Raw genomic sequence first — 72,089 nt, 5'->3', positions numbered from 1 at the left:
GGCCCTTGCTAATGGCCCCTCACTGCACTGAGCTCTACTCTTCAGACCTGCCCATCACTCCTGCCTCAGCCTCCACCCTTCTGTTCCCTCTACCAGAAATTCCTACACACAACTTTGTCTTTTTTTTTTTTTTTTTTTTTTGAGACAGAATCTTGCTCTGTCACCCAGGCTGGAGTGCTATCTTGGTTCACTGCAGCCTCCACCTCCTGGGTTCAAGCGAACCCCCAGCCTCAGTCTCCCGAGTAGCTGGGACTACAGGCACCCACTACTATGCCCAGCTATTTTTTTTTTTTTTTAAAGTAGAGACAGGGTTTCACTATGTTGGCCAGACTAGTCTCGAACTCATGACCTCAAGTGATTCGCCCACATTGGCCTTGTCTTTTTCTGCAGGTCTCTGTTCAAATGGAGTCTCATCCCAGTGGCCTTTTCTAACTACTCTACCTAAAACAGCAGCTTAGACCATCAGTATCTGTCCCTTACTCTACTTGATTCCTGCCCTGTACTCTATGCTGACAGTGCTGTGTGTCTATTTTCTGTCTTCCCTCCATGGAAGTGAACCTCGTGCTTGTAAGGGCTTTATCTTGATTCGCTCAGTGAGGTGTCCCCGCGCCTGTAGCAGTTCCTAATACAGAAAGGATGCACATCAAGCACTTCATGAATAACTATAGAAATTGCTGGACTAATATGCGTGTTAGGTTTTTTGTTTGTGTTTTTCACTCAGAATGATTCCTTCCTGGGGGCTTCTGAGTCTCCTCCCTGCCCCATTGTCTAGCCCTTTAAATACATTTGACAATAAAGTTCTGTCTGTTCACCAGACATATTTGGACATGTCCGAATCCCAGCAAGAGAAGCAGTTTGTTTTCATCCCTGAAGGCTTCCAGCTGTGTGCAAGCAGACTTCCAAAGATGCCACATCATCTCCTTAGCAGACGTGTTCCGATATTTCTAAATCCACCTAATTATAAGCTGAAAATCCTCAATTGTGTTAAATTTTTTAAATGTGTAACTATTTTTATTTCCAATGTAGTTACCATTTCACTCTACTTTTAAGCAACATTCTTTTGCACTAGATTTCTAATTGAAAGTTGTTAAGATTTACTTGACATCCTAAACTTTTATTTTTATTAGTTTGTTTTAAGTTTATTTTTACTATTACCTGTTCTGCTTCTGTTTTTTTTTTTTTTCTTTTTTTAAAATTATACTTTAAGTTCTGGGATACATGTGCAGAACGTGCAGTTTTGTTACATAGGTATACACGTGCCATGGTGGTTTGCTGCACCCATCAACCCATCATCTACATTAGGTATTTCTCCTAATGCTCTCCCTCTCCCTGCCCCCCTCCCTCTACAGGCCCCAGTGTGAGTGACGTTCCCCCCACCGTGTCCATGTGTTCTCTGTGCAACTCCCACTTGTGAGTGAGAATATGTGGTGTTTGGTTTTCTGTTCTTGTGTTACTTTGCTGAGAATGATGATTTCCATCTTCATCCATGTCCCTGCAAAGGACGTGAACTCATCCTCTTTTATGGCTGCATAGTATTCTGTGGTGTATGTGTGCCACATTTTCTTTATCTGTTGTCTCATTAATGGGCATTTGGTTTGGTTCCAAGTCTTTGCTATTGTAAACAGTGCTGCAATAAATATACATGTGCATGTTTCTTTATAGTAGAATGATTTATAATCCTTTGGGTATATACCCAGTAATGGGATTGCTGGGTCAAATGATATTTTTAGTTCTAGATCCTTGAGGAATTGCCACACTCTCTTCCATAATAGTTGAACTAATTTACACTCCCACCAACAGTGTAAAAGCATTCCTGTTTCTCCACATCCTGTCCAGCATCTGTTGTTTCCTGACTTTTTAATGATTGCCATTCTAACTGGCATGAGATGGTATCTCATTGTGGTTTTGATTTGCATTTCTCTAATGACCAGTAATGATGAGCTTTTTATCATATGTTCATTGGCTGCATACATGTCTTCTTTTGAGAAGTGTCTGTTCATATCCTTTGCCCACTTTTTGATGGAGTTGTTTGTTTTTTTCTTGTAAATTTAAGTTCTTTGTAGATTCTGATTATTAGCCCTTTGTCAGACGGATGGATTGCAAAAATTTTCTCCCATTCTGTAGGTTGCCTGTTCACGCTGATGATAGTTTCTTTTGCTGTGCAGAAACTCTTTAGTTTGATTAGGTCCCATTTGCCAGTTTTGGCTTTTGTTGCCATTGCTTTTGGTGTTTTAGTCATGAAACCTTTGGCCATGACCATTTCCTGAATGGTGTTACCTAGGTTTTCTTCTAGGGTTTTTATGGTTTTAGGTCTTACGTTTAAGTTTTCAATCCATCTTGAGTTAATTTTTGTATAAGGTGTAAGGAAGGGCTCCAGTTTCAGTTTTTTGCATATGGCTAGCCAGTTTTCCCTATACCATTTATTAAATAGGGCATCATTTCCCCATTATTTGTTTTTGTCAGGTTCGTCAAAGATCAGATGGTTGTAGATGTGTGGTGTTACTTCTGAGGCCTCTGTTCTGTTCCATTGGTCTATATATCCGTTTTGGTACCAGTACCACACTGTTTTGGTTACTGTAGCCTTGTAGTATAGTTTGAAGTCAGGTAACATGATGCCTCCAGCTTTGTTCTTTTTGCTTAGGATTGTCTTGGCTATGTGGGCTCTTTTTTGGTTCCATAGGAAATTTAAAGGTTTTTTTTTTTTTCTAATTCTTTGAAGAAAGTCAGTGGTAGCTTGATGGGGATAGCACTGAATCTATAAATTACTTTGGGCAGTATGGCCATTTTCACAATATTGATTCTTCCTATCCATGAGCATGGAATGTTTTTCCATTTGTTTGTGTCCTCTCTTGTTTCCTTGAGCAGTGGTTTGTAGTTCTCCTTAAAGAAGTCCTTCACATCCCTTGTAAGTTGGATTCCTGTGTATTTTATTCTCTTTGTAGCAACTGTGAATGGGAGTTCACTCATGATTTGCCTGTTTGTCTTTTATTGGTGTATAAGAATCCTTGTGATTTTTGCACATTGATTTTGTACCCTGAGACTTTGCAGAAGTTGCTTATCAGCTTAAGGAGACTTTGGGATGAGACGATGGTTTTTTTTTTTTTTTTTTTTTTTTTTTTAGATGGAGTCTCGCTCTGCCACCCAGGCTGGAGTGCAGTGGCGCAATCTCAGCTCACTGCAAGCTCCGCCTCCTGGGTTTACGCCATTCTCCTGCCTCAGCCTCCCGAGTAGCTGGGACAACAGCTACGTCGCCCGGCTAGTTTTTTTTTTGTATTTTTTAGTAGAGACAGGGTTTCACCGTGTTAGCCAGGATGGTCTCGATCTCCTGACCTCGTGATCTGCCCGTCTCGGCCTCCCAAAGTGCTGGGATTACAGGCTTGAGCCACTGCGCCCAGCCCACGATGGGGTTTTCTAAATATACAATCATGTCATCTGCAAACAGAGACAGTTTGACTTCCTCTCTTCCTATTTGAATACCCTTTATTTCTTTCTCTTGCCTGATTGCCCTGGCCAGAACTTCCAATACTATGTTGACTAGGAGTGGTGAGAGAAGGCATCCTTGTCTTGTGCTGGTTTTCAAAGGGCATGCTTCCAGTTTTTGCCCATTCAGTATGATATTGGTTGTGGGTTTGTCATAAATAGCTCTTATTATTTTGAGATATGTTCCATCAATACCTAGTTTATTGAGAGTTTTTAGCATGAAGGGGTGTTGAATTTTATCGAAGGCCTTTTCTGCATCTATTGAGATAATCATGTGGTTTTTGTCATTGGTTCTGTTTATGTGATGGATTTCGTTTATTGATTTGCGTGTGTTGAACCAGCCTTGCATCCCAGGGATGAAGCCAACTTGATTGTGGTGGATAAGCTTTTTGACATGGTGCTGGATTCAGTTTGCCAGTATTTTATTGAGAATTTTTGAATCAATGTTCATCAGGGATATTGGCCTGAAATTTTCTTTTTTTATTATGTCTCTGCCAGGTTTTGGTATTGGGATGATGCTGGCCTCATAAAATGAGTTAGGGAGGAGTCTCTCTTTTTCTATTGTTTGGAATAATTTCAGAAGGAATGGTACCAGCTCCTCTTTTTACCTCTGGTAGAATTTGGCTGTGAATCCCTCTGCTCCTGGACTTTTTTTGGTTGTTAGGCTATTAATTACTGCCTCGATTTCAGAACTTGTTATTGGTCTATTCAGGGATTCAGCGTCCTCCTGGTTTCGTCTTGGGAGGGCATATGTGTCCAAGAATGTATCCATTTCTTCTAGATTTTCTAGTTTATTTGCATAGAGGTGTTTATAGTATTCTCTGATAGTAGTTTGTATTTCTGTGGGATCAGTGGTGATGTCCATTTTATCATGTTTTATTGCGTCTATTTGATTCTTCTCTATTTTCTTCTTTATTAGTCTGGCTAGTGGTCTATGTATTTTGTTGATCTTTTCAAAAAACCAGCTCTTGGCTTCATTGATTTTTCAAAGGGTTTTTTATCTCTATCTCCTTCAGTTCTGCTCTGATCTTAGTTATTTCTTGTTGTCTGCTAGCTTTTGAATTTGTTTGCTCTTGCTTTTCTAGTTCTTTTGATTGTGATGTTAGGGTGTCGATTTTAGATTTTTCCTGCTTTCTCCTGTGGGAGTTAGTGCTATAAATTTTCCTCTAAACACTGCCTTAACTGTGTCCCAGAGATCCTGATACTTGTGTCTTCTTTCTCATTGGTTTCCAAGAACTTCTTTATTTCTGCCCTCATTTCGCTATTTACCCAGTAGTCATTCAGGAGCAGGTTGTTCAGTTTCCATGTAGTTGTGCGGTTTTGAGTGAGTTTCTTAATCCTGAGTTCTAGTTTGATTGCATTGTGGTCTGAGAGACTGTTATTATTTCCATTCTTTTCATTTGCTGAGGAGTGTTTTACTTCCAATTATGTGGTCAATTTTAGAATAAGTGTGATGTGGTGCTGAGAAAAATGTATATTTTGTTGATTTGGGGTGGAGAGTTCTGTAGATGTGTATTAGGTTCGCTTGGTCCAGAGCTGAGTTCAAGTCCTGATATCCTTGTTAATTTTCTGTCTCATTGATCTGCCCGATATCAACAGTGGGGTGTTAAAGTCTCCCACTATTATTGTGTGGGAGTCTAAGTCTCTTTGTAGGTCTCTAAGAACTTGCTTTATGAGTCTGGCTGCTACTATATTGTGTGGTATATATTTAGGATAGTTAGCTCTTCTTGTTGCATTGATCCCTTTACTATTATGTAATGCCCTTCTTTGTCTCTTTTTGATCTTTGTTGATTTAAAGTGTGTTTTATCAGAGACTAGGATTGCAACCCCTGCTTTTTTTTTTTTTTTTTTTTGCTTCCAATTTTAGATAAATATTTCTCCATCCCTTTATTTTGAGCCTATGTGTGTATTTGCACTTGTGATGGGTCCTGAATACAGCACAGAGCAATCTGTGTCTTTTAATTGGGGCATTTAGCTGATTTACATTTAAGGTTAATATTGTTATGTGTGAATTTGATCCTGTCATTATGTCACTAGCTGGTTATTTTGCCTATTAGTTGATGCAGTTTCTTCATAGTGTTGATGATCTTTACAATTTGGTGTCTTTGCAGTGGCTGGTACCAGTTGTTCCTTTCCATGTTTAGTGCTTCCTTCAGGAGCTCTTGTAAGGCAGGTCTGGTGACAAAATCTCTATACATTTGCTTGTCTGTAAAGGATTTTATTTCGCCTTCACTTATGAAGTTTAGTTTGGCTGGATATGAAATTGTGGGTTGAAAATTCTTCTCTTCAAGAATGTTGAATATTGGCCCCCACTGTCTTCTGGCTTGTAGGGTTTCTGCAGAGAGATCCGGTTAGTCTGATGGGCTTCCCTTTGTGGGTAACCCAAACTTTCTCTCTGGCTGCCCTTAACATTTTTTTCAACCTTGGTGAATCTGACGATTATGTGTCTTGGGGTACTCTTCTCCAGGAGTATCTTTGTGGTATTCTCTGTTACTTCCTGAATTTGAATGTTGGCCTGCCTTGCTAGGTTGGGGAAGTTCTCCTGGATAACATCCTGAAGAGTGTTTTCCAACTTGGTTCCATTCTCCCTCTCACTTTCAGGTACATTAATCAAACATAGGTTTGGTCTTTTCTTATAGTCCCATATTTCTTGGAGGCTTTGTTCATTCCTTTTCATTCTTTTTTCTCTAATCTTGTCTTCATGCTCTATTTCATTAAGTTGATCTTCAATCTCTGATATCCTTTCTTCCACTTGATCGATCCAGCTATTGATACTTGTGTATGCTTCATGAAGTTCTCGTGCTGTGTTTTTCAGCTCCATCATGTCATTTATGTTCTTCTCTAAACTGGTTATTCTAGTTAGCAATCGTTCAACCTTTTTTCAAAGTTCTTAGCTTCCTTGTATTGGGTTAGAACATGCTCCTTTAGCTCAGAGGAGTTTGTTATTACCCACTTTCTGAAGCCAACTTCAGTCAATTCATCAAACTCATTCTCCATCCAATTTTGTTTCCTTGCTGGCAAGCAGTTGTGATACTTTGGAGGAGAAGAGGCGTTCTGGTTTTTGGAATTTTCAGCCTTTTTGCACTGGTTTCTCCCCATCTTCATGGATTTATCTACCTTTAGTCTTTGATGTCGGTGGCCTTCAGATGGGGTTTCTGTGTGGACATCCTCTTTGTTGATGTTGATGCTTTTCCTTTCTATTTGTTAGTTTTCCTTCTCACAGGTCCCTCTGCTGCAGATCTGTTGGAGTTTGCTGGAGGTCACAGACCCTGTTTGCCTGGGTATCACCAGCAGAGGCTGCAGAACAGCAAAGATTGCTGCTTGTTCCTTCCTCTGGAAGCTTCGTCCCAGAGGGGCACCCACCAGATGCCCGCCAGAGCTCTCCTGCATGAGTGTCTGTCGACCCCTGCTGGGAAGTGTCTCCCCGTCAGGAGGCAAGGGGGTCAGGGACCCCCTTGAGGAGGCAGTCTGTCCTTTAGCAGAAGTCGAGTGCTGTGCTAGGAGAACTGCTGCTCTCTTCAGAGCCGACAGGCAAGAATGTTTAAGTCTGCTGAAGCTCCCTTCATCTCCCTGGGACAGCCACCCCTTCCCCTAGGTGCTCTGTCCCAGGGAGATGGGTGTTTTATCTATAAGTTCCTGACTGGGGCTGCTGCCTTTTTTTCAGAGATGCCCTGCCCAGAGAAGAGGAATCTAGAGAGGCAGTCTGGCTAAGTGGCTTTGCTGAGCTGCAGAGAGCTCTGCTTAGTTGGAATTTCCCATGGTTTTATTTACACTGTGAGGGGAAAACCACCTACTCAAGCCTCAGTAATGGCAGATGCCCCTCTGCCCACCAAGCTCTAGTGTCCCAGGTGGACTTCAGACTGCTGTGCTGCTCATGAGAATTTCAAGCCAGTGGATCTTAGCTTGCTGGGCTCTGTGGGGGTGGGATCCACTGAGCTAGACCACTTGGCTCCCTGGCTTCAGCCCCCTTTCCAGGGGAGTGAACAGTTCTGTCTCACTGGCATTCCAGGTGTCATTGGGGTATGAACAAAAAAGCCTCCTGCAGCTAGCTTGGTGTCAGCCCAAATGGCCACCCAGTTTTGTGCTTGAAACCCAGGGCCCTGGTAGCTTAGGTACCCAAGGAAATCTCCTGCTCTGTGAGTTGCGAAGACTATGGGAAAATCATAGTATCTGGGCCGAAGTGCACTGTTCCTCATGGCACAATCCCTCACAGCTTCTCTTGGCTGAGGAAGGGAGTACCCTGACCCCTCGTGTTTCCCAAGTGAGGTGACACCCCAACCTACTTTGGCTCGCTCTCCGTGGGCTGCACCCACTGTCTAACTAGTCCCAGTGAGATGAGTCGGGTACCTCAGTTGGAAATGCAGAAGTTACCCGCCTTCCGCGTTGGTCTAGCTGGGAGCTGCAGATGGGAGCTGTTCCTGTTTGGCCATCTTGGTAAGCCTTCGCCTAATGTATTTTGACCTTGTGTTGTTAGATGCATATACATTAAGAACTTGTAAGTCTTCTTTCAGAATTATTATCATATAAAGCCACTCTTTTTCCCTAGTAATTTTCCTTGCTCAGAAGTCTCCTCTACCTGAAATTAGTATAACCACTCCAACTTTCTTTTGGTTACTGTTAGTATGACATATTTTTCATCATCTTTTAAAAATAATTGTTTTTTCTGGCTTTCTGGTAAGCAACATATAATTGTGTTTTTTTTTTAAAAATCCACTCTGATAGTCTCTCTCTTTTGACTGTATACATAGACCATTCACATTAAATATACTCCTTTTAGGTTTACTTTGTTCTTCATTTTCTCCAATCATTAATTTCTTCTCTTGTCTTTATTAATATCTTCCTTTTGCTTTCTTTTGATTTGTCTTCTGCTCTCTTTATAGTTTTTTAAATTGATTATTTAATATATTTTATTGATGTAAGTATTTATTGCTACAAAATTTCTTCTGATAACTGTTTCAGTTGATTCTACAGCTCTCAAATTTATAGAAAGTTGTTACTTTCAAGAAAATATTCACTTTCTGTTTTTTAATAGTTTTTTTTCCATATCCAGTGAATAGACCTTTTGACACACTAATTTTATCATTAATTTCTAGTTTTAGTACATTATTATCAGAGAATGCTAATATTTGCATTTGCCTTTTTAATTTATTGAGATGGTATGTCCTATACTAAATCAGTTTGCCTAAGTATTTCATTGTACTTGAGAGTGTAGTTTACATCATCAGAGGTCTGAACTTAATATATATTTAAAGAATCTACGTTATTAATTATATTGACTTGATCTTAATCTATCTTAAACCAAAAGAGGTTTAGTATGATATTTCTGTAGTCGTTTTATTATGTTTCTATTTATCTATGTATCTCTTGTATAATGAAAATCATTATTATTGAGTGGTAACAGAATAATTGTTACATTTTCATTTGAAAAGTTCCTTTTTTTGACTCTTTTAATGTTTTTTGGCCTAAATTCTACCTTGACAGATATCTAGATCTCAACCCCTCATTTCATTATGTTCATATTTTTTCTCTTTTCATTTGAAAGCTGTCTGATTACTTTTATTTTAGGTATGTTTCATATATTTTATGTTTTTAGCAAATTTGAAAATATTTTATTTTAATTATTTCTATCATTGATGTGACTGATATATTTGAATTCTTTTATTCCATTTTCATATTTTGTTTTATATAAATTTATATGTGTATGTATATATGTATACATACATAAAGCACATAATCATAAAGATACATATTGATATATAGTAAATATATCTGTACATTACACACATATTTAATCTTTCATTTGTGTTCTATTTTTTCTCTCTTTTATTAACATTTTTTTACATAGGAATATTTGAATTCCAACTTTACACTAATACCTCAATACACTATTTCAGTTACCTCTTTCTGTGGGTAGATGCAGTCAATGGTTATCTATTTTGAGCTTAAAATTAGGTAGCAACAACTTCTCTTTGTCTCTCCCTTGGATACTATTTTGAAGTAAGAGCCTTTAAATATCACCTAATAGTCAGAAGATAAATGACAAAGTTATTCTTCTTCCCATGTACGATTCTATTTCTTCCCTCAATTTTGATTCTCACATTGTGTCTACATTTTCATGGTATGAGGCCATTTCATGTGAAGCTGCTTTCTGATCTCCATTATTAGCCTTTATTCTACATGTGTTTATATAGTCAGGGTCCACCAGCTGGTGTGCAATGTCAGAGCCAAATTTAGGGCAATCGGAGGTGAGTAGTAGTGAAGAATTGTTTACTTACATGTGAATATTAGAATATGTATATACATTAAGAATAATGGGAGTCTGCTTTCTCTCAACGAAAAGAGTGATTTACAAAGATAGAAATGGAGAAAGTCAGAATGAGTCCTGTGTTGTTGAATTGGAATTGGAGGTATCAGTGTGAACTCACAGTTTTCAAAACATACAGACCTAGAAATATAGGGGTGTGTACGTGTGTGCGCATGTGTGTGTCTTCCCCAGCTCTGTGCATGGAGAGGACCAGTGAGCAGCCACACCACCACGGCACTGAGCACATCTGACACCCAGCTCTGTACACGGAGAGGACCAGAGAGCAGCCACACCACCACAGCACTGAGCACATCTGACACCCAGCTCTGGAGACGAGGTCTCCTCACTCTTTGGGTGCAGTGGGGCAAACACAGCTTCCTGCAGCCCCAATCTCCTGGGTTCAAGCAATCCTCCTGCCTCAACCTCCGGAGTAGCTGGGACCACAGGTGCATGCCACTACACCCAGCTAATTTTTTTAGATTTGTTGTAGAGATAAGGTTTCATTGTGTTACCCAGGCTGGTGTCAAACTCCTGGATTCAAGCAGTTCCCTTGCCTCTGCCTCCCAAAGTGCTGGGATTACAGGCACGAGCCACTGCACCCAGCCCCGGCTCTTGGTTTCTAAATATCAACCTAGAGTGAAAGTTACCAGAGCTCCTTGAAGTAATGACTAACTTCAGCGCAGAGCCAGGGGAAAAAATGAGCCTGAGATTCTTTATCGTGCCAGAGAGCAAAGAATTATTCAAAAAATGATGGAGACACATCAAAAAGATGCCAGACGCAGATTAAAAGGTCTCCTACTGGCCAAACCTGGGGTAATTTGAGTTGAAAAATAATGATGGTAACAGATTGTAATCTATTGAATAAAGTAGGAAACCATGACTTCATATTTACATAGATGACTAGGAAAATAAACTGAAGGATTTGATGAGTAATGAGATATTTATACCTGTAAAGTATTAGAAATGCTTATTTTATTTAAAGAAAAAAATTGTAGTTACTATTTTTTACAGAAGCCTAGTAGATATTACCTTCAACAAGCACAAGCAACTTAACATAATACATAAGTTAACATAATACGATACATTGAGAAGAACACAGCATTGCCTCTATGACATCCTTGCTAGAGATATATAGCCTAAAACCAAATTAGGAAGAAACATAAGATAAATCCAAATTGGGGCCGGGCGCGGTGGCTCACGCCTGTAATCCCAGCACTTTGGGAGGCCGAGGCGGGCGGATCACGAGGTCAGGAGATCGAGACCATCCTGACTAACACGGTGAAACCCCGTCTCTACTAAAAAATACAAAAAACTAGCCGGGCGAGGTGGCGGCGCCTGTAGTCCCAGCTCCTCGGGAGGCTGAGGCGGGAGAATGGCGTAAACCCGGGGGGCGGAGCTTGCAGTGAGCTGAGATCCGGCCACTGCACTGCAGCCTGGGCGACAGGGCCAGACTCCGTCTCAAAAAGAAAAAAAAAACAAAAAACGATAAATCCAAATTGAGGGTTGTGCTACAAAATAATTGACTTGTAATCTTCAAAACTGTCATTGTTATATTAAAAAAAAAGGGAAGTTTGAAATTCTTGAATGTAAGAATGCACATCTACTTTATTTAGTCACTATATATAAGCAAACATATTCCAACTGAATACAGGTGTTTACTAAAGTAATGTATTGGGGATTTTATTTTATTTTCTCTATTTTTTTGAGACAAAGCCTCACTCTCTCACCCAGGCTGGAGTGCAGTGGTATGATCACAGCTCACTGTAGCCTTCACCTCATGGGACCAAGCGATCCTCCCGCCTCAACCTCTCGGGTAGCTGGGACCACAGGCACATACCACTATGCCTAGCTAATTTTTAAAAAATTGTAGAAACGGGGTCTCCTTATGTTCCTCAGGAGAGTCTTGAACTCCTGCATCCAAGCGATCTTCCCTCTTCAGCCTCCCAAAGTTCTGGGATTACAGGCATGAGCCACTGTGCCCAGCTGAATTTTATTTTAGAATAAAAAATAGCCTGAAAATATATGCATGTTTAATAAGTATTTTAACTTCATAAAAATGTTTAAATTCTTTCTTTTCATACAACTGTAGAATTTTTCATCTGAAGATGCAATATGTAGCCACAGATGTTCATATAGAGATGTCTTCATCCTGTACACATAGGAAATATCCTGCAGAATTTAGGCTTTCTGCTCTGTAATTAACACAAATATAAAATAAATCATTTGGCTTCAGTAAGAAACCATTTGTTGTCACTAATAAAAGGGGTGAAGAAGATAGAAAACACATATGCCTGCTCACCTTTTCCAAAAGCCAGCAGCTGCCAACAGCATTTTAAGACACAAGAAGTTTCAAATTGTTTTGGTGTCAGATAAAGAATGTTAATTGCTATTTTGTGGTTTAAGGTTCCCCAGCTTCTAAAAGAACACATTTAATCGCAATTAAGTATGTAATTTTTCTTGCTTCTTGGCTCCCTTAATTCCAAGTAGCCTTGGATTTCAAGGTCTCTCTACTTGAAAATCTTTCTCAGATGAGCACACTCATTTCACATTGCTCTGCTCATTCATTTTCTCAGCGTGGCCCTTAGCCCTGCCTCTCATCGAGCAATTTGTGAGCAAAGCAGCTGAAACTGAATACAATACAAAGGCAAATGACCTAAGGAATGTGCAATAGAGCTATAGGCTGGAACCCAGGCGCTCCCCACTGGAGCTGTCCTGGGCCGCTGCACTCCAATACTATGTTTCACCTCACACATCGCCTACTTCGGGACCTGTGCCTGTTGGGTTTCCCCACAACAATTTCCCTCTGCTGGGCCTTGGGTTTGGTAACCTGACTCTTCCTCAAGTTACAGTTTGGGGTTGGTACTTTGTCAATGACTGCCCGGGCACTTGGCCTGTGAGCTACTATCCCCTTCCTCAGGCTAATTCTATTCATGAACCTAACCATTAGCCTTGTCCGGTATCTTCTGGTACATCTAGTACTTTCTGCTCCACTACCAGGCTCCTTCCTTGGGCATCCAAACCCAGACGATGGGAACTCTGTAACATTCTTTTTCTGCCCACTCACTGAGCAATCTTTCTTGCTTCGAGGCTTCAAGTCATAATATCAAGCTCAACTTTAGTTAATCAGTACTTGAAATGCCGTCTTCCACTGTGATCAGTAGCTCTACTCACAGAGCATCACGTTTAACAACGTGCTTTACATGTCTTTGTGAGGCAGGCGTACAACAGTTTACCATCTGTTCTAAACACAGTAGAACCAAATTCTGAGAAGTTAAAAAATTTGTTTAACGGAATAAGCTAGTATTGGACAGAGTAAGGATCAGGGCCCTAATTTTTTACTTCAAGCCTTGATCTTTCCATTAAACCATAGCTGCCCAGGTTGTTGTGTTTTCTGGCTACAGTAGTAGTGCAGGACACCTGCAACTTAGATATTATGGATCAGAAGAGATGTTCTTCATATTCCTCACTCATCAGCAAAAACCTTTTTAGGCCATGGTACTCATGACCAAAGTGTATTCCCCCAAGATTCTGTTCAGTTGTTGTTATACTAAACAAGAAACATTTGAAAATTTAAAGACATTTCATTTTTATCAGATGAAATCTTTGGAGAAATAGCATCATGGTAGAATATAACCTTTGGAACAACAGACCTCAGTTTGATTCCTGCTTCAGGAACTAACTAGCTATTTAATCTCTTGCTATTTAGTGTAAGCTTCTTCATTTGTAAATCTCGAATATTCGTATTTAATACATAGTGCCTAGTACATATTAGGTGCCTAATTAGTGCTTGATAAAATAATATGTAAATACTCTTAAACTAATAAAGTATGTGTGTTTTCTGGGAAAGGGGGTAAAATGAAGACAGTGCTAACATCATGAAGGGCCTGGAACATACTAGCTGTTCCATCCCTGGTGATTGTCAGTGCTTTATGTGATCTTATGATGTGAACTAGGTACTCAGAGAATGGGGAAGGCAGAAAGCCATATTTTTTTTCAATTCTAGAGTTAGGAAGAAGACTTAGCAATTATTTAATTTATTTCTTTCATTTTACAGATAAACTGTATTACTAATGTTGGTAAGGGGCAGCTAGACAAAATATTAAAGGGGTCCCAAGAAAGTTGGTAGGGGAGGTGTTAGAATCGCCATTCTACAGATGAGAAAAGGGCACTTTGAGGAGTGAGACAATCAGCCCATGTCTCATCTAATGAGCACAGGGTGGTTCTTAAGCTCAACTCTTTGGCTGTAAGACCTCGTATTCTTTCTTGTGTCACTGATTTTTTTAAGTCAAGAAACTTACCCTTGTCAGTTACTTTTACCCTTGCCAACAGTTCTCTTTATTCCTGAATAATGGCTGTCATGCATCTATTGTTACCTGTTGTTTTGCCTTTTTCTCCATACTTCTATAATATATCTGATAATATCTACCTCTAGATAAAATAGAAAGAGTAAAAAGTACAGTCTACTTTGCGTAAGGGCCTGGAGCAGGCTCAGGGAGTCTATAGACAATGTATGTTTTCTAAAGTCAGTAGTTGGAATATATGCACATTTTTCTCTTTTACTGATGAGTGCCCACTGATTTACCACTTCAGATTTCGTTGGACTGTCCCAAAATGCTAGTAACTACTAACAGGAAAGCAGGTGGCACTGCACATCGGAAATGCTGGTAATGCCCACATGGTGCTTAGTAATTACTAATTACAGCATGCAATGGCTTGGGAAGCAGGTGCCAGGAAACAGTCACATTTGAATCCATACAGAGCTGTTCATCCATGAGCTCATTTTCAACACTGCAGGAATTCTTGAACTGAAAGCCACAGCCTTAATGCCAACAGGAGTAGAGGCTTTTGTTTTTCTTGCTTTCTTAGCGTAGTGCTTTGATTGCATGCAAAGGAGACTCTTAAAGAAAAATTAGCAAAATTTTCTTTAAGAGAACAGCCCTGAAGAGCCATGTTGAAAAATTCAGTTGCAGAATGGTAAGAATATAAATGACTCTAAAATAAGCTACATGCCTATTGCAAACCTCTGTGTGGTTGAATATCGTCATCTTACTTAAAATAATAAAGCTATGGTATGGAAAAAATGTGTAAATGTAAGTTAGAAAAACTTTGTAAAACATTAAGCAGTTTTTTAAGAACTCAGAGCATGTTATCTGTGTTGCTTCGTTTATCCCCAGAAATCCTCTTACCCCCATATTACAGACGCTAGGATCAAACCCAATGTTCCACAGCAAGTTACGCTAAAGTCGGGGGAATGTTGCAAGTCTCTCGACCCTGGGAGCTATGTGGTGAAATAAAGAAGACATGTTTTATATGTTTCCGATGCAGATTTCCTGCTGCTAGTCATTAGCTGATTATTGAAACTGTACACCACACACCATTTCCCCTTACTTCATTCCAGGTTAGATACACTTGGCATGGAGTTGAGGGTGGAGAAAGATTAAAGACTACAACATAACAACACAAGTTATAGTCAGGCCTTTTTAAAGTTATAGATAAATAATTATAAGAAAATAAAAACATATGCCCCAGAGAGGTTGCGATGGTCATCTAATTATTTAATCCTTAAATGCTTTCTTCAGAAGTTAATTAAACAATCGAGGAAAAAGAAGAATTGTTTTGATGTTGATCTGGAGGAAAAAAACACAAAACGTCAATGTGAACATGAGACTAAAAACACTTACCTATCCCTACCAAGTAGACAATTTCAATACCTTAATTCTTGTCATTACAAAAGGTCCATTTAAATGACACAGTGGCTGCTAGTCCATCCCCACTCTCCGGAAGAGGGGGCATGGGGGGGGATATGGGGGGGGGATATAGTGCCCTCTTCCGCCCTCACGGCCAGGGGCTCCCTCTTCCGCCCTCACGGCCAGGGGCTGGCCTTGTGCCTTGAGTAAGCCCTCGGTGCTCTCCTGTTGAAGACAAACAAGTCAGAGAACATCAGCATCAGACAACATCAGTCATGGAGTAAGGCAAAAGCAAGATTCCCCAACAATGACATCTGAACACAGACAAAATAGGAACATTTTCCAAGCCATGGAATCGCAAATATCCCCCTCTCCTGGATAATGTGAGTGATGGCTGCATCTTTATCAGCTACAGGTTCAGTCTAGATCTAGTCCTTCCTCTTTCTAGGTAAGATTTACTGAGGTATCAAATTTAAAAATTACTCTTGTTTCCTGAGAAGATCCAATCCAAAGACAGTCCTACTTCCTTAGATTCCCCACCCCAAATTACCAAGCACGAGTCAAATCCTATAATAGGTTCCTTCTAACATCCTCATGCGGGGAGTTCTGCCATTCCACCTGGTCTTTGTTCTCTCCTTTTCAAATAGTAAACCCAACTTGTGGCCTTGGTGATGTTTACCTGGGAGACATTAACGTCAGGACAAGGTTAGACAGAAGACATACTTGATCTAGATAGTAGTTCCATTAGTGTTCATGTAATAATTCATTAAAGCATATATTTATGTTTTTCATACTTTCTTAAAATATGTGTAGTATTTCACAATGAAAATTATGTTTTAAAAACATGCATTGGATATAGAAATATATTCTTATCCCAGGAATAAAATATTCTCTTTAGACAAGTTATTGGCTGAGATCATACACAAATATCAATAACTGAATTATTTTTAATCCTGGAAGCACAAGCCCTCTATGTAGACATTAACAGTGTGAGGGAGAAAAAAGACGAGAAATAGACCAATATTCCAAAATGGCAGTGACAGTTTATATTGATACAGGCATTCTTGTCTTTGTCTTCTCTGGTCAAATGTACTTGAATCAAGACTACCAAATTATTTAAAATTAGTGGGTCAAAGAATGTGGGCACACATTTGTTTATATCAGTGAGGAAGACACTGAGAGATTTTCACAGTGGGCCCCTGCTTGGTGGAACAGCTGAAGTCCCACTTAACCTGGCTTCCCACTAATCATGGGCTTAAAAAGGCATCAGTGGTGGGTTAGCTGTCTTTGGAAGACTAAAATAGATCATCCTGCAGGTTGCCTCACCTTGTGATGAGGGGCTGGGCCAGGTGATTTCCGAAGCCCCTCTGGCTCTGAATCCAGTCTACCATGAGCTGTGCCACCTCTCAGCATGGCCTGTGAACAACTATCAACTGTTCCTATCCCCCGCTGCATTGGAGCGGCATCACCACAATGGCGGGGCTGCTCCCAGCACGTCAATCAATGTGTTCCATGGGGACTGTTGGGGATGTCTTCCCTCTATTCAAACTGCCTTCCAGGATCCAAAAAGATGTTCTTTCCATAAGGAATAGCAAGAGAATATTTGAAGTGAATGAATGTGCTTGTCCTTAATTTAGAGGGCTTCATGGTTTCCACAAGAACCTACCAGTTAGAACACTCGTGGGTTTACCACTTCAGGTACTTGCTAGGTGGACTGAGAATTAACCAATGAGAAGGTGCCCAGCATTCAGTGGGGTGTACTGTTGACCATGTAGGGGCATCGCTCTGCTTTTCTGGAACACAGATGGTCCCAGGTGGTTTGAGAAAGGTCACATCCATCTCGGGATGCAAGGCTATGAGGCAAACTGTGTAGAAGCAAGAGACATATTAATGTGGTAAAAAATGACAGCTATTTCCAAATTTTACTTGCTGTATTGATCATCACTAATGATAACAAATATTTAAGTATTTCTTGTTGTGTGGGGGGCAGGAATGGGTAGATGGGAAAACCTTCAACCAAAGACTTGTGCTCCCCTTTCAAAATGCAGATATTTTGCTGAAAAGTTGCTGTTCCATGAGGGACTGCGTTTGCCAACTCATCTTGCATCAGGGAACTCAGGCAACTGAGTCCCAGGCAGTGGAGCATGGACAGAGAGATTCACCTACATCCAGCACCAGCCCACAGAAACATCCCCATGGGCCCTCCACTCTGGCTTTGACCCCATCTGCCTGCTGCGTGTTAGCAGAGCTGACTTCTCTGTGTTCTTAGAAGCCCCATATTAAAGTCAGAGTCTCCTTCAGGTGGGGGATCCCTGAAAGCCTGCCTGTCATAGAGTCTCCTAGCCAGTCTCACTGCTGGTGAGGAACACCCATTTTGGACATTATGTGAGTGAAAAATGAAACTCCTGCTATGTGAGGCCCCTGTAATTTTAGAGTTTTCCAGTTTCCATTGCTGGTGTCCCTTTCTTAACTGCTAGTGTGGAGACAATTCCACAATCTCTGAAAGAGGACCACTACCAGTTAACTGTTGTCAAGATTTGAAAGTTGGAGTGAAAGGAGATGGAGCACGAAAAAGAGCAAGATCGAAGGTGAATCTGTCAAGAGATCTGGCTACATGAGCACAAGAACACGCTCTTTAATGTAATGTGTACATAGCACCTACTAACAAATGGGCTGAGGGTCGTTGTCTCTCTTACAGATGTCACCCATTTAACCCCACAACAGCCCTGTAGGTACCAGCCCTCAAATATCCGAAGCACTGAGGTGAAGCAGCTAACTCAGTGCCCTAGCCAGCAAGTCACACTCAGGATTTGAGCCTGCCTGCCTGGCCCCAGATCTCCCTCTCTGGCTTTTCTGCATTGCTATTTCAGGGCAGTGGGCTGATGTGGGAGCCTCTGGCAAGCAGGTGAGGAATTATCTGTAAGGCAATCAAAGGCTTGTCATCAGGCTGAGGTACACAAATGTCCAAAGTCCCTCGGGAGGTCAGAAAGGGAGTTTTGCAATACTCCAGACTCTATAGATCGATAGCATTAGGCCTGTGAAAGGAAAACATCTTGGGCCCCCAAAATTACTCGGGAAAATTCAAGCTGGGAACTGCTTAGGGCAAACCTGCCTTTCATTCTATTCAAAGTCACTTCTCTGCTCTCTGAGGTAGATGCATATCTGATTGCCTCCTTTGGAAAGGCTAATCAGAAACTCAAAAGAATGCAACAGTTTGTGCATCACCTGTCTGTGACCTGGAAGCTCCCTCCAGGCTTGGAGTCTTTCTGCCTTTCTGCCTTTGCTTCGAGTTGTCTCGCCTTTCCAGACTAAACCAAGGTAGTTCTTACATATATTGATTGATGTCTCATATCTCCCTACAATGTGTAAAACCAAGCTGTGCCCCGACCACCTCAGGCATGTGTCGTCAGGACCTCCTGAGGCTGTGTCATGGGCATGTCTTCAACATTGGCAAAATAAACTTCCTAAATCAACTGAGACCTGTCTCTGACTTTCTGAGTTCACAGGCCCATGTTACGTGTTAGGAAAATAAGCCTAAGAAGGACCACTTACCTTGCCCAAGATTGCACTAGACTGATCTGGTGGAGCCAGGTTTTGAACTCCTGTCTCTCCTCCAAAATTCTCCATTTGACACCTTCCCAACTGCCTTTGTTTTTTGGAGGGGAGCTAAATTACTATTAACTCATTTACCTAAAGTAGAGAATTAAAGAGAAACATAAACCAAATCTACCAAAAGATACTTATTTTTGTTTTTCAAATACTATTGTGTGGAATCACCTCACTTCCAGATAGTGTAACTTATTCAAAATTTCTAAATAAAACATTTCCACTGTGAATCACTGTTATGTATGAAATGCAACCAAAGGACATCTTGTTCTTTAAAACTCACATCAAATTATCTCTATTCTGACATCTAACAGGAAAAACATTTTTTTTAACAGCTTGCTATCCAGAAAGCTTTTGTAGGTGTTTCCACAGCAGACCTGTAATAAGCTATCACACAGTTTAACTCAGATGAGATGAAATCACCCACAAAGCAGCCTTTGAGGGTTTGTTTAGGTTTGCTTTGGATTAATCAGGACTTGTATGCTAAAGAAATTCTCCATAATGAAAGGCCCCAAAGTGATCTAAAGATGTCATCCATTTTTGACAACCACTTATTTTTCCCTCCTTTCCTTTGCAAAGTTTTCAGTGGCTCTCCAGAGAGCTCTTTCAGTGTTTCTGTTCATCTCTTCAGCTGAGGCTGTACTGTTTGATGCTGAGCTCATGGTGACAACCGATGGTCATAAGGATACCGAGAGGGACCAGGAAGAGGCACCAGGCTGGGACTCTTGGCCAAGTGTTTGTGCAGGAACAAACTCATTGGAAATAATTGTCAAATATATGGAAGTCATCCCAGAGGAGGAAAAGTGGTTATAAACTAGAACTGACAGAATATATGAATTTAAACGTTGACTTCAATAACCTTATTGTGTTAATTCTGGTGTTAAATTCATACACCCAGGATTTTACTATTAATTACAGGTGATATTTAATTGAGATTGAAAACCTCAAATACTCCCTTAGTCACCCACTGCTGGTTCAAGAATCTAAGGCAGAAATTCTTTACTATTAGCCAAGACTTTAGTCCCAAATTGCAATATGTCTTCCTGGTGACCAAGACTAGATTAAATACAATAATGGCAATGTGTCTTTTGTCTAGGACACAGATTGTCCAATTCCCAAACCCATGTGCTGTGAAATGCTGTTCAAACTGATCACACACATGCACACACACACACACAAGTCCCATTCTCAGCTAAGTTTGGAGAAAGTACATGATATGGTTTGGCTGTGCCCCACCCAAATCTCATCTTGAATTGTAGCTCCCATAATCCACAAGTATCATGGGACCTGGTGGGAAGTTATTGAATCATGGGGGCAGGTTTTTCCCATGCTGTTCTCATGATGGTGAATAAGTCCCATGAGAGCTGATAATTTTATAAAGGGCAGTTCTCCTCCTCTCCACACACTCTCTTGCCTGCTGCCATGTAAGATGTGACTTTACTCCTCTTTTGCCTTCTGCTGTGATTGTGAGGCCTCCCCAGCTATGTGGAGCTGTGAGTCCATTAAACATCTTTTTCTTTATAAATTACACAGTGTCAGGTATGTCTTTATTAGCAGCACACAAACAGACTAATACAGTAAATTGGTACCACAAAGAGTGGGGCACTGCTCTAAAGATACCTGAAAATGTGGAATTGAATTTGGAACTGGGTAACAGACAGGTTGGAACAGTTTGGAGGGCACAAAAGAAGACCGGAAAATGTGAGAAAGTTTGGAACTTCCTAGAGACTTGTTGAATGGCTTTGACAAAAATGTTGATAGTGATATGAATAATAAAGTCCAGGCTGAGGTGGTTTCAGATGGAGATAAGGAACTTGTTGGGAACTGGAGTAAAGGTCACTCTTGCTATGCAAAGAGACTGGTGGCATTTTGTCCCTATCTTAGAGATCTGTGGAACTTTGCACTTGAGAGAGATGATATAGGGTATCTGGCAGAAGAAATTTTTAAGTGGCAAAATGTTCAAGAGGAAGCAGAGCATAAAAGTTTGGAAAATTTGCAGCCTGATGGTGCCACAGAAAAGAAAAACCCATTTTCTGAGGAGAAACTAAAAATGGCTGCATAAATTTGCATAAATAATGAGAAGCCAAATGTTCATCACCAAGAACATGGGAAAAATGTCTCTAGGGCACGTCAGAGACCTTCACAGCAACCCCTCCAGTCACAGATGTGGAGGCCTAGGAAGGAAAAAAGTTTTCCTGGGCCAGGTCTAGGGCCCCCCTGCTGTGTGCAGCCTAGGGACTTGGTGCCCTGCATCTCAGTCACTTTAGCTGTGGCTAAAAGGGGCCAAGGTACAGCTCAGGCTGTGGTTTCAGAGGGTGCAAGCCCCAAGCCTTGGCAGCTTCCATGTGGTGTTGAGCCTGCAGGTACACAGAAGTCAAGAATTGAAGTTTGGGAACCTCTACCTAGATTTCAGATGGTGTATGGAAATGCCTGGATATACAGGCAGAAGTTTGCTGCAGGGGTGGGGCCCTCATGGAGGACCTCTGCTAGTGCAGTGTGGAAGGGGAATATGGGGTTGGAGCCCCCACACAGAGTCCCCACTGGGACGCTGCCTAGTGCAGCTGTGAGAAGAGGGACACCGTCCTCCAGACCTCAGAGTGGTAGATCAACCAACAGCTTGCATTGCACACTTGGAAAAGCCACAGACACTCAATGCCAGCCCATGAAAGCAGCTTGGAGGGAGGCTGTACCCTGCAAAGCCACAGAGGTAGAGCTGCCCAAGACTGTGAGAGCCCACTTGTTGCATCAGTGTGACCGGATGTGAGACATGGAGTCAAGGGAGCTCATTTTGGAACTTTAAGGTTTAATGACTGCCATATTGGATTTTGGACTTGTGGGGGGCCTGTAGCCCCTTTGTTTTGGCCAATTTTTCCCATTTGGAATGAGTATATTTACTCAATGCCTGTACCCCTGTTGTGTCTAGGAAGTAACTAACTTGCTTTCGATTTTACAGGCTTATCAGTGGAAGGCACTTGCCTTGTCTCAGATGAGACTCTGGACTACGGACTTTTGAATTAATGCTGAAATGAGTTGAGACTTTGGGAGACTGTTAGGAGGGCATGATCAATTTTGAAATGTGAAGGTGTGAGATTTAAGAGGGACCAGGGAAGAATGATATAGTTTGGCTGTGTTCCCACCCAAATCTCATCTTGAATTGTAGCTCCTATAATCTCCACTTTTCATGGAAGGGACCCGGTGGGAGGTAATTGAATCATGGGCGCAGGTTTTTCTCATGCTGTTCTTGTGATAGTGAGTAAGTGTCACAAAATCTGATGGTTTTTTTTTTGTTTTGTTTTGTTTTTTTGTTTTGTTTTTTTTTTTTTTTGAGACGGAGTCTCGCTCTGTGACCCAGGCTGGAGTGCAGTGGCCGGATCTCAGCTCACTGCAAGCTCCGCCTCCTGGGTTTACGCCATTCTCCTGCCTCAGCCTCCCGAGTAGCTGGGACTACAGGTGCCCGCCACCTCGCCCGGCTAGTTTTTTGTATTTTTTTTAGTAGAGACGGGGTTTCACCGTGTTAGCCAGGATGGTCTCGATCTCCTGACCTCGTGATCCGTCCGTCTCGGCCTCCCAAAGTGCTGGGATTACAGGCTTGAGCCACCGCGCCCGGCCAATCTGATGGTTTTATAAAGGCCAGTTCCCCTGCACATACTCTCTTGCCTGCCACCATGTAAGACGTGGCTTTGCTCCTGCTTCACCCTCTGCCATGATTGTGAGGCCTCCCCAGCCATGTGGAACTGTGAGTACATTCAACCCCTTTTTTCTTTATAAATTGCCCAGTCTTAGGTATGTTTTTATTATCAGTGTGAGAAAAACTTATACAGTAGGGAAGAGGTAGAAGAGGAGATGGAGAGGAACCTTGGTCTACCTGCCTATACAAATGTTTAAATTCATGATAAGATGATAGAGACTTCCTGCAGGCCTTGGAAAGCCCATATTCTCACTGAGTAATCACTGATCTGCCCTCTGCCTTCTTTAGAAAGATATGAATTTTCCAAGCTTTGTGTTACTTTATCCCTTTAGAAATGGGCGGGCCAGTGACTCTATCATCATAAAATGCACCTGTAGCCCCATGTGTGTTGAGATGTTCAGTTTTCGTTATCTCCCCATGGGCTGGTGATGACCTTCACTCAGCTGCCATCGCTCTGCAGCCTATTGTCTAGCACTGATTGAGGTGTTCAGTTTTCGTTATCTCCCCATGGGCTGGTGCTGGTGACGGCCTTCACTCAGCTGCCATCGCTCCGCAGCCTATTGTCTGGTGCTGGATGATCCACAGATGAATGAAGGTGTTCCTGGGGATATGGTCTTCGACTGCCACACTCACCTTTGCTTACACACCTGCAGCAAAACTAAAAGCCTTTTAGTGAGCTGGTTTATCCCTGGTAAAACTTGAGTAACTTTTCCAGTTAATGGATTCCTTATTTGTATTCTTCCAGGAATTATGTCAAAAATTGTCTTGGAGTAATGCTTTAAATTGTGTTTGTGGGAGTAAAATGTTCACGTGTAATGAGGTTAATTGCTGAAGCGAGTTGAGCTGATGGTATCTGCTTGTCCTGAATTTGCTGTCTGAAACATTCACCAAAAGGAAAATGTTTAAAGAAATTTGAATTTCTGGGTAAATAGACACTTGAAAAGAGGCATTGTGATTGCCTCCTTCTGTTGGTTCCAGCACATGCTAAGCACTCACTGCTATGTGGAAAGTGTAAAAGCCTTAAGGACCCATAAAAATTGCCCCCTCTTATGCTACCTTCAACTGCACAGTCCCCTGACAATCTTCAGGTTTCTAGGGCCCAGTGGTTTGTTTCTGACCGACGTTGGCTTTTTCAACTCCATGAGCCTGTCCCGAACTGTGACCCAGAGCCTACGCCTGTGACTCGACCTTGCTCCTGCTCCACAGCATCAGTACAGCATGTGCTATGGGGGTTCAGACTCACCTCGCATCTCCTGGCTCCCAGGGTGCCTGTGTCGTGAGTAAGACGTGGGCAGGCACATCTGTTTGTTTTGGGTAAGTCATTGCCTTACTATTGTGCAGCCAGTCGGAATGCTCACAGCTTTATACAGAAGAGACTTGAATGCAAAATTATTTCTTTGATGGAACCCCAAAATAATGTATCCTTTACAGTTACATTTGTGAACCTCCAAAATTTGAGATAGGTCTCAGTTAATTTAGAAAGTTTATTTTACCGAGGCTGAGGACATGTACCCTTGACACAGGCTCGGGAGGTCCTGATGACATGTGTCCAAGGTGGTCAGAGCACAGTTTGGTTTTATGCATTTTAGGGAGACATGAGAAATCAGTCAATATATGTAAAATGAGCATTGATTCGGTCCAAAAAGGAGGGACAACTTGAGGTGAAGGCGGGGCAAACTGAAGTGGGGAGGGGACTTCCAGATCACAGGTAGGTGAGAGACAATTCTTCTGAGTTTCTGATGAGCCTCTCCAAAGGAGGCAGTCAGATACGCATTTATCTCAGTGGAGGAGTGACTTTGAATAGAATGAGAGACAGTTTGCCCTAAGCAGTTCCCAGCTTGACTTGTCCCCTTAGCTTAGTGATCTCAGGGGCCCCAGATATTTTCCTCTCACACATTTATACTCACACACATAAACATACTGAGGCCCTTAATAATTTACTGCTTTTGTACATTTTCCAGTTGGCTTAGTCACTGAGCTTGCAGGCAGAAGACAGCACAAGGCAATCACTGAGGCCAGTGCTGGTGCCGTCGTAGACTTTCATTTCACCCTCCCCTCACAAATGTGAAAGAGCTACGTCAGTCAACTTTTAGAATTACTTTAGTTTTTAAAGAAGGCTAGAATTAAATAATGTGTGAGGAAACTCCTTGCCAGCCATTTTAATTTCTAGAGAAACTAAGAATGTGTACCAGGGAGGAACGTCTGCATCCGTGGTGCAGCCCTGAACGTCTCACTGTACCTGTGCCCGTTGCTCTGCAGTTCTGCAATTCCTCTTGTTCAAGAGGTGGAGGCCCCTTCCCTACCCTGAAACTCAGCTTGAATGTGAGACTCATAGTGGCCATAAGAATGCTAACAGACCTGGAAGCAGAGGCCTGAGGAAGCCCCCACGGGTTTGTGTTGCCGTTCTGCTTCTCTGCAATCCCTTCTTCTAGTGACAGACCTCAGGCAGTGTGGAGTCTTTTCGTTGTTGTTGTAAACATACTTCCACCTGGGTGTATGGCTTATGCCTGTAATTCCAGCATTTTGGGAGGCCAAGGCAGGCAGGCTGCTTGAGCTCAGGAGTTTGAGACCAGCCTGGGCAACAGGGTGAGACCTCATCTCTACTAAAAATACAGAAAAATAGCCGGTCGTGGTGGCACATGCCTGTGATCCCAGCTACTCTGGAGGCTGAGTCGGGAGAGTCGCTGGAGCCAGGGGTGGTGGGGTTTGGGGGTAGAGGTTTCAGTGAGCTGAGGTCATGCCACTGCACTCCAGTCTGGGTGACAGAGCCAGACCCTGTCTCAAACAAACAAAATTATTTCCATTGTAACTCTAATGTTAATAGGAAAATAGTATGAGGGAAAATAGAGACAAGGAGGGAAGATGTAAAAGACAGTGTATATATTCTACATAAATATCCCAGGGACAGTTTGTGATTTCCATTAGCAAGCCCTAAGGCAACACTCCCTTCCTAAATCTGCAGTGGCCTCCTTTGTCCTTAACACCACAGGTGCCCTTCTCCCTTCACTCACCTTTCAAGCTACTCTCACTGAGAACAGAAATGCCATATTCCCTAAGTTCTCTTCTACTTGCCATGGCTCAGCCTCTCTTCGTGACTCCTGCCAAGGACCTCCGGAGCACTTCTCAGGGTGCTGTTGACAGCTGCATGCTAAGGGCAGCTCACCTGCTTGCCAGAGTTGCCTTGGGGAGCTCAGAGCCACAGGAGCCTTCTGGGGCTTACTTGTCAGTCTCAGGCAAAGCACTTTCCCCTCTTGGTCTTGCACAGCACTCATTCTGCTGTCCCACGCAGGTGAATGCCCAGAATGGAACAGAACATAGATTATTTGCCCTGCCTTCACTGCACGATACTTTAGTGACACATCTAGGATAACAAATGTATTTTCAGGGAGGATTTGTGAAAACTTCAGGCATTAGTTTGGTGTTATTCTATTACCATGTAGGAGAATTAGATGGAGTATCCTTTTAGCAAAATTGTTTACTGTCAAAGAGAAACAACACCAGACACTTGTTAAAGGTAGCAAGACAGATTTTATTCAGACTACTGCAAAGCGGGAGAGAGACTCCAGTAAACCCTGAGCTCAACCCCAACTAAGAGTAAGGTAACTGAGGTTTCTAAATGGACAACAGAGAGGAACCAATAAGGGACCATGAGGAAGTGAAAAAGGGGGAACAAAAATGGGGCTGGGGGTACAACGGGGAACCAAAAGTGAGGGCTATGTGGAAATAGAAAATGACCAAGGGAGTGAATGGAAAATTATTAAAAACATTTATTGTTGTGGGTTGGGACTGAGTACATTTTGCAGTTTCACAGCATTGGATTTCTTGAGTGGACTCATCATGGCAGGGTCACTTAGGGGACACAGCTGAGAACAGTTCTGGAAGCATGGCTGAGATATTGTCAAATCTCTCAGCAGTGTTCAGGCAAATGCTTGGCTCTTCAAGGAAATTCAGAGTTCATGTTACAAATACCAGATTATATGGATGCAGGCTGTATTCATTTTCTACTGTTTCTGTAATAAATTACCACGTAATTTGTCACTTAAAGGAACACAAATGTATTATCTTAGTGCTCTGGAGGTCAGAAGTCCAAAAGGGTCCACAGGACTGCATTCTTTCTGAGGCTCTGGGGAGAATCTCCCAGTGGGCCTCTTCCAGCTTCTAGAGACTGCACAAATTTCCCGGCTCACAGCCCCTCCTCCATCATCAAAGCCACTAGCATGGTATCCTTTCTCTTCCCTGACCTCCACTTTTATCTTCACATCTCCTTCTGACTCTGACCCTCCTGCCATCCTCTTGTGAGGACCCATGTGATGATGTTGAGCCCACTCAACAACCCAGGGTGATCTCCCATCTCAAGATTCTTCATCACATCTGCAAGTCCCTTTTTCCATATGAGGTGACATATTCTTAAGATCCAGGGAATAGGATGGGAGCATCTTTGAGGGGTTATTATTCTGCCTACAATAATGGTGAAGAAAAAAAACAAGTGGTGACTTCTTAAGGGCAGTTCTATGTAAACAAAGTCTTAATCACAGCGTGTCAGGATACGTTATCCTTACCTCAAATATCTATGAGTGACAAGTAGGGTGTTCTAAGATGGTCATTTGGCAGTCTTTCTAGCTCCTACAATAGAAAGAATTCTAAAGAGTATACCTGAAGCTACTGCACAGGTATGCCCCTCTCTACAAAGAATATTCTGTGGAAGGATTTGCAGACCTCAGAGGAGCTTATGGTTTTTATGATTAATCCTATGATGAATCATCTCAGGATAATTGTCCACTAGTCTATTTTGGATTCTTTATGTTTTTATATTGCTAAAATACATGTATCAGCTATCTATTGACCCTGTCATGCTGCAAAATAGACTACCTCAAAACCCAGTGGCTTAAAATAATTATAATTTAAGATTGCACTCTACTCTCTGGTTCAGCTGGTGATAGGCTCACTCAGGTGTCTGTGGTCAGCCTCAGATTGGGTGGAAGCTCTGCGATCCTGCTGGGATCACTGCTTGGTTGGGGGTCAGTTGTCTGCAGACTTGTCAGCTATGCTCTTGGCTAAGACAGCTGGCTGTGCTCCATGTGGTGCTCACATGCACATGCCTCTCCCATCCCTTGATTAAGTTAGTCTGGGCATGTTCTCAGGATTGCAGAGAAGCTAGAGAGGCAACACAAACGTACGAGGGCTTCCTCAGGCCTCTGCTTGATCCAGGTCTGCTAACGTCCTTCTGGCCACCATGAGTCTCATGACCAAGCTGAGCTTCAGGGTAAGGAAGGGGCCTTTGACTCTTAAATGAGAGGAATTGCAAAACCACAGGGCAATGGGCACAGGTACAGTGAGACGTGCAGGGCTGCACCACGGATGCAGACGTTCCTCCACAGTACACATTCTTAGTTTCTCTAGAAATTAAAATGGCTGGCAAGGAGTTTCCTCATGCATTATTTAACTCTTGTCTTCTCTAGTAAGAGAAAAATTCTCACTGATTGCTGTGTCTCTTTCACAATGCATGGATGCGAGTTTCCCACCACTGGAGCCCAAGGGAACCCCAGAGCACAAGAGATGGAGTTTTAAGGACAAAAGTAAGTGCCCATCTGCATAACTGTAATATCAATTGATTACTTTAGAAAATTTTCCTGTAGACTTTCTTGGAAAACAACATAGTTGATGAGTAGTGGAGTTCAAGGACTCCAAGCTACTACACAGGTAAAGTTCTCTCCTAAATACCTCTGTGGAGATGGCCAGAAATGTGCTGCCTACACCCTTAGCTGCTTTCAAACACACTTGCTAGCTTAGGAACCCCAAGGTGTCAGAATTGAGGGAGAGAAGATAGCTGAAAATAAAGGGAGAAAGCAAAGAGACGACCAACTGTAGCAGAAACTTTTCCACATATGGTCCTTGTCAATCCCTACAGAACCATGTGGGGAAGGTCCAGTCATCTGAACGGTACTGATGAAGAGTTATTAAGTTTCATCAGACCGTTTAACAAGTAAGTGACAGAGCCAGGATTTAGCCCGAGACCATAGGCTTTAAAACCATGGTCTTTTCCCAAACCTTGCATTAATTCATAATCAGGGCCTGCTATATGTGGTCAGAAATTACAGCCAGTGCTTCCATATGGCCATTTCTCCATGGTCTATCAATGTCTAGATCACCCAGAAAAAATTAGCTCAAAGTCAATAAACTTTCTTCTAAAGTACAAAATAAATTATTACATTGTAATTATTTCTAAAAATGCACCTTTTATAGGTAATTTATTAATTAGGTTCCTGTTTAATTAATAACCAGTTCTTAGTAATTGGTTTTGGAAACTTTCCAGTCCTTTTGATTCAGAGCGGGCTGCGGTGTTTCTCACATGTGACACTATTAAGCTCCCGCTGAATCACACTGGCTGCGTGTCACTCGACCACCCAGAGTAAACCTGCCAAGCCATCGCCCTTTTCCCAAAAGTGCCTTCATTTATTGAAAAAGCCATGGACAAAACAATTAGGTTTGCTGATGTAGGTCCTTAGGCTCCAGAAACCTCATGTGTCCTGTCAGAACAAGTTCAGGTAGTGTATGACTGCCAACTGCTTATGTAAATCATATTTATTGAAGATTAACATGCACACAATGCCTTTAAAGCTTTATAGAGAGAATTACAAACATGTGACTGCAGCTTGACACCAATGTTTTCCTCCACCTGGGTTAAAATGTCACCTTTTGAAGTGTTAAGGTTAAGAACATGGGGTTCTTGTGAAGAAAGAACAATTGTGCTACTTTATCATTTTGACCAGCGTCCAATAATATTCCTAAGGTGTCTTTGTGTGTGGACCAAAGATTTGGCTTCGGCGCCCACTGGGTAGCCATGAGATAATGTTTCCACACAAGGAGCTTCTTGGACTACCCCTCAGAGGGCCCAAAGCAACTTCGGGCAGGTGTGTGGGATCCCCCCTCTCCTGGCCCTGGCCCTGCTGAGGGCCGGTGCCTCCCGAGCCCTGACTTCCACACAATCCTGGTGTTTTCTGTTCCAGAGAAAATAACTCAGCAGCTTCTTTGTACCAGGAAGTCTCTTTTTCCTTTGTCTGATGGACTTCAAAGCTGCCTTGGGGTAATTATAAGAAAGAGAAGAGAAAGCTAGTGAAAGTTCAAAAACAGATGATGGGAGTGATTCAAAGTGATAAGTAAATAATAAAACAAAAAAAGTTAAAGGAAATTATTAAAAGGAAGTTTTTTATTATTATTTTAATATATTTTTATAAAGGGGAAATTGATCCGTTTTTCCATAAGTTTGTGAAAATTAACCAGAAGAATCAGGCTTAAATTAAAACAGAGATATTTTGGTCAGCTAGAGAAAGGAATGCTGATCTTTACACCATTAAGATGAGTTACAATGATGTTTGTCTCTGTTGTGAGGAGTGCAGAGATAAAATACAGAAAATGTAGTCACCATTCATATTTATTAATAAAAATTTAATAAATATTTCATCTCTTTTCAACTGTTTTAAACATTAAAAAGGCATTTTCGCTGAATTGCGTTTTTTTTGGGACTAGATCCTCTGAGTCAGAGTTTTGCAGGACGTTCATTGGTGTGTGACACACGGGTGAGCGGGAGTGTTGCAGGACGTTCACTGGTGTTCCGTGTGCGACACACGGGAGTGTCGCAGGACATTCACTGGTGTTCCGTGTGTGACACACGGGAGTGTCGCAGGACGTTCACTGGTGTTCCGTGTGTGACACACGGGAGTGTCGCAGGACGTTCACTGGTGTTCCGTGTGTGACACACGGGTGAGCGGGAGTTTTGCTCTGTGATAAGCTTGAGAGGTTATGTTGCAAACAAAATTAAACGGATTTCTTTAGTGTAGAAAATCTTCTTTCTTCAAAACACCAAAATGTGATTTTAATCACAAAGAGGGCGTTTTAAGAAGAAGTTTCCCAAGCCTATCTCCAGGCAGGACCTATTTCCTGGATCCTCAATATCTCCCACAACAGAGTCCCGCAGACCACTTGGGAAGACATCCCTCTTCCTGCTGTCCGGGTTTTTAGTATAAGTCCCATTAAGAGCTTTAAATATCACTTTTATTTAAGACCCAATAATTCTACTCCTATTTAATTTGGTGCCCAGTTATTTTGTCACTCTTCGAATTAAGTATCTTTGGTATACCCTGTTTCCTCTAATTTCCAACTTCAACCTCGCCTGGCCCCCAAGGCCCAATCTGACCTTGCTCTGCACCTTCAGATGTTATTACTCTCCATAACTCTTCCTAGGAGGCCTAGGAAGGAAAAATGGTTTCCTGGGCCGGGTCGAGGCCCCCTGCTGTGTGCAGCCTGGGGACTTGGTGCGCTAGGGGCCTCTGTCTACTTTGCCAGATTTGCTCTACAAGAAACACTAACTTCTGCACCTAGCAAAGCAGGCATTCAGCAAATTTCAGAGCACATAGTGTGAAAAACAATAGAAAAAGAATTTGTATATAGTGACTGCACCTTGAGAAAATGCCTTAACAAAACCTGAGAACTCTCTGTAATTAGTAGAGAAAACCCTGAAGCAAGAACCAGGTATTACAGAGGAGACTGCACAAGGCAAGGCCCACGGTACACTCCAGGCAATTTCTGTTTCTTGGATGCAATGGCATCCAAACAAAAACAATGCCCTCACTCACTCTGGGAGGGGCGGCTGGAGAACCCAGCACACAGAAGGAACTCCTGCCTGATGCTGGTTTCTACCTCATGTCATCTTGTGTTTTCTGTACCACAGCAGTCTGAGTCTCTCTCACTGCAGGGGCTTTCTGATAGTCTCAACACAGCCTTCATTCTCCTTATAAAGCCTCCAAGCTAAAGAAACAACTTGCAGGGTGCTGTACACAGCACCTGGACTGCCGTAGACACTGCCGTAGTTAAAACTGTCTCACAGAATGAATTGAATAAGCTCAGCGGATCTTCAGTGATCAGTGGATTGTCTTAACCAGGTTTACTTGTGTCAGCTTATGTTTCATGTTCTATCATTCTCAAAATGCAGTCACACAATTCTGTCTGAAAGCACAGGCATCGAATGCTCTCGATAACCTAGGAAGGCAAGTGCTGCAGATGAGCAATTTCCACCTGGAATTTCAAAGTATGGAAAATAATTAATAGATTTCTGATACTACTTTTGAAGATCCCAAATATCCTGGAAACTCAGGTGGAAGGTCCCTCTTTTAGTAGGTGTGCTATTCTTCACAAACGGACTCACAGAAGCAGCCCTCAGCCTCCTCCCACAGTGACCTCACAAGCTCTTTGCCTCGCTGTTGGTGGTGCAGCTCTCCTTTACCAGGTTTGCAGTGGGTTCATGCTGCTTCTTTGTGCTCCTCCCCTGCTGTCTTCCTCTTTCCCCCGCTTCTATCCACAGATGTAAAGTTCGTGTAGCTTAAAGGCCTGCGTCGGACAAAGTTGATTGTTTAGAGGCTCTGCCACCCTTACAAGAGGGGGTGAGTCACACAGAGCTTAGCAAATACCAGCACATCACAGTCTGGTCAGAAAGCTGCATTGGGATTTTTGTTTTAAGAAAGCTTTCCTGTAAATTTCTTTAGCAAAGGAATTTGTTTTTTCCTGAGTATTAGAGAGCTGCAAGACACATCAACTCTCAAACCTGCCAGTGCTTTCTTCACAAGTCATACAAATAGAGCCAAACAGACCTGAGGTCCTACATAGGTCAACCTCTTCAATTTAAAAATGGGGAAATTGAGCCCAGTAAAAGTTAACTAACCTACACAAAGCCACACAGTTGGTTAGAACTGGCAATATAACTAGGGTGGCCACACAGATCATCATCCAAACTAGGACACTTTTGAGAGTGAAGGTCAGAGTTAATAATCATGCCAAGGCCAGGCGCGGTGGCTCACGCCTGTAATCCCAGCACTTTGGGAGGCCGAGGCTGGCTGATCACCTGAGGTCAGGAGTTCGAGACCAGCCTGGCCAAAATGGTGAAACCCATTTTGAAAATACAAAAATTAGCCGGACGTGGTGGCGAACGCTGGTAATGCAACTACTCGGGATAGTGAGGCATGAGAATCGCTTGAACCTGGGAGGCAGAGGTTGCAGTGGGCCGAGATCATGCCACTGCACTCCAGCCTGGGTGACAGAGTAAGACCCTCTCTCAAAAAAAAAAAAAGAAAAACTCACGCCAGGATAACAGATGTAAACTGGGACTGTCCCAGGCAAACAAGGATACGTCATCCTCCTAACTCTAATCAGAACTTCTGCATCTTAGAGTCAGCCTACCTTAACACCAATTAGTAGAAATAGTTGTAAGTACTTTTGTACAATGATGGGTATTAAAAATGAAAATGGCTTTTGATGAAAAAATAATTTTTATTATAGTTCACAGCTTACAAAATATTTTAGTGTTTATGCGATTTACTGTAATAAGTCTAGAATCCATTCTTCATTTGCAAACTAATGTTTTGCATTAAGATAACTAGAACAAAACAAGGCAATTAAATAAAGATGTCAATTTTCAAATCCCTCAGCTTAAATTTAAAAAGGTAAGGAACCCATCCATCAATAATTGGAATTGAATAATTTTGAAAGAAACTTTTAATTTAGCTTTCACATTAGGTTCACGGATTTACCATTATCTGTATGTGGAAAGAGATGTCAAGTTCACAAATAAAAATATGAATACTATGATTAAATTTTTTATTATGGAGTGAAGCTAAAACATGAAAACATATTGTTATAATCAAAATCTGGGTAATGCATTTTAATACATTTCATTTAAAGAAGTAGCTGAAAAGCAGAGATGTTAATAATTTACCAAGAAAATACAAATATAAATCAATTGACAAACTTCTCTGGGTTACTTAATGTCAGATACTCTGCTAGTTGTTGGGAATTCAAATACGGAAGAGTAAAGGTTCTGGCTTTGTGGAACTTATATATAATGTGGTGGGAAAAAATATTGCATAAAGCTTTAAAAACAATACACCCGATAGTACCACACAGGCTATCAGTTTCCTGTGAGTGGGGCTGCTGGACAACTTTTAGGTGGAAAGAAAGAGCAGGCAAAGTGGAGAAAGCGTGAAGTTGAGCTGCAGGGGTGTGTGGATGGAAGCAGGCGTCACGGAGGAGGATGGGGTTAAGTTGACACGGGAAAGCATCACCACCAACACAGCTTTGAAACTTCAACATGAAAGTATTTGAATACTTTCTTCACTGTATTCATACAGTGAAGGTAATTGGTACCTTATTTATTTGTTTATTTATTTATTTATTTATTGAGACAGAATCTGGCTCTGTTGCCCAGGCTGGAGTGCAGTGGCATGATCTTGGTTCACTGCAACCTCTACCTCCTGGGCTCAAGCAATCCTCCCATCTCAGCCTCCTGAGTAGCTGGGACTACAGGTGCTTGCTACTACACCCAGCTAATTTTTGTATTTTTTGTAGAGACTGGATTTTGCCATGTTTTCCAGGCTGGATCCTTAACTCCTGAGCTCAAGCAATCCACCCGCCTCAGCCCTCCAAAACGCTGGGATTACAGGCATAAGCCACGTCATCTGGCAATTTATCAGTTCTTTGTACTGAGAACACTAAAAATTCTCTCTTCTAGCTATTTGAATATACACAATAAATTATTAACTGTAGTCATTCTACAATGCTACAGAACATTAGAGTTTATTCCTCCTCTCCAGCTATAATTTTATATCTGTTAACCAACCTCTCTCTATCCTCCCCCACTACCTGTCCCAGCCCCTAATAACCGCAGTTCTACTCTCTACTTCCATAGGATCAGCTTTTTTAGCTGATATGAGTGAGATCCTGTGGTGTTTCTAGAATTCCCTCTTTGTCTTTCACTTTTGACAGTTTGACTGTAATGTGCCTCAGAAAGGACTTTTTAAGATTAAATCTATTTGGGTGCCTTGAGCTTACTGAATCTGAATGTCCATATCACTATGGACCCTATGGAACTAGCATAGTTTTCAATTATTTCATTAAATGATTTTATTTCTTGTCCCATCTCTTTTCCTTCTGGAACTGTCATGATGCAAAAACTTTTTTACTTAATGGTGTCCCATGTGTGTCACATAGGCTTATTTCATTCTTTTTAATTCTTTTTTCTTTATTTTTCTCTGATTTCTGTATTTTCATATGCCTGTCTTCAAGTTCAGAAATTATTTTTATTATTTTTTTTTTTTGAGACAGAGTCTCTCTCTGTTGCCCAGGCAGGAGTGCAGTGGCGCGATCTTTGCCCCCCGCCAGGTTCACACCATTCTCCTGCCTCAGCCTCCAGAGTAGCTGGGACTACTGGCGCCCGCCACCATGCCTGGCTAATTTTTTGTATTTTTAGTAGAGACGGGGTTTCACCGTGTTAACCAGGATGGTCTCAATCTCCTGACCTCGTGATCCTCCCACCTCGGTCTCCCAAAGTGCTGGGATTACAGGCGTGAGCCACCACGCCCCGCCTCAGAAATTATTTTTTATGTTTTGATCTACTCTATTGTTGAAGCTCTCAACTGCATCTGTTCTTTTATCCATTGAATTCTTCCGTCCCAAAATTTCTGGGTTTTTTGATGATACTGACTTCTGTTGAATTTCTTATTCAGATTATAAATTGTTTTCCTGATTTTATTTCCTGAATTTGTTTTCCTGAATTGTCTATCTTTGCTTTCCTGCATCTCACTGAGTTCCCTTAAGATCATTATTTTGAATTATTGTTCAGGCATTTCATAGCTTTCCTTTACTTTGTGGTCTGTTACTGGATAATTATTGTTCTTCTGAGGATGTCATGTTTCTTTGCTTTTCCATGTTTCCTGCATCCCTATGTTGATTTCTGTGCATCTGATGGAAGAATTGTTTCTTCCAATCTTAAGAAGTATCTTTCGTATGGAAAGACATTTTCCTGTAGATGTATCCTTAGGTGTCAGTTGATTAGGGTGCTTTGGCTTTGGTTCTGGGTGGACACAGTCATGTACTCTTTGTATGATTTATTCTGATATAATCAACATCGGCAGTGTCTGTGAGCATCTCCGTGGCCTAAGTTGTGGTTGTTTTTGGAGGCTATGGCATGGCTTTGCTGGGGACAGGAATGCAAGGCAGGCTGGTCTTTGAGCCCTTGGGCATCATGTATGGATGCATGATGGCTCCACCACTAGAAGGGACAGAGTCACTGGTAGGGGTGGTGGCAGGCCACAGGCAGCCAGTCCTTGGGTCCTTCCATGGTGCGAGCGAGCACATGGCAGTCTTGCCACTGGAGGGGCAAGGGCACCAGCAGGGGTAGCACAAGCCCTGAGCAGGTGGCTCCCAGGCCATGGGGAGCATACATGGTGGCTCCCTCTGCTGTGCTTAACCACCTGTTCCTTGAGATGTAGGGCAATGTGTGGGCTTGGGTGCCGAGGTCACAGCTGCGGTGCTAGATCCAGCTGGTGTGGTGACATTGCAGCCCTTTGAGTAGATGTTGGAAGGTAATCACCTGGGCCCCAGGGATAAGGAGATGCAGGAAGTATTGGTTCCATGGTGATATGGTTTGGCTGAGTCCCCACCATACAAATCTCACCTTGAATTGTAATAATCCCCACATGTTAAGGGCGGAGCCAGGCAGAGATAATTGAATCATGGGGGCAGTTTCCCCATACTGTTCTCGTGGTAGTGTTATGGAATCTTTGGGGTGTTGCTTTTTCTGGCCAGAAACCTCTGTGGCTGGTGGCATCTTTGCCCAAGTTCTTGTCCTGTGTCCAGGAAGAATGAGGTATACAGAAAAGGGGAGGGTGAGCAAGAGGAAGAGAAGCTTTATTGAGTATTAAAACAGCTCAGAAGAGACCCACAGGGGGTAGTTCCTCTCTGTAGGCACGTTATCTCACTGAGTGTTCCCTTCTCAGCAGAGAGGAGACCCTGGAATGGGTGGGTCCTCTCTGCAGGCAGGTGGTCCCATCATCTCTGCATCGCTCAGCAGAAAGAAGAGTATATACTCAGTAATGGTATTGCTGGGTCAAATGATATTTCTGGTTCTAGGTCTTTGAGGAGTTGCCACACTGTCTTCCACCGTGGTTGAACTAATTTATATTCCCATCAACAGTGTGAAAGCGTTCCTATTTGTCTGCAGCCTCACTAGCATCTGTTGTTTCTTGACTTTTTATAACAGCCATTCTGACTGGCGTGAGATGGTATTTCATTGGTTTTGATTTGCATCTCTCTAATGATCTATGATGTTGAGCTTTTTTTCATATGTTTGTTGGCCACATAAATGTCTTCTTTTGAGAAATGTCTGCTCATGTCCTTTGGCCACTTTTTAATGGGATTGTTTTTTCTTGTAAATTTAAAACAGAAATTTTTACAGGTGACAAAACAAAGAACCTGGAATGTTTGTTACCTGTCCAAAGGTAAATTGTGGACCTTGGCTCAAATTCCAGAGGTCCTGTATTTTGCAGTTCTCTCTCTTAGAAGTGCTGCTGTTGTCCATGAAGTAGTGCAAATTAGGAAAAGAAGACACTTGGGGCTAAACAATTAAAAAGGTTTTTTCCTCTGACATAGAGAACAGGCTTGCTGAACAAAAAGCAGGCTGACTTTGGACCTCAAGGCCCCATCCTCCCACATCCTGCAGGAAATCATCTGTGGCAAGCCAGGAGCTCCCCCTTTCTCCGTCTCTGTCCCTCTCTTTCACTCCCCACCCCTGCATTCTTCCCTCTCTTATCCCACTCTCTCCTTTACTGGCCTAGACTCCTTTTCCTATGAGTCTTACATGTTCCAAGGAGGCTGTGTGGGCGGTCTGGCTTTCAGAAGGCGATACATTGTTGCGCTACTATCCCTATGAGATTTGGCTTCGCTGGGGCTCAAGGAGATTAAAGACCCCCAAGGCCCACTCAGCACCACCCTGCTGCAGTCCTCTCCTCCTTGGTGAGGTGTTCGCGCCCACTTTGGGGGCCCATCTGCACCTGCTGCGCTCCCTGCCTCCCGGCTGCTGCTGCTTGGAACGTTCAAGCACAAGGTTAAAAGCACAGCCTGTTACGGAGTCGTCTTCACAGACGCGATAACGTGAACATTTCACATGTCTGAGAGATATCTTCAGTATTCTGTCCAAATTTTTGAAATAATGGAATTTGGGAGATATTTTATCTTAGACTCTTAGCATTCCTAGGCTGATCCACTGCCTGGTGAACTCGTGGTTTCCCCGTTGCCTCGGTTACAGTAAAAATAGCAATGATTCTGGGCACTTGGCTGGGCTTCTTCCAAATCCACTGAGCCGCGCCTGGGCCCCCGGCCTGCCCCACTGCGAGTCCCAGCTCGGTCCTGGGGCCCGGCCACGCCCGCTGCCGGCCAGCGACCCAGTCGGACCCAATCCAAGTCCCTCCGTTCTTGCCACCCACCACGTAGGCTGATCCTGGCGTGCGCTGCGTGTTCTTTCCTCTTATGTTCTATTCCTTTCTGTTAATAAGAATATGACCTCAGGTAGAGAAAATTAAACAGTCAAGTTTCCAAACAAGATGAGGTCACTTTAAGAATTCAAAGGATGTGATGCACCTGCCCGGGGGAGGTGGGGGGACGTCCCCGCTGCTCCCCCTCCCCGGAAATGCCTGCGTCCAGCGGTGACCTCGGGGACCTGGGGCTGAGTGAGTCGGGGTTCAGAGCCTGCTCGCCCCAGCGTCCTCCAGGCGGTTGGCAGCGCAGCCACAAGGTGAGGCGGGGCGGGGACGGCACCGGGCAGGAGGTGAGGGCGGGGACCCCGGACGCTCGGTGAGGGCGGTCGCTGCACCCGGGGAGCGGCGAGGGAGGCGGGCCCGGGCGGGAGTGAGGAGGCGGGGACGGGCGGGGACGGGCGGGGACGGACGGGGACGCGGCCAGGGCGGGGGCACTGGGCGGGGGCGCGGGCGGTGCCAGTCGAGGTGGCGATGAGGTCGGGCGGGGCGGGAACTGGGGAGATTCGCCAATCGGTGCGGACTTCGGTTCTCCCCAACCCCAGGCCTGGGCCGCTGGGCACTGGGGCGCCGTTCGCCACCCGGCGCGGACTTCGGAACCGGCCCGAGCACTGACTGGCTCTGCCACTCCAGCGCGTCTCCGCTGCACCCGGAGCGCCGGCCGGTCCAGTCCCCGCGAGGATGCGCGCCCTGGCGGCCCCGAACACGTCCGCGAGAGAGCGGCTCCTTCCCCGGGACCCCGCGGCTCCCCGGGACCCCGACGCCGCGCGGCCGGCGCGCAGGAGCGCAGTGGAGAGGCTGGCGGCGGATCGCGCCAAGTACGTGCGGGGACGGCCGGGGACTGGCCGGGGCGTCGCTTCCGAGGGCAGCGGCCCCGGGGCGATCAAGTGCCCGGGGAACGACCCTGGGCCCCCGGCCCGCGCCCCCGCCCCGGTGGCGCGCAGGGCTATTGCGCGGAAGCCGTTGAGACCCGACTCGCTGATCATCTACCGGCAGAAATGCGAGTTCCTGAGAGGAGCGGGCGCCGACGGCCCCAGGGCGAGCCTGGTGAAGAAGCTCTTCCAGGGGCCGGGGAAGGACAAGGCGCCGCCGCCCCGGGCGGGAGACGAGGGCAAGGCCGGGAACCCGGAGACCGTCCCGACCCAGCCTGGCGCTGCAGCGGACCCCGCGCCCCGCGAGACCCCAGCCCCGGCCGCGCGCTCCGCGGCGCCCTGCAGTGTCCCGGCCGCGCCCCCTGGCCCGGAGCCGCGGGAGGTGAGGCGTCGGGGGCTGCAGCGCTCACAGTCGGACCTCAGCTCCCGCTCCTCGGCCTTGGCCGAGTCTGACACCTTCTTCCAGTTCTGCGGCCTGGACCCCGAGGTGGTGGAGGCCCTGGGGAGGGAGAACTTCACCGCGGGGTCGGACCGTGTGACCCTCAAGGTGCGCAGCGTGAGCGTCGCCACCTCCGGCAGCGGCTTCTCCCGGCACAGCGGCGGCGACGACTACGGGCTGCAGGAGGAGGAGCTGATTGAGCAGGTGCCCAGCACCACTTCGGTCATCGAGAGGAACGCCCGCATCATCAAGTGGCTGTACACCTGTAAGAAGGCCAAGGAGACCCCCAGCCAGGAGCAGAGCAGGACCCGAGGTGTGTGCTCGGAAGGCTGGGGCGGGGCTGGCGTGTGCGGGGCTGGGAGTCCTGGTGAGTGTGACCGAGCTGGGCGATGGCCAGTTACAGCTGATGCTTAGAACTGAGTGCGATTTTGAGCTGCAGCGTGAAAGAGACCCAAGAGACAGACGCAGAGGCTTGTGAGTTGAGCCCGCGCTGCTGAAGAGCAGAAGGTACCAATCCAGGTACCTGCAGGTCCAGGCCCTTAGGAGACTGCTGCGTCTGGCTGCCTGGAAAGGCAATTCTGCAAATTAACATGTCCCATTTGACTTATTGTGAAAACAGGAGGAATCCAAAGTGCTGCCAGAGAGCAGTTTTACACCCCTAGTATTCTTTCCTGCGCTGAAAACAGCGTGAGAGCCCTAGTTCCTGAGTTCATTGACCTGTGCTTGGGCGGTCCTGATGTTTGATTGGAGCTGACCGGTCCACCTGCAGCCCTAGGTAGGCGCTGCTGTGTTACCTGGAACAGAAAGGAAGGCTCCCTGCACTTTCCTGGAGGCCTGTGCTGAAGTGGTAAGAACTTCTCTACAGGATCTTGTCAGCACTTTGGCATTCACTTAGCAACAAAGATCTTTATTTGGCTAAATTTTATTTAAATTGTTTTGAGAGCTTCAGTTTTTTAAACTGGGGAAATTGGACTAGATTGTAACTAGAGTCGATAGTTTATTTCCCCCGATGATACTACAGTAAGTAACTTCCCTTTGGACAACCAGTAGTGCAGGATTGACCTCGAGCTCTTTTTGCTTTTCACTGGGGAACTAAGGAGTGCTGGTCCTCACTGTTACCCTGCCCTTCCCTATGGGCATCTTGGAAAGTAGTGAAGAGAAAGTACCTTTTCAGGGCTCTCTTTGAGAACCAAGAATTTAAACATTGCAACATCTTTTTTTTTTCTCTTACCCTTCAATGACAACTTGCTATAAGTAAATTTTAAAAATCATGAGATGAAGTTATTGTCTGCCATTGTGATAAACTAACTGAAGATGCATGGCAGCCTGTAGAGTTTGGGGGAGGCTGCCCAAGAGATGTTTGCACAGCGCTCACCTATGCTCGACAGCTAAAAAAATCTCCAATAACTTCTCTGGCTATGACTTTAGTATAGACATGAAAATTAATGAGAAGAAGTTAATTTATTCTTTTTCTTGAACTCAGAAGGCTCAGGACTTAAGTTCTTCCTTATAATTTATAGAAGATTTGTGTTTTCCATTAGCCTAAGTCCCCAACAAATATAGGTAGGCAAAGTTCTAAAAAGCAAACAAACATTAATTGGTAGTTTTCACAGATTGTCTTTTAGATCTGAGATGAATGAATGCTGGCAAGGGTATTTCCATGATGGCACCATATGTAGGGCAGGAGCTTTGGAGAGTGGCCATGGTCCTTGGAGGGACACTGTCTGGTGGAGAGAGCACTAAACAAGAATTAAGGGCCTGTCTTATGTTAGCAAGTGATTCCTGAACTATAGACCAGGCTTCCTTTGTCCATAAAAAGAAAGGAAATAGGCAGATGGTTTTCAACCTCTACATTTTCTAGTCTGTGTAGTAATAACCTGTGTTGCACGATTGAAACTCAGAAATGGAAAACAAACAAACAAAAAGTTGTCCATTGAAATACGTGAGAAATAAATTTATGAATAAGCTCCCTCCAGGTAGCCAGAGCATGTGCAGGCAGTAGGTAGACTTGGTGGTATAAATAGTGGTGAGCTAATAATATGGCATACAAATGAAACCAAAATAAAACCTGACAATATAAAAATAAAAGCAGCCTGCTTTGATCCCTCCAGACCCATGCTGGTTCCCATCTCGAATTAGCCAATGTCAAGATAGTGACCTGAATGAGAATTTCATTGACTTCATAGACTATATCCTAAAGACCTTTTAGGCTTGAACCTATGAAAAATATAAGAAGTTTAGTTAGCCTGTGAGAGCTTTCACTTTTGTGACAAGAGACATAGTTGAAGGGAGAGGGAAAGGGAGAGCAGGTTTGGGAATGCACTAAGGATGGAGGCAGGAAAAAGGCTCGTGGGCTTCTTCCTCCCCTCATGTCTCCCTCCACCTGAATCCCATTTGTTCCAGGCTGGAGACAACAGCAACTGTCTTCTGAGAAGTTTCACATTATTTCTCAGAGCAGGGGGGACAGTCACACAGAAGCTGCCCTAGTTGTTATATGGAATTGGAGTCACCAGCACTATAAAGATTTTCTTTCCTAATGTACTTCCCTAGACCCAAGACAGTGTTGTGTCTTTGAAACTGCAACGCAAAGACTTACTGCCTGGCTACCGGGGTTGAGGGTGTGAGGAGAACACAGTTGCCTGAGCTTTCTCCAGATCACTGGAACAGTCTGCTCATGACCTCAGCGCCTTCACAGCTCCCCGCCTCCCAGCACTGGTGTTCCCACTGGAGGAGACCAGCAGGGAAAGCCAGGACAGAGTGTGAACACCTGGCCAGTGGGGCGGTCTTCTGACTTCCCGCAGAAGTCTCTTGTTCTGAGACCAGTTCTGCAACTTCTGGAAGATGTGGAAGCAGGAATATAAGCTGTGCTTTTTCTGCTGAAAGTTATAAGGATTCCTTTTAGGATTTCATGAAAGATTCAGAAAACTTGAGATGAAATAAGGCAGGTTTTCTAAGTGTAAGAGAAAACAGATATGTTTAATCTAGAGGTTTTTGTCCCCTTGGTAGATAGAGATTTATAAATTATAATAAAAGTGTCTCAATTATAATAGAACTAAATAAGTTTATAAGTTTCTTGCCCTGTGTGGTAAAGATAATTGCTTTTCAAAACTGAGACTATCAGAACTGGGCAATGACTCGTATAATCTGCACACAAGTCCTCTGGGAACCCATGAGTAGTAGTTGGTTGTACGCGGGTCATTTTGGTATTCTGTTTCCCAGAGCTTAGTTTATGAAAATATCTATTTTATCCGCTGTGATTTAGTCATCTTCCTGTCTTTCAATTTATCAAACTGGGGACTTGCCAAAATTTAGATCTTTCTGGTTTTCTGTTTTGCATAGAATATATAAGTTGCTGCTTTTATTTTATTTTATTTTATTTTTATTTTTTATTTTATTTTTTTTTTTTTTGAGACGGAGTCTCGCTCTGTCGCCCAAGCTGGAGTGTAGTGGCCGGATCTCAGCTCACTGCAAGCTCCGCCTCCCGGGTTCGCGCCATTCTCCTGCCTCAGCCTCCCGAGTAGCTGGGACCACAGGCGCCCGCCACTGCGCCCGGCTAGTTTTTTGTATTTTTTAGTAGAGACGGGGTTTCACCGTGTTAGCCAGGATGGTCTCCATCTCCTGACCTCGTGATCCGCCCGTCTCGGCCTCCCAAAGTGCTGGGATTACAGGCTTGAGCCACCGCGCCCGGCCAAGTTGCTGCTTTTAATACTGGCATAAATAACTTGTTCTTTGGGAAATTAGGGATAAGACATTGCTTAATTTCAAGGCAAAAATGTTCAGACAATTCCACAGCTATCTTCACATTTATCCTTGATGCAAAGAAAAAAGAGGTACCTGTAGAAGCCCACTGAAAGCTCCTGGAACAGAGTTGGGTTCATATTTGCAAAGATGCAGAAGAATAAACCCGGGACATCCCAGCTTTCTTTTCCTTTCTTCTTTGACTATTCTGGGAAGTTATGCAACTAGGAGCACATTTTTGGCAAACAAGTGGCTTGAGTAGCCATAAGGCCACTCTTCCCTGTCATGATCCGCACCTGGGCCTTTAAGAGATAATGGTGTTTGAAAAGGGAGGAATCTGTCTGCCCTCAGATATTTAGTTCAACTGCCTGCATTGCTTCCTGTTTTGTTGTCCAACGCTGTAGTAGTTAGCACTGGCTTTACCAACATTTAAAGAAGTTTTCTTTACTGCCCTATGAGTAGTTGGAGGCAAAGAGAAATTTTTAAAGCCCTGAAAAAGGCCTGCAGGGAGATGGAATTTCTTCTGCCAGAGAAACGAGATGATAGCTGTATTTAATAAAGTTACTGACCTGTTGTCAAAATTTAAAATACAAAAGAAGATGTTTCAAAATGCAGAGAATGTCAAAAAACAAAAACTACAGGGACCAGACCAGTATAATGTTTAGTTTTCATTGTACTAACTTTTGTCTAGACTAGAGTTGATTCACTATTTTTTCTTTAACTCCTCAGGAAGCAAACCTTCCCGGTGATGAAGACTTTTTGAAGGATTTCTTCAGTGACTTGGGATCCCAGGACCATTTGGCCAGCGTGCCTAAGTGACCACATGATTGCTCTTTTACCAGGAATACAGCATCCCATTGACAAAGCTTAAGGGCTCTGAGAAGGTTTAAAATACTACAGAGAATATGGGAACACAGACCTTGAAATTTAGCTGAGGTGTAACAAGCTGAAGCTCTAAGAGGCATTTTCCTTGTTTGAGGTGAAACTAGTGTTGCTTCCAGAGGGCAGCTGGAAACCGTAAAGCTGTTTGGAAATCTTTTTGACTGACTTGGTGACAAAGAGGTACTGTGATGCATTTTAACAATATCTAAGTTGATTTTTTTTTTAATCAAGGAAAATGAAAACCAAGCATGAATGCCATGGCATGTACCCCTTTTGACCATCCTGGGCTGACCAGCATCATTTAAATCAAAGTAATCACAAAAAGGCATATTCTGCTTCAATTCTGTGGCCAAAAGAGAGTAAACACACACACACACACACGCTGACCCCAGTTGCCAGAGCATTACTGCACTATAAATGACAGTTAATTCCCAACTCTACTACTGTTTATCTTATTTAACAAGTCAGAAAGCACTTTTAAAATAACTTGAGGGCTACAAGGTCATGCTATTAATGTCATTCTCCATTTGGGGTGTAGGCATGTGGAAGTACCCATTAAAAGATAAGTTAGTGTTTAAATGCTGATAAACAAAACCTTTTTTTGTAACTGGACAGTTTCTGGAGAGTTGGCAGAAGAATCTTGGAGTTTCCTTTGGTCAGATGAATACAACATTTCACTTTTGCAGCACTATTTAGAATGTACTCCATAGTTCTCTTGTTCCCAACTTCCAAAAAGAACAGAAAATTTTGGTTTACATGGAACACAGGCATCTGAGGCAGGACCTCTTCACTGCCCCTTGATCTGATTCACACCTCCACATATGACATATGCAACCCAAATTTGACACCAATTCACTCTTTTCTACAAAGGACATATTTTGAAGCAAGGGACAGCCTGAGGGTGGCTGGAATGAGAATGTTGATGGGGGTTACTGGATCCCTAATTCTGAACTTGCTCATGACACCCAGAGTAAATAGATTCAGATTCAGAACCTTCTGAGAAATAACCCAAAGAAAATTTGTTACCCAGCCAATTCTTCGAAAACTTTGTATCAAAATATATCTTTTCAAGAAGAAAATCATTAGAGAGAAGAATGTGGAGGGGAGAGAAATGAGTTTCTCATTGATATGATATTTTGTTAACCATTTCATTTTGAATTATTCAAGTCTTGGTTAATATTGTATTCTATTTTTGTAACTATTTCACCATGAGAGTAGGTCATTGGGTTACTAAATATTTATTTTCACTCAGTTATTAGTCTTCAGATAGTTTTATTTTACTTCAGATGATTTTAGTTTTTATCAGTATAATTTTAAATCATGTTTTTCTTGGTCATCTCATTGTGTATATTGTATAATTGGATTTTCATTGACTGCAAGTGGAGTGTCTGCCACTCCATTAAGTACTCAGTACTATAGTGACTTGTTTTCAAATAAGTCCCAGATACACATTTAGGGAGTCTTTGCTGGCCACCAGATGTACCTGTCTGAATATAGATTCTGTCAGGACAGCAGGTCCCCTGATCTAAGAATTTTCCCCAAAGTTTTCTCTAAAAATGCTGCTATTTTGCTGTTCACTATATTGCACTTAGTTAAAGAAAAAAAAGATAATGTCAAAGATGAGAGCAGTTTTGTAAATGATCTTTTCATATACCCAATTCCCTTATTTTCAGATGTCCCACTAATTTTATATATGAAAGCTTTAAGTAAACGTGTGTATGCCTTTCTACTGTCAGAACAGGATGGATGCAGCCTGGGGTGGATTTATTTAAGATAAAAATGGTGCAGACTCACCATTCACATCATAGGTGAAAAATATAAAAACAAAATGGTTTCCACTAAAACCACCAAGATCTTTTAGAGATGTTTGCACCTTTGGTGGTGGTACAGGAAAAGAAAAGAATTCAGCTGGAGTGAATTCTAGAAGTAGATATCGGAAAAGGGGCATGAAGAACAGGGGAACTGGGTGGCATCAGACTCCTAAAGAAGTGAGTTAATTTTCCTTCCCTTCCATTCAGATTCATGCCATGGCTCCATGTCTTCAGTATGTGTAAGAGGTGAGAAGTTCTTTCTTCAGCCAGGGGTGGTGGCTCACACCTTTAATCCCAATGCTTTGAGAGGCCAAGGTGGGAGGATCATTTGTGCCCAGGGGTTCAAGTCTGCAGTGAACCATGATTGCACCACTGCACTCCAGCCTGAGTGACAGAGCAAGACCCTGACCCTATCCCTAAAAATATATATAAAAAGTAAAACTAAAGAACTTCTTGCCTAAACCTGAATTACCCCAATTTGCTGAGTGACTTTGAGAAAATTAGACTGTTTAGTTCAGTCTGGATGAAAAGCTTGCGATTGCTTTCCACGAGAATGAGCAATAGTGATAGCTGCAAGGTACTGTTATTTGTTCATGAAAGAATGACAATTTAAAAAAATGTAATTAAACATAATGGAATGTGTTAAACTGCTGGGCACTGAAACTGACAAAAAGGAGGCTTTATTGAACATTGCCCTTTTTCAGTTGGTTCAAAGTTCAGCACTGTGGTTATCATTGGTGATGCCAGGAAACATTAGTAGAGTTTGACAATTGCTTTGGCAGTTTCTAAACAGAGTTTTTTTCTATACACTATTTGCAACTGGAGTGCAATATTGTATATTCTGTATTAAAGAAATAAAGTATTTTTTATCATTTATTAATACTAATTTTTGCGTTTGAATAATGAGGCAAAAATTTGAAATGAGAGTCTGCTCATTACAGTTCCTTGCCTTCTGTTTTCTACCATTCTTGAGTGTTCTCTCATCAGATTATCGGTAGAAATGAGGGGAAGGCATTCCAAGGCTTGTCCTGGGTGAGTTGTATGGCACCTGAAATCATCAACTTTCCTCAAGATGAAATGCAGTCAAAGCAATTTTGAATATTCTGAACTTTGCTTTCCTTCAGTTGTGTTTAATTGTTTCACCAGTCTTTTGCTTAAAATATTTTTCTTCGTGTTTTATTAACATGGTCATTGAAAATGGGCACAAAGATACAAACAAAAGCACAGTTTGTAATCTTTCTCATCAGGAAATTAAGTGAAGGCAGACTCTTCTTGTGCCGGGTTTGCTCGCAGTGTGCACCAGGCACTCTGAGGGTGTGGAGGCTTGGGCAGCCGGTGAGTCATAGAAGCCTGATCGTCCTTCTCGCTGCCCTGGCTGAGCCCGTCTTGCTCAGTCTTGCAGTGGCCTATGCCTAACCCTAGGTAAGAATCCAAAGATAGGCTTGCTTTATTCTTATTTTCAGTTTTTATTTTTTTCGGAGTCAGAGTCTCACTGTGTCGCCCAGGCTAGAGAGCAACGGAGCGACCTCAACTCACTGCAACCTCCGCCTCCTGGGTTCAAGTGATTCTCCTGCCTCAGCCTCTTGAGTAGCTGGGATTACAGGTGCCCGCTACTATGCCCAATTAATTTTTGTATTTTTAGTAGAGACAGGGTTTTGCCATGATGGCCAGGCTGATCTCAAACTCCTGGTCTCAAGTGATCCACCTGCCTCGGCCTCCCAAAGTGCAGGGATTACAGGTGTGAGCCACTGTGCCCGGCCAAGAGGGGTTTTCTTGAGAAGAAACACATCACTTCTTTATTTCTGTGAAGAATATGGACAGATACCCAGCCTGCTGTAGAAACTCTCTTATTGTACCTGTTCAGAAACAGTCCAAGCATTGGGTGGTGTGGCTTATGTTGCAGAGCTCAACAGCAGCTGCCTTTTCCTTCAGGTAAACTTGGGGCTTGCACAATGCTTGGGTGGTTACACTTTGCACTTTCATTGATGAATCAAATAGATTTATATTCTATTTAAATGTTCCAGGTTACAAATACTAAACACGAAGGAAATTGAGTGTCTCAACCAAGACCTTATAATATTGGTCTTGGAAGTAGCATGGAGCAGCTGACGGGAGGCAGCACAGAAATCCCAGAACATGTGCTCCGGTCCAGCAATGGCTACTTAATTTTCTCTGCTACAATGCCTCAAATTCTACAATTGATTGTCATCTTTTGTTGTCATTGTTGTTGTTTTGAGATGGAATTTCACTCTTGTTGCCCAGGCTGGAGTGCAATGATGCCATCTAAGCTCACTGCAACCTCCACCTCCCAGGTTCAGGTGATTCTCCTGTCTCAGCCTCCTGAGTAGCTGGGATTATAGGCATGCACCACCACGCCTGGCTAATTCTGTATTTTTAGTAGAGACGGGGTTTCTCCATGTTGGTCAGGCTGGTCTCGAACTCCCAACCTCAGGTGATCTGCCTGCCTCAGCCTCAAAGTGCTGGGATTACAAGTGAGCCACCATGCCTGGCCAATTGTCATCTTTATATTATCTCATTAAAAGTTGTGTTAAAGTTGACATGTGATCTGAAGGGGAGACTGTATTAAATCTCTAATAACTATTAACTTTAGGTCAAAATAGCATATTAATTTCCTTAGAAAGTGAGAATCTGAACCCCAGGATCAGAGTGGAAAGACCTGGATCCTGGCTTCAGTACACCCTGTTGATTACTCACTGTTGAGCTTAAGGAGGACTCTTAATTACAAGTACGAGAACAGGAAGCAACAGAATTGTGTAAACCTAAATCTACTGTCCGCCTTGTGGTATCAAAACAACTGTGCTATTTGTTCAACAGTAGCTTGAATCAAGGCTGTCACTGATGACAACACACAGAATTCACTCACATGCATGTATCGAGGAGCCAAATACTGCACAAGGCACTGGGGGTTCACCAAGCTCCCTGCCATTGATCGATGACTTACATTCTAGCAGGGGGGCAGATACTTAGTAAGGAAATGATACATAGATAATACATAGATGGATGATAGATGACAAAAATCAAGGAAGGGAGGGAGGAGGGAAAGCAAAGTGAGGAAATGTCATGAGCAGTGCCATGAGCCTGATTGATGAATTCATGTGAGCCTATTAGTTCATGGTTTCTATTTGATGGCTGATCTATCTGGACCATAAAAGAAACCCAAAGTCCAAATCATATAAAGAGAACCAAGCAACAGAGAAGGATAACATGCAAATTGTAAATGGCACTTTTTTCACTGAGAGGTTAACTTTAGTCCCTGGAGGTCTTTCACCCTGAAGCTTAAAGCTTTGAAATCTAAACCGAACAAAAAGCAGAACACTCCACAAATGAATCTGCAGCCTGTAGCCTTTATCCGATGATACGATCATTGGTAAGAGACTGCATTCCTTCCTTCGGCTTTTAGAAGGAGTCCACTACTCAAACTTAGGGAGAGAATAAGAGGAGTCAACATTGCAAATAAATGGTGACTCTCACAGGCCAGAGCAGGCCAGCTGGGAAGTGGAGGGGTATGTTTTCCCTAAGTGGGCTCTGAGAGCTGTCTCTCAGACACACCCTTGGAGGCAAACAGCAGGCTCAGGCTGGGCAGATGTTATCAGGACCCGATAACCTGTTTTCTCAACCTGCTTGGCAAGTCATTTCCACAGTTTAGAAAGGGGGAGTGTCTGCCAAGTGCCCCCCAGTCCTCTCATGCCATTTCCCTTCCAGGTGCCTGAGGTGCTAAGGAGAGACCAATGTAGGCATCTAGAGAGGTGGGCAGGTACGACTCAGCCAGGACCAGACTGTTATGGCCAACAGTGGTGTTAGAAATCATGACATTCAACCCTCATCTCCTAGGAGGAACCTAGACCCAAAACTCACACAGCTGCCCAGTGTGCCAAGGCCCAGGAGAGGACCCCTGCCTCTGTGCAGTGTCCATTTAGGGGAGCCCTGCCTTGGGTAGGGCAACATTAGCAGGGTGGCCAGCTTTCCCTATTTGCCCAACAATTTCTAGTTTTAACACCAAGTCCTGGGAAAACTCTCCTTCCCCAGCTAGCTGGGAAGGCTACACGTTCCTAGAGGAAGGCTTGACCAACAAGCGTCTGGATGGCCTGTTCTTGACTTCACTTTAGTTCCCATTTCCTGGGGAAGCTAATGACAAAACTACTGTGAGCACTTGAGCATCTTTAGTGCTTGGTCTGGCAGTTTTATTCTTGCTCTAAATTAGGGCAGCTTAGAACATTGCCTCCTTGGTGGGGAAGACCATGTGGTCAGGATTGAGGACAATTAGAAGTTTCTCTGATATGGGCCGGGTGCGGTGGCTCATGCCTGTCATCCCAGCACTTTGGGAGGCTGAGGCTGGTGGATCACCTGAGGTCAGGAGTTTGAGACCAGCCTGGCCAATATGGTGAAACCTCATCTCTACTAAAAATACAAAAATTAGCCAGACATGGTGGTGGGCACCTGTAATCCCACCTACTCGGGAGGCTGAGGCAAGAGAATCACTTGAACCCGGGAGGCAGAGGTTGCAGTGAGCTGAGATCACACATTGTACTCCAGCCTGGGCGACAACAGCAAAACTCCGCCTCAAAAAAAAAAAAGTTTCTCTAACATGAAGTACGTGGATGGAGCCAAGCTTCAGTTCTGCACCTGGGAGGACCTCCCTGAAAGAACCCCGAGAAGAGACTTGTCACACTCCAGAACGGCAGAGGAGAGTGGCCCATGCCAGCAGGGAGCCAGCACACCCCAGGCATGTTTCGTAACAGAAACTGTACAAGGGCTTTCTGTTGGTTGTTCCGTGTAATTCCATGACACCTGCAAGGATCAGAGGTGTGGAGAAATCCATTACCTGCCTAGGTCAAAGAACTAGTAAGTAGAAGAGTGAGAATGTGAACCTAAATCTGCCTGGCTCCAAAGTCTGCTCTATTCTCTCTCTGTGCTGGTTTATGAGAACAATTTAATGCCAACCAGAATGCTTAAGAAGATGCCATAACTTCTCAAGGGAATAACTGATTCAACAGATCAAAACCCAAACGCATGGATTCTGATACAAAATGCCACTCCAGAATTACCTGAAGTTCCCACGTTACCGGCCACTGAATGACTCAGGTGACATGGAAGTACCTTGATGATAAGAATGCAACCCCAACATCACACACGCACACACATTTTAGAGCAGCATGTAAATTTTCGTGTTGCAGGAAAGGCCATCATGGTTCAATTTATGTTGATAATTTTATATAAAATGATATGTGTTTTAAGAATAGTAATAAAGAGAAAATCTGAGGGAAAGCAAACTATTCCGGAGAGCTCAGGGCAGTGCTGGCTAGGGCCACACTGTGGCAACCTGCTGAACTGGCTGGCGGCCCATTTGCTGGGTACAAGTTCCACTACAGAGTTGTAAATTTCAAGTACAACCCCCTTTTGTGTATCATGGAATCCTAAGTCTGGATTCAAAGTCCAAGACCTTTTGGCTCACCTCAGAGACGTCTAGAAGAACTATGATTATTTCAGTTGTGGCTAACATCGATTTTAGGTAAATGGGAAATGACCACAGGTTGTAAAAAGAACAGGAAATCCTTTAAATTTACTTTGAAGTACTGGAAAGTTCAGCACAGCTTAAGTTCTTTGGGTTTCTTTCCAGCAACAGTGGAAGAAAAGGCCAAGACATGCACATTCCAATTATCTACTTCCAGATTCTTGCGTGTGTTCCAAGGCTACACAAACATTATCCTTTTACAGGTGAGAAGAGAAACTGAGCCAATTGTCAACAATTTGACCGTGCAGGCAGAGGCAGGCAGGAAGCGTTACTCACCTTTTCCTGGTGGTTGTGGGTTGAGTGAGCAAGTCTAGCTTGAAGGCCACAGGAAGTTGCTGCCTCCCTGCCGGCATTACTCAGCATTACACACCTAATGCCAACCCCTGTCACAGGGTGCACCGATGTGGTCACTATGGCCAGCGTTCCTGATGCAGTGTCAGGAACATTGTTAGAGAGCCACAGGTCCTTCTCCGAGGAAGAACATTTTCTAGCAAATATGCATTTGCAACAGAGATTAAACTTGGAACTCTGAAGAGGAGTGTCAGTATCTGTGTACAAAGTACCGTGGGTACACACTGAAGTCGAGGCTCATAGAAGCCAAACATTTTAGGATCATGGAATCATCAAGTAGGTCAGAGTTATATGCTGAGGGGCTATTGACCTGGAGCACATTAAATGCCACTCAGTTTTTTCATCCGTTAGAAGGTGGCCATGAAGACTGGAGGATGGAGACGTATTTAAAAGCACTGAGCACAAAGGAGGCACCCAATCCATGGTAGTAATTATTATTCTACCCTTATTAGCCCCCTATGGATTCAATGCATACCATTCACTAGTTTGTTTAAATAATTTGTGAACCAGTTTATATTTTTCAAGTTGCCATATGTTTTAGTCAGGGTTCTCCAGAGAGTTAGAACCAATAGGATATATATCTATATATCTATATCTATATCATCTATATCTATCTATTGAGAGAGCGAGAGAGAGAGAGAGGGAGAGAGAGAGATACATGTGAAGGGATTGATTAGGGGAATTGGCACACTTGCTTGGAGAGGCCAAGGAGTCCCACGACAGGCCATCTGCATGCTGGGGAATCAGGGAAGATGGTAGCATGGCTCGGTCCAGGTCCAAATTCCTCAGATCCAGGGAAGCAGATGGTGTAACTCTCAGTCCAAGGCTGAAGGCCAAAAAGCCTGGGTGGAGGTTGGAGGTCACAGGTCTGGAGCACTGGTGCAAGTCCTGGAATCCAAAAGCCAGAGAACTTGGAGCTCTGACATCCAAGGGCAGGAAAATAAAGGTGCCCCAACTACAGAAGAGACAATCAGAATTTGTCCTTCCTCTGCCTTTTTGTCCCATCCAGCCCCCCAGCCTCCATTGAGGGATGTTAATGTATGGCATTGTAAAATGTACTACTACAGATCATTTCCAGTAGATGTTCAATAAATGCTGGATGAAGACTTCATCTTTACTTCCTCCACATCTCTGTCCCACCCTTGTTCCCATGTTTAGTTAATTGAAGGCAAAGGTGGAACAGTTAAAATAAACATGCAAAGTGGGGAGAGGGCTTTCTTCTTCTTCTAGTTTTATTGGGGAATAATTGACAAATAAAAATCGTGTTTATCCAAGGTTTGCAATGTAATGACTTCATGTATGTATACATAGTAAAATAATTACCACAATCAAGTTAATTAACACATCACCTCACATAGTTACTATGTGTGTGTCTGTGTGTAAGAGAGATGCAGATACCTAAGATCTACTGTCTTAGCAAATCTCAAGTAAACAGTGCAGTATTATTAACTACAGTTACCATGCTGTACCATAAATCCCCAGAAGGTATTCGTCTTATAACTGAAACCTTGTATCTTTGGACCAGCATCTAATTTCCCCTCCCCTCCCACTCAGCCCCTGGTAACCACCATTCTACTCTTTGTTTTTATGAGTCTGATTTTTCTAGATTCCACATACAAGTGAGATCATGCAGTATTTGTCTTTCTGTGCCTGGTTTATTTTACTTAACATAATGTTCTCCAAATTCATCCATGTGCCATAAGTGACAAGATTTCCTTCTTCTATTCAGGCTGAATAGTATTTCATTGTGTGATATATACATATATATATACACACACACACACACACACATTTTTCTTTATCAGCTCATTCATTGATGGACACGGGTAGACTCCATATCTTGCTTATTGTAATACTGCAATGAACATGGGAGTGCAGCTATTTCTTTGGGATCTCGATTTTATTTTTCTGTGGATAAACACCCAGAAATGAGATGTCTCTTCATTACACTCAGTGAAAGCCCTGAAAAGCCACCACACCCCTAGGTGAAATCACCGGATTAGTAAAAATAAGCTCTATCTCTCCACCCAAAGTTCTCTTCCCATGCTCTTAGCACTCCTGGTCCTAGTGCCAAGGGTTTTCTGTAGCTCCAGCTTTTTGCTGCTCTATTAGCATTAGAAAATAATTGATCTTTAATCAGGAAAGCCACACTCAGGCAGTTGCAAATCACACACTTTGAACAGGCCTGTAACAAGCCTAGACTAGATCCAAGTAATTAATAAGAGGCAGGTAAAATAATTAAGCAATAAACACAACTGGCAGTGGTAATCCAGAGGATTATTTTTTTCCTGAGGAGGGTGTGTGAAGGTTGAAAACTAGGTAATAAAGGGCCTGAAGACATCAAGGAGTTCAAGTGACCCTGTTATTCCTTCATCTACTGTTTTCCAGCCAAGACCGTGGGGTTAGTGCCTCCCACTTCCATGGAGATAGCCGACTGTGTACAAACAGGTTCTGTGTGGGGGTGGGATTTCAAGGACTCAGCACTTTTTGTATATTTGCTACTTTACTGAGTTGGATACAGTCAATAAGGTCTCCATTTGACTTGTATGGGGCTGAGGCACTCTGATATACACAAATACAAGTATAGTACTGGGCATAATGGACCTGACGGCCATTCTGATTTGGTTAAATTCCTGTTGGTAGATGGTTGTAAATAACCACATGCTCTGGTTTGTGTATGGCTGTTCCAGCAACTTGGGATGGCTGGTCTCCCAGAAGAACACAGCCATTCTTAGAGCATAGGGTGCCCCTGACCTATGTTGGCAGGTGCCAACCTTTGATCCCTACAGCTGTCATTCTTGAGATGGCATCTTCCTTGCAGTCTCACCTTTCCTGGCACCAGACCCAACAGAAGGCGAGGCAACAGGAAGCAGCCCATGGCTCCTTTCGAGCCTGAGGCCCCAGAGCCTGCATCTGGAACCTTCTAACTGCAGAGGCTCTTCCCAGAGGTCTGCATAAGGGATGGCATCTCTCCCCATGGTCTATGTCATGGGCCCCACTGACATAGTCTACAAGGTCTCACCGGCAAGTCTTTAGGCCTAACTCTACATTCAGGAAGTTCCCTATAGACAACACAGCTTCCTGATGTGTAGAATGTTGTCTTCTAATCTAGTTTCAAAATATTTTACTTACATATGGCACACAGATATGTAATTACATATGGAGTGCACATTATTTACTTGGGAAACGATTTCACAAGAGAATGCCTGACTGAAATTTACTCATGGAGTAAACCTGTGCACTCTTTCCTCTGAAAAATATTGACATGAGGCCGTTTATCAGTTGTTTGTGGTACTCTAAGAAAAGTGGCGAAGACAGAGGCCTAGACCTGTTCTGACTTGGGGTTGCCCAAACCTGCAGGGTGAGTAGCCTCTGATTTGTACCCTTTGGTGGGTGAGGTAAACGTGCACGTGCAGGTCTTATGCTCATTGTATTATCTCCACGTAGCATCACATATGTCTTTAAAGCACTGTGCTCATGGAGATAGTGGTTGGGGGAGGGAACCCCCTGGACCCTCTGTGTGATCCTGTGTGAAGGGCACACATAAGTTTCAAAGGAGATCCTTTCTTGTCTATGGTGAAACATGACACTCTTGTAACAAAGCCAACAGGAGGGTCTGCTTCCCCATTTCCCAGTCACCTGTCCTGGCTGACTGAAGAGTGCCTTCCGCAAGGACGCAGAATAAGAAGACTGAAGATGACCTTGGAGATCACCTAATTCAGCCCAGCCATGACACACTGATAAAAAAGAAATGTGAACCTTTCCCCATCAGATATCCTCAAGGTGAGGCAGGGCCAGATTTCTCCTTCCGAAAGCACAGCTCAGGGGTCACACTCAATTCCCAAATCCTTCTCTGCCGGGTCCTCCCGACCAGCATCACCACCACAGGCTCCCTGTGTGGTCTGAGGCACAGGGAATCTGACTGCTTTGGGAGGAAATTAGGTTTATAACCACATGCAAGTGCTGTAAACTCAAGGGATAGGGCCTGTGCCATTACACTGGGAGTGCCCTCACCTTAGCATAAGAGTCAGCTTCAGCTGCTTCTGGCTGGCAAAGCCCTCCTCTTATCCTAACTCATAGGTCTCCGTGATGTTTCCTCCTAACTCAGCCCCCAGTCCAGGCAGAACTGGCATTCTATAAACATCTCCCCACACATTCCTGAAGGAAAAAGGACATTATGCATTCTGGGTCATAAGCCACCTTGCATGGCCTTGGGTTAAAAGCTATTCTCAAGGCAACTGATCTGGCCTTGGGTTAAAAGCTATTCTGGAGGCAACTGATCTGGCCTTGGGTTAAAAGCTATTCTCAAGGCAACTGATCTACCATTTTGTCAGGGCTTCCTGGGTGCTGGCCACAGAACTCTTCCTGTCTCTTTTGCGCCTGCAATCACCTTGTTTTTCTCACTTCTCCCTCCCCCGACTCCATCTTTCTATCCTTCTTTTCATTCTGCTTTGGTCTGTCATAGATTTAATTTGTATCTGCTCATCCAGACTATTACTTTGCGTTACTTCATAGGAGACACATTCTTGCCTGTGCACTCTTGCAGACTATCAGACAGAGAGAGAGAGAGAGAGAGAGAAAGAAAGGACAGCAACCAACACTGGCTCTCCCAGCTTTGTAACCCACATTCGCCACAGCATTCCATTCACCCACTGGGAGTGGTCAGTGCTGCAGCTTCCTTCTCCTCACAGTGAGGGCCATCAGAACATGCTACCCAAAATATGCTGCTTTGATGTATTGATGATTTTGAGCAGAAGGCACTTGAGAAACCACAGATGCCAGAAGGCCTCTCTGGCTTCCCTCTGTATACTTAAAATTAGGGTGTGGAATCCTTTGAGAAAGGTGCCCCCCTCTTTACCAGAAAGAGGAAACCATTCTCATCACCAGAGATGGGGAGACCATGCTGAGATGTGTCCGTACAGACGGCCCTCCTAAAATGACCTACTTCTTCCACTAGTTTCCTCATGAGTTTTCTGATCACTTTACCACAGTTTGTCCCAGTCCAAACTTCTTTTTCCTTTTGTCTTGTGACATGTCTGCAATTCATCATTCCTTGTTAAAGTGGCATATAAGCTCTCCACCCTATCCACTTCTTTGAGTCTTCATTTCTTCCTTAAGAATACCTCTGTGTACATGCAAAAATATTAACATCAAACACAATGTGCATGCTTTTCTTCTGTTAATCTTCTTTATGTCAGTTTAATCCTCAGGTTCAGCCACAGAATCTAAGAGGGTAGAGGAAACCTCTTTCCTCCTCCAGCACCCCTGAGACTTACCCACAAACGGTTTTCTAGAGCCACGAGCACTTCACCAAGAGCATTTGCAGTGAACAACACAATATCTCATGGTTCAAGTTGTCATTTAGTTCCTCTTGCTTCAGTAATTTGAGGCATCCCCTACTCACTGTGTCTTTAGGGGAGTTCCACACCAAGCCACGGGGTATCTTTTCCTGGTCCTCATGCATCATTCTTTTCCTTTCACCTTCCTTCCCAGCCCTCTGTTCTTGTACCCCTTCCCTCTTGTGTGCTGCCTCCCACACAAGTTTTTGGTTCTGCAGCAAGAAGAATGAAGGAGACTTCCTCTACTGCTATAGGTCACCACCCCCATTAATTCTGTCTTTTATGATGCCCCATTAAGAGGACACTTTCTGCTGCCCAGTAAATGAAGCTTTCTATTGCCCAATGAATTGTGCCTGACAGCACAATTCACTGCTTCACAATTGATCATTCTTTTTACCCTCGGAGCATTCTTGAAATGATTGACTCAACCATGAGAGAAACACTGTAAATATTCTCAGATACAAACTCACAGTATCAGCTTCACAGAATACCTGTAGATGCAAGTAACTAAAAATCCAGCTCAATTTGAGTTTAATAAGAAGGCAATGTATTGATTCAGGTGGGTAGTTCAGAAGTGGGCCAGGCTTCAGGGTAAATCTGAGCAGAGAAGCTCATGGGTGCTACTCAGGACTCAGTCTCTTCCCAATTTTCTGCTCTGCCTTCAGTGAAGTCAGAATCATTCTGAGTGTGGCAAAATCTCCAGGAACAATTTCTGAGGCTGTATTCTTCATCAAAGAGGGAACACGAACAAGCACACTCTTGTTCCTAACAACCCTAGTACAACTTGTATTTGACTCTAATTGGAACAACTCAGGCCCTTGCCCATCCCCAAGTCCATTAGGGGGCCAAGGGAGTCCTGTGTGGCACCTGGCGTGAGCCACAGTTATGCAACCACCTTGGAACCAGTAACTGTGACATAGGGTGAGACAGTGTTGGTTGGGTTAAGTCAACCAGCACCCACCCCATGTTTCAAACCATGTGACTGAATAATTCAGGGTTCTATTAGGAAGGAGAAAGGGGGATGCTTCTTGAATAGCACCCAACACTCAACTACAATTTAATTTGACAGGAACCTGGAGGCCTTGCCCATAGAAATCTCTCACAGTTGCTTTGAAAGAAAGCACTCAATACAAAAATCTTATGGCAGCAACGCTGTGGTCTCAAGGGTGCCACGGACTTGGTGTGGAAGGTAGGGAGGGGCTCAGTGTCTTTTGAAGAGGAAGCAGAAGAATAGATGGCACTGACTTAGCAGAATGGAAAATGTTTAACCCCAAGAGATGCCTACAGAGAAAGCTGAGCCGCACCACAGACTCCTAGAAGGGCTTGGATTAGTGTTCCCAAGTGTCTAGGTAAGCTGAGGAGATGGTGAGGCAGACACAGAGGGTCGGTTCAAAGCACATTGGGGAGAGTATGATCCCAAGATCCCTCAGTCCACACTGGCAGTCAAATGCTCCTCCCTGACATCGGAACAAAAAACAATTTATTTTCTTCAGATTGAAATAGAACTTTTTTAAGCTCCAGGACACTGGGCAATGCTGCTTATGCAAAGACAGTATTTAGTGAAAGCCAATTTACTGAGCAAGGAGATCTGCAGACTCTTTCTCCCTCTTGGCTCCCAGAATGCTGGGGTCAGGCTTGCAGTCTTACGAGATCGGCGACCTCTTTTTGGAGAGGATCTGCAGATACCAACACTTTCAGGGTTTCCTCAGGTCCAGGAGTGCCAGGCTCCTGTGGACTCTTCCTTTGGGGAAGCAAAGGAAAACTCCGTCTGTGCACACAGAATGCATTAATTATATTTTCTTATTTTCTGTTTTCTTGACGCTCTAGCATCTGGTGTTTACTGGGAAAAGATTGCCTTTCCCAGGGCCAGTCAATTAAACTACCAATTCAGAACCCATACTCCTAACCACCTACTTTATCTGGCTCTGATACTGTAGGAGACAATACCGCCCTTCCTTAATCACCACAGGGTGAGGTACTAGGCAACTAGAAATGGCCCCTATGCCCCAGAGCCTGCTGAAGCTATTAACGCTGGCCAGCCTAAGCCTGCCTGCCCTGCCTGGCGTTGCTGTCCCACAGAGACCACAGCAGAGGCTCCTGCCCATGCCTTCCTCTCTCTCCTTCTGCCTCTGCCTGGGGCTTCCCTGTGCCTCCTATTTCCAGGGATCTGTGAGTATGAACGGGACAGTCACTTCCATGTCTACAGGTCTTAACATCTCTGATTAAAACAAATTCTGGGTACATTTTAAAATATAAGGCTTCCAGTGAATTTTTAAAAACCCTTATATGGAGAAGTTTAAACATATATATAAATAAACAATGACTAAAACAAACTCCTATATATCTGTAACCCTTCAGAACAACGAGAAACACATGGGCAATTCTGTTCCGTCTATATTCCCAAATAAAATTCATACATTGTGATTAGCTGATGTGTCTTTAAGCCTATAGAATTGATACATTTCCCCTATATCTCCTACATATCATTTTCTTGTAATTTATTTGTTGAAGAAGCTGCATTGATCTTCCTGATTCATCTTTAGAGTTTAAAATGGAATTTCACAGAAAGAAAAACATAAAAGCAGAAGGAATAAAAATGTCAGAAAAGAAATCAACGGGATTTAAATGGTACAGCTGCTTTGGAAAACAGTCTGGCAGTTCCTCAAAAAGTAAGATACAGAATTACTCTTTGACCCATCAATTCTACTGAAGTCTTCATACTGAAGAGAATTAAAAACATATGTCCACACAAAAACTGATACACAGATGTCCACAGCAGCATTATCCATAATAGCCAAAAGGTAGAAACAACTCAAACGTCCACCAACTGATGAGAGGATAAATAATACGAAGCATTTCCACACAATGGAATATTATTCAGCCTCAAAAAGGAATGGTTGCGAGGGGTTGGAGGAGGGGAAAATGGGAAACACAGGGCTTCTTTCTTGGGTGCTGAAAATGTGCTAAAATTAAATAGGGATGAAGTCTGCTGCTTCCAGAAAGTGCTAAATTGAACGCTTTACATGAGTAAAATGTAGTGTGTGAATTATATCTCAACTTAAAAATCAAGAACATTTTCCAGAAATAAAGTTTATGAATTTTCAGATATAAAAGATCTATTGAGTTCCCCTCAAAATGAATTTCAAAGTTATTCCACAGTAAAGCACAGTATTGTGAAATTTGATAACATCAGAAATAAAGATCTGAAAAGCTTCCAGAGAGGTGAAAGAAAATGCTCACCTACAAAGAATCAAGAACCAAAATGGCAGTGGTTTTTCATTGAAATTCTAGATATAATAAGAAAACAAAATTTGGCCTTCACATTCTGAGAGAAATATATATATTTTAAACCCAACTAAACTGCCAACCCAGCGTGAGAATGCTCAGGCATTTTGGGACATGCACAGCATCAAAGCTTTACCTTAGGTCAGGAAGCTACAGTAAAGTGGCAACCTAAGAAATGGGAGAAAGGAATTCCAGGAACAGGTGATCCATGCAGGAGAGAGGAGCAGCATTGCCAAGAGCCAGGGGTGAAGCAATTCAAGCTGGAGACACTGAGACAAACACAGGAGCGCCTGGCATTCTCTGAGAGGCAGTGCAGTGGTTCTCACAACTCAGTAAATGTGGTAATTACCTCTTATCTGGTTACAATGCACCTTCCCAGGCCTGCCAGCAGGGATTGTAAATCCTGATGCAAATGATATGACAACACTTGTGGTTATAGACATGAGTGTTACAATCACAGATCCAGCTCCAAACCCAAATCCCCTCAGTAATTAACTGTATGCTGTCATTTAATTGCTTAATCTCTCCAGCACGCCACTTCCTCAGGCCAATTCATATGGGAATATAAATTCATCGGAGTGTTACAAAGAGTAGTTTGTACAATGAGCTTGTGACTATGACATGCTTAGCATGGCATCCAAAAAGTCCTCAGTAAGTGGTGCAACAACAGTTTTCTTATTACAGAAAACACACCTAACCCAGAAAACAGTGTTCATAGGGGATTAAGAGAAGTAAGTACAGTCGGGTGAGCAGAGGGCGCCAGCGTTGCGAGGGCCTTTCCTAGGTGAGGCATCCACCACATTTGAAAGTGTGATGCAGGGCCAGAGCTCAACATCAACCAGGACTGGAAGGAATGAAGTAAACAGCTCACACCTGTTCCTTCATGGGTCCATTCCTTTCATTTTCACTTTTGACTCTGATGCAAAATTAGAACTCTTCTCTGCTCAATTTCACTATTCTTAATAAAGTAAATAAGTAGAATTCAAAAACGTCAACTGTGTAAAATACATGCTCTTGTTATTACAAGGCAAGTGGGAAATATTTAGCATTTGATCATTGCCATCACAATAACACAAATTCTAAAACTTACACTGTTTACAACTGAACCACACCCTCAAATAACAACAACAACAAAAAAACGGTCCCTCCCTAACCTCTCTCCTCAGCAGGAGAAGGACTTTGGTCGCCCCAACCTGGGCAGGAAAGCAGGTGGAGGGTGGGAGCCCACAGCTGCAGTGGCAAGAAGCCTGAGGGCTGATGGCTTTGACCAAATAATAGGGAATTGGGTTTAGCTGTTCAAATCATTTTCCAACAACTGATTTATAAAATAGATCAGACTCATTGAAGCAGCTGGGGAATGGGAGCCTGCCCCTCAGTCTCCAGCCTCCTCAAACTACGTGTTTCTCCAGAGTAAGCTTGAGCCTCTCAAAACATGGATTAAAACGCATGGCTCTTCCAGATCTAAAATCTGAGGCTCTACAATTTAAGTCATAGTTAGTCACTTCCATACTTATGATGGTAACATGCTTACATACTCAGTCTATCATTGTTTAATATTTAATGAAAGACACACATTTTGTTTACTTATGATACCGCAGCTAGTCTGCATTGACCTGCGTTGTCTCAGGGTCAGCTCTTTATTTCCCAGAATCCTGTCCCATTTCCTGGAGCCTATTGGCTGGAGGAGAGATCTGGTCAAAAGTTAAAGGTATATTGGCACTTTGGGAGGCCAAGGCGGGAGAATCGCGAGGTCAGGAGATCGAGACCATCCTGGCTAAAACGGTGAAACCCCGTCTCTACTAAAAAATACAAAAAAATTAGCCGGGCGTGGTGGTGGGTGCCTGTAGTCCCAGCTACTTGGGAGGCTGAGGCAGGAGAATGGCATGAACCTGGGAGGCGGAGCTTGCAATGAACAGAGATTGCGCCACTGCACTCCAGTCTGGGTGACAGAGTGAGGCTCCGTCTCAAAAACAACAACAACAACAACAACAACAAATATGTTTGGTGAAGACTTAGAAACACAGCTTTTCTGACAAAAACAAGCAATGGGGAAAAGATTCCCTATTCAATAAATGGTGCTGGGATAGCTGACTAGCCATGTGCTGAAGATTGAAGCTGGACCTTTTTCTTACACCATGCACAAAAATCAACTCAGGATGGATTAAAGACCAAAACGAAAAGTTTTGGTGTAAAACCCAAAACTGTAAAAACCCTGGAAGACAACCTAGCCAATACCATCCTAGACATAGGAACAGGCAAAGATTTCATGACAAAGACACCAAAGACAATTGCAATGAAAGCAAAAATTGACAAGTGGGATCTAATTAAACTAAAGAGCTTCTGCACAGCAAAAGAAACTATCAACAAAGTAAACAGGCAACTTACAGAATGGGAGAAAATATTTACAAACTATGCATCTGATAAAGGTCTAATATCCAGCATCTGTAAGGAACTTAAACAAATTTACAAGAGAAAATCCCATTAAAAAGTGGGCCAAGGACATAAAGAGATACTTATTGAAAGAAGACAAACATGGTAAACAAGAATATGGAAAAAAGCTCTAGATCACTGATCATTAGAGAAATGCTCATCAAAACCACAGTGAGGCACCATCTCACACCAGTCAGAATGGCTATTACTAAAAAGTTAAAAAATAACAGATGCTGGCAGGATTACAGGGAAAAGTGAACACTTCTACAATGTTGGTGGGAGTGTAAGTTAGTTCAACCATGGTGGAAAACAGTATGGTGATTCCTCAAAGAGCTAAAAGCAGAACTACCATTTGACCTAGCAATCCCATTACTGGGTATATACCCAGAGGAATATAAATCGTTCTACCATGAAGATACATGCATGCATTTGTTCGTTGTAGCACTATGCACAATAGCAAAGCCATAGAATCAACCCAAATGCCCATCAATCATGGACTGGATAAAGAAAATGTGATACACATACACCATGGAATACTATGCAGCCATAAAAAAGCACGAGATTATGTCTTTTGCATTAGTATGAACGAAGCTGAAGGATATTATCCTTAGAAAAGTAATGCAGGAACAGAAAACCAAACACCGCACAGTCTCACTTATAAGTGGGAGCTAAATGATAAGAACTTGTGAACCCAAAGAAGGAAACAACAGACACTGGGGTTTACTTGAGCGGGGAGGGTGGGAGGAGGGCAAGGAGCAGAATAGATAACTATTGGGTACTGGGCTTAATACCTGGATGATGAAATAACATGTACAACAAACCCCTGTGAGACGTCTTTACCTATATAACAAACCCTCCCATGTACCCCCAAACCTAAAATAAAAGTTAACTATAAAAGAAACACAGCTTATAATTCTTTTCCCTTAAGTACCATAAAGGTCATGGGCCATTTGCCACCTGAACAGTCAGTAACACATGAGTGGAAAGAAACTGAACACCCAGGGACACCAGGGACCATTCACTGTAGAGGAAGGAGGCAGGCATAACTCATAAGGTGAACTTCCTCCAGTCCCAAAGTGGTTCCCTTCTCCTCTTAAATGCAGGTCCCATGGAATTCAGACTAGGAAGTAAAGCAAATGAGAACGGTCCACAGGGGAGCAGTTCAAATGTGCAGAAAAGGATAGAGCAGCCCCAATGAGGAAGGAAGGCTGGACAAGAAATGGATTTGCAGGGAAGACAATGTGTACCCATCAGAGCTCTGATTCCTTCACTTCCATACCCTCCCCTGCCCACTAACATTGAAAAAGTATTGATGGCAAGTGCTGGGCTGTAACACATTTCCTTGCTTTATAATCTGGATTTGGGGGGTTAAATTTCAGAGATAATGAAAACATCCCCCTTTAGTTAACTTTTAATTTCATAGTTGTACCTTTTTTTTTTTTTTTTTTACAGATTTGTGAACATGTAAAACAAAGAAAAGAGCATGGGAGTAATTTATAATCAACAAATATATGTTCACTGAGTAAGTGACACTCACAGGGCATATGGCATACAAGCATCCTGAGAGTAGGACCATGGGGCACCCAACGGTGACTGTCCTTAGAGCTCGTAGGGGCCCAGCCTCCTGCTGTCCATGCACGGCTGCATGTACAATCAGTGTCTCCTTTAACTTCATAGCGATGCCACAAGGCAAATCACATTGTCTTCACTTTCTGTGTAAGAAAACTAAGGCTGGATGAGAGTGTGCAGAGTTGGATCATGGATTTGTGTTTGGCTCCTTCTAGTTTCAAAACCTGTGAATATTTTCCTGTCTCTAATGCTAATCTTAGCACTATACTTGGAATAAGCATATAAACATATAACCACAGTCCATTCAGGTAATATGCAATTAAATTATAAATAAATGCTCAGCAAGATTATGAGTGACTGAATGAACTATATATAAGAATAATGACTGGTTGAAGTGTTATTCATAGGATAAAGTAGAAATCATTTAAATGGCTAACAGTATAAGGAGGGTTAAATCAAGCATCCAGGTGTGGAAATAGCTGATTTACATATATAGTTTATGCCATGTAAAATGTTTATGATCTAACATTGGATGAAAAAACAGAAACAACATTTTATGTACAGTATAATCTAAAATTTCTACATTTCATTAAAAATGCAGGAATATAATTATCAAAATTTGAGTGATAAAATTATGAATAATTTTCTTTCTCTTATAACTCATTTTATATTTACCAAAGATCCTCCAAAGAGATTATACACTTTTTCAATTAGAAAAAAAGTTATTTGTTAAAGAGATCATAAATTACATAATATTTTACAGAAGTTAAAAGCTGAGATGGTGAGGATTTCCAGGGACTCCTGCCACCAGCCCACCTTGCCTCATAGTTTACATGGAAATGTTGGGACTGAGGTGACCTCATGCCTCTCAATCCCCAGCCAACTTTCTCTCTTTCTGGTTCTTAGCAAACCTGTTAAACAGAAAATAATCAGTGAGACAGATAAACTACACCCTAGTGTTTTAACAAGTTACACATAATTGCTTGCTTACCAATTGTCTACCTCAGAACTTTCTTTTCCTCATAGAGTCAATATAATCATCTATTTTAAATTCAGTTTTGCCATTTTACAGTCTGAGATGCAGGACTTTGCATAGGGCATGGATTGGTTTCCACAATCCGCACGAGGTTGGGAGGAGAACAGGGCAGATTCAGCCCCACTCAGTGAGAGTTGTGGTTGGAGTTACTTGGCTGGACCTCACTCCAGAGAGAGGAGACCTTCCTCTGGACCAGCTACCAAGACAGCCCCTAGTTGGAAAATCTTTTCTTCTAAGGTGACATGCAGCCCCCACTAGAGAGGAAAACACCAGAGAGTTTTAAAAAGGAAAAACCAAGGGAAGCTGGGGAGCTTCTTGATAGGGGACACAGCAGAGTCCGCCCAGCTGCGGTGAATCTCTGCAGTTCCCCAATGGGACGGCAGGCGGGAGGAGCAGCATGAGCCATCTGCAGTGACATTGTCTCCTCCGGCAGCAGCCTCCATCCAGAAATCCATCTCAGGGTCTGTCCTCACAGGAACCTGATGCCGGAGCTGTGCGCTGAAAGGATTTGGACACAGGTATTTTGTGGAACTGGGCATTTTCCATGTCTTGCTGGAGGTCATTGCGTGTGAACTTGATGGAGCTCTTTCTCATGGGCTTTTTTTCTAAGCGTGGGAGAGCATGGCCTGCATGACTGCTGGCTTCCAGCACGTGGCTTGTAAACCCAAGCCAGGGTGTGTAAGTCACTGTAGCCCTTGACAGAAGAGCAGGGGATAAAGGTCGTTTTTTAATCTTCTGTTTATTACTCTCAGCCAATTAACTTCTATCTACAGTAGAAAATATTTTGCCAGTTTTTTTATCAAAGTGGAGAAATATTGTGCTCTTAAAAAAAGTCATTTAGAAGCACAGACTTCTCAATTTTATTACATTAAAATCACATAGAAAAAAGTGAAAATCACATATCAAAGAAATTATCTTTTGGCAAAATATTCAATTTTGTTTTGAAATGTTTGTGAATATTCCATGCATGTGTCCAGATGCATACAGAGTTTATTCATTCAATTAAGTTAAAAAATTAGATAACATGATAAATACAAAAAGTAGTGAAGACACATTTTGTTTCTGTCTCTTTAACTGAGAAAACTGGCTGATGCCTCTTGTGTGCGAGCACTGTGTAGCTGATGCAGATATGGAAACCGAGGTTTTCTTACTTCCTGCCGCTGGCCCCGGCACTGGAGGTTGGTTCTGGGAGGGCAGGGTGTCTGTTTTTATAACCACTGGGCAAGTGCCACACAAATACACACGGGTGTGTCTGCCCTCTAGTGGATCCTGGCCGGCACTGGGAGCAAATGTGACTAAACAAAATTAAAGATTTAAAAAATACCCATTATCTCCAGAAGGGATTTAATTCTAACAGGAGGTTTTTTTGTTTTCTTTTTCAAATGGGCTGATGGGTAAAAATAATATAAGACTGGAGATGTTGGAAAAAAGCACACTGCGTTTGCCTTTCGGCATCTGTGATGACTGAATCCTTCCTCAGCGCTGCCACAGGGAGCACATTCACACGTGTGTCACAGAAATACCAGGGTTAGGTCAAAAAACCAAGTGTTACCTGGAGGAAGCCACAAAGGCTATGAGACTAAGCCTCACCTAGAAGACACTTGACAGTTCAGAAGCAGAGATCCTGCAAGGTGTCTCGGAGAGCTCAGCTGTGACCCTGCACTGTATGGAAGGGTGGGCAGTGGGGCCCAGGCAGGTGAAGAGAATTGTCCACTGTTGAGCATCATCAGCCTAAAACCCACATGCAATGCTGTTGCTGCAAAACTACCGACTGTTGAAGACACAAACCACAGAAACAGAATCCCTGTATGGTCTCACTGTGCAACTGATGACTTTTCAGAAGATGAAGATTAAACATATTAATCATAAATTCAAAGTATCAGAAGAAACACTCGGGATTTTCAAACCTCTACTATCATGACTTTTTTTTTTTTTGCAAGATTCTTGAATTATTGTAAATAAGCTCACAGAGGCCAAAGTGCTCCCCTGAAGTCATCCAGAAAGAGGCAGGCTGCTAATCCCCACGTCTGACACATCTGTGTTTTCTTAGGATAATACAAAAATTAAAGATAAGGGAGAGAGAGGGGGACAGAAAGAGACAGAGAGACAGAGAGAATTGGAGCTAAGAGAAAACACTTTCATGTTTTGACCCCCAAAATTCCCATTGAACATTCCCGTTGCCAGTGGGTGAAATCCAAGGCCCTGGCTCCAGGATCCTGCTCTTTCCTTTGTTGATTCCTGTTCAAATTTGGCATAGAAACAATATGGAACTTGTTACACTTCTCTGGGTAAGTCATTATGCTTTTGGCTCATAGGCTCCACTTCCCCAGACACCCCTTTGTCCTAAACTTCAAGTAATTCAGCTTCACCCTTCGGAGAACAGCTCAGCTGTCACTTCTTCTAAGGACCCTCTCAAGCCACCTCTCCAGCAAAAGGGCCCCCACCTTGTTCTTTGCACCTCTGTCCCTCGAGGTGCTGCTGTCGTTTGTGGAGGGTGGGACCCCGGGGACTAGAGCCCCTCTCATGCTGGAGACACTCGGCACTCAGTAAGTGTGTGCTGAGCGGATACAAGTACAGCAAGCTTGCACAGCTTTACAATGTGTACTCTCATGTCTGGAATACAGCCCCATTTTCATTCTTTGTAAAATGAGTAAGTGGGGCTGGGTGACCCATACTCTCTTTTCAACTCAGAAGTCCACTATGAGCCTGACATCAAATAGCTTCCCAGCCAGTGCCAGGCCAGGACCCAGGTTGTTCAATGTGCCTGTGTCCCCCACAGCATGGGGAAAGCATGGAGAAATGGGACCAGCTCTGCTGCCTGCTGCCCGGTACCAGCCAGCAACTCCAGGCTCACAAAGCCAAGGCACCTGCAGGAGATCTTGGTTATGTAGTAGCTATGATTGGGCTAGGAGGGCAGTGTGTTCACTTCTAATTTTCCAGTGACTAGCATGAGACAGTTTGAAATGTGATTTTTTCTCTTGGTCCAAAAAAAAAAAAAAAGGCTTTTTTACCTTCTCATCCTTGGAGCCATTGGCATTAGCTATGGGCCTGATAGTTTAAGAAAACTTTATTCTCCAAAGTAACATTTTGATAAATAGTGTAATTCTTTATTACAGCAAAACCATTGCTTAAGTGGGCAAAACTCTAAAGGATAGGAAAACACATTCTTGAAAAAAGGTGGTGATGCCCTGAAATTCAGCAAACTGCAGGGGCACATGTTGTTCTATCCCAGGTCAGAGTGTATCAGTCATCACTCAATGCCACTCACAGACCACCAACTTCAGAATATCTAGGTGTAAAGTTCAGTACAATAGTCGTAACATAATAATGTAAATAATTTTACATTATTAATAATTATTATTTATGTTATACTATTACATAACGTAAACACTATTAAAATATATTTGTTTTCAAATCATGGCCTTGGTTTCTGTGGGCAGTGTCTCCTCATGGAAAGGTACTGCTTTCCTGCTAAATCATGGACAAAACGGGCCCCCAGGAGCTCCAGGCTGCAGTAGCAGCTTCTCATCTATGTCCTTCACTGCATGATGTTGTGGTTGACTTTGAAAGCTCCTTTACGTCTAATTTTATCAACAGAGCTAGTATTTCGTGAGTATCTACTACATGCCAGGTTCCAGAAAGCTAAATGCCTTTTGTTTGTTATTATTCACCAAATACAAATAATAACTCTCTTCTCATTACTCACACAACACAATTTAGCAGAGGGAGATTGAGCGACTTTCCCAGGGTCACACAGCTACTAAGAGCAGAGTCGTGTTTAGATTCATGTCTGAATACTGAACACCGAAATGAACCAGAGGAAATATCGTATGTTTCAAAAGCCTATTCAAGCCATTTGTTCTTATTTTAAGGAAAATCTTTATGCTAATTTTAAACTCCAAATACTTATGAATGGCAGAGATCTACAGATTTGATTCTGATGTAAGAGATGATGCTCCCCAGCTGGTTACTGCTACCATCCCACAACCCCGAGCATACTGGATAAACGTCTAAGCCTCGTAGTTAGTGGGGACAATGCTGGTGGAGTCTGAAGTTGTCATGCAGTGACTCATGAAAGCTTAGGCAGATTTGGTGATATATGACACAGAGATGCAAAGAAATGCAGTAGCTGACAGACACAGGATGGCCCTGGGAGATGCAGAAGGAGCATGTCACCCAAAATAGAGCCAAACAGGCATCCTTAAGGAAGGAGCAAAGGGGCTGAAGAAGGGATTTGTCATGAGAGATGGGACAGGAAGTTCTCGAGAGGCAGAGGGAGAGCATGAGAATGTCAGGAAGGGAGGAGAGATTCTCGCACATCTGGGAAGCTGACAATCCATCAGCATGGCCACGAGGAAAATAATGAGAAACGGAAATAATAGATGAGGCTGGATATAGAAGCAGGGTTCAAGCTGTGTCTATTGTAAAGAGTTGTGATTCTATCCAGATGGCAATAGGTAGCATTCTAAACAGAGATCTTTTAAAACAAGAGTCAGAAAATGTTTTCTGCAAAGGGTGAAATGTTAAATATTTTAAGTTTTCCAAGCCATATGGTCTCTATGTTAATGACTCAGCTCTTCCATTGTACCATGAAAACAGCCAGAGATGTCATATAGCACATGTATGTGGCTGTGTCCCAGTACAACTTTACTTACAAACACAGACTGCGTCAGACATGGCCCATGCATGGTAGTTTGCTACACCCTGTTTTAGGAAGCTCAGGTTTGTGATATGATGGAGAATGCCTATGAGAACTCTTGTTTTAAATGGTAGAGTGAACATATACTGCAATTCTAATCTGCTTGACCCAAGCTCTTGATAGTGAAAGGTAGAAAAGATAGATAGTAAATAGATAGATGATAGGCAGGTAGATAGATGATAGATAAAGAAAATACATAGCTGCTCCAGAAAACAGAAAGGGATAACTTCATGAACCAAAAACAAAGTAATATACTTTAGAAAGGAAGCAGGCTGGAAAACCCACAGTTGCAAAGCGAATAAAATTTCTAATTGCCTCTTGTAGCCCCTTCCTGGAAGTAGTCACAGCCGACTTCTTCCTCTGTTTTTTGTTTGTTTATTGTTTGCTTTTCTATGGGGTTTTGTTGTTGTTGTTTGCTTTTTTAAAAAAATTTAGTTTCCCTGCTTTTTTGTCATAGCAGCCTTTGTCACTTCAAGCACTGTAAGTGTTCTTTAAAAAGTAAAATAAAATTATATCAACCTTTCAATTAAAATGCAGCATGTCTGAAACTTGGTATCTAGAGAGGTGAGATGGACAAAGGAGCCCTTGTTACTCCACCTTTTCTTGCACATGGCAACAGACAATGCACAAAGCCACTTCCTTATGGACTGAAATTCTAATCCTTTTATGACTGGCCTTTCCATCCTTCACCTTCCCCTCTCCCATGCTGTGAATGATTGTATTGGACATTTTTGTTTTAATCTCAGTGACAGGAACACAGGTAGCTCTAATATAACTGTGACCCAGATGCTTCTGTTTCTAGCATGTATTTATTTTGTAGCTAACATTTACATCCATCATTTTTCACGTCTTTTGAAAATAATTAGGCAATATCTCATCTGAGGTAGGATGTTTCTAGTATTGTGTTCTGAGGGAGAAAAACTAATCTGTTCTCTTTCCACTGCATTCTAGGAACAGTAAGAGGACGTTGTGCTTGAATAATTTGTATCCACACTACAGAGTGGGCAATAAGCAGATTAGTCAAAACAATTCTGATTCACTTCAGTAACAGCCTCCTCCAGCTCATTTTTTCTCAACAAACTTATTTTTCCAGCAGAAGAATCCCAGACTTCTTAGAGAACCCAGTCACGTTTTGCACCTTAAATCTGTGAACTCGTCATGTTTTCTTCTGCCATATTCATAGTTCAAAGATGCGGCAAAGCCAGACGCATTCCTGAAGGAACCCAAGGAATTCCTCCTTTCTCTCTCTGGAATGAAATGAATTCTCTAGACCATCAGTTCTAACCTTCAAAAACCAAACCTGTTTGTGAGATCTCCTTCAAATACTACTGTAGACCCCAGTGTTTATTCATTAAAATTTTTAAATATTTGTTTTATTTGGAATCAATTTATTTGTAAGTTTAGTATTTGTATTAATATAAGGGAGAAATGTTTAAATCTGTCTATGTCATATGTGCCTCTGGCTTATTGCCCAATTGATTTTAGCCTCAGGCTAAACTTTGGTTTCTGTCTTTTATTTTTGTCAGAACAAATATAAGTGATCTCAGAACATCTGCTTTTATTGTAAGGACTCATGCTGCCATCTCCATTCCTCTCTCTTTTCCTGCAGTCTGGGTGGAAATTCTTTAATATGAACATTTCAACCACCTTCACTCTCTCATGTGCGCTATCAGCACATTCAAACTTATCCAGCCAAGGCTGTCATCTTAGGCCAGGGATTTTTTAGGAATCTATTTTGCTGTGATGCGGCTGGCACCTCTTTGACTCACTTTATCACCCCAGGGTTCTTTTCATTTTAGGAGCCCAAGAGGGCAGAAAAAGAATTAGGTGAGCAATTAAACCCTCTGAGTCAGGAGCGTCTCCATTTGTGTTAAGCAATGTTGTAGAACATCGTATTTCATAAGCTCCTAGCAGATGAGCCACGTGGCTGCTGAGCACACATGCCTGCTTGCTGCTGTGAGCTCAGACACCATCATCATTAGTC

The 72,089-nt window shown here is 43.1% G+C and overlaps 1 protein-coding gene and 1 long non-coding RNA gene across 2 annotated transcripts; both read left to right on the top strand.

Moving 5' to 3' along the window:
* The first annotated feature begins 38,599 nt into the window (after positions 1 to 38,599).
* Positions 38,600 to 46,743, top strand: FAM110C (family with sequence similarity 110 member C). Its single transcript, XM_025354330.1, has 2 exons — positions 38,600 to 39,745; positions 43,900 to 46,743. The coding sequence occupies exons 1-2, from the start codon at positions 38,803 to 38,805 to the stop codon at positions 43,917 to 43,919; spliced, it is 963 nt and encodes a 320-aa protein (XP_025210115.1). The 5' UTR covers positions 38,600 to 38,802; the 3' UTR covers positions 43,920 to 46,743.
* Positions 46,744 to 70,339: 23,596 nt separating this feature from the next.
* On the top strand, positions 70,340 to 71,656 carry LOC112605182. The gene is made up of 2 exons (XR_003115369.1): positions 70,340 to 70,669; positions 71,057 to 71,656. It is a non-coding gene; the product is annotated as an uncharacterized LOC112605182 (long non-coding RNA).
* Positions 71,657 to 72,089: the final 433 nt, after the last annotated feature.

Source organism: Theropithecus gelada, chromosome 13 (genome assembly GCF_003255815.1).
Source record: "Theropithecus gelada isolate Dixy chromosome 13, Tgel_1.0, whole genome shotgun sequence".
Lineage (NCBI taxonomy): Eukaryota > Metazoa > Chordata > Mammalia > Primates > Cercopithecidae > Theropithecus > Theropithecus gelada.
This window is presented reverse-complemented; position numbering and strand designations above follow the sequence as displayed.

Excerpts from the sequence above, each read along its gene's own strand:
- FAM110C (XM_025354330.1), top strand. The coding sequence starts at position 38,803 with ATGCGCGCCCTGGCGGCCCCGAACACGTCCGCGAGAGAGCGGCTCCTT. Across the intron at positions 39,746-43,899 it reads GGAGCAGAGCAGGACCCGAG|GAAGCAAACCTTCCCGGTGA; the intron begins GTGTGTGCTCGG and ends TTAACTCCTCAG.